The 72,089-nt window shown below is 38.9% G+C and overlaps 2 protein-coding genes and 1 long non-coding RNA gene across 3 annotated transcripts; 2 read left to right on the top strand and 1 right to left on the bottom strand.

The window, feature by feature from the left end:
* Window positions 1-31,024: 31,024 nt before the first annotated feature.
* On the top strand, window positions 31,025-34,211 carry LOC110775131 (FRIGIDA-like protein 4a). Its single transcript, XM_021979735.1, has 4 exons — window positions 31,025-31,246; window positions 33,126-33,519; window positions 33,621-33,793; window positions 33,882-34,211. Exons 1-4 carry the CDS (start codon window positions 31,025-31,027, stop codon window positions 34,209-34,211), a joined length of 1,119 nt encoding a protein of 372 aa, XP_021835427.1.
* A 4,805-nt stretch (window positions 34,212-39,016) lies between these two features.
* Window positions 39,017-42,706, bottom strand: LOC130459528 (uncharacterized). Its single transcript, XR_008918957.1, has 2 exons — window positions 42,475-42,706; window positions 39,017-39,413 (listed from the first exon to the last, which is right to left on the bottom strand). It is a non-coding gene; the product is annotated as an uncharacterized lncRNA (long non-coding RNA).
* A 19,370-nt stretch (window positions 42,707-62,076) lies between these two features.
* Window positions 62,077-68,375, top strand: LOC110775137 (uncharacterized). The gene is made up of 4 exons (XM_056843854.1): window positions 62,077-63,662; window positions 63,792-63,914; window positions 65,710-65,879; window positions 67,656-68,375. Exons 1-2 carry the CDS (start codon window positions 62,753-62,755, stop codon window positions 63,827-63,829), a joined length of 948 nt encoding a protein of 315 aa, XP_056699832.1. The 5' UTR covers window positions 62,077-62,752; the 3' UTR covers window positions 63,830-63,914; window positions 65,710-65,879; window positions 67,656-68,375.
* Window positions 68,376-72,089: the final 3,714 nt, after the last annotated feature.

The raw sequence follows: 72,089 nt of genomic DNA, 5'->3' as shown, positions 1-72,089 counted from the left end.
AAAATAAAACTTAGATTATAACAAGACTTTAAATAAGAATAATTTTTATACCTCAGCTTCTTCGGAGGTACGTATCTTCACAAATTCCTTCCATATATCCTTAGTTATATAACTATACAAATCATATGGCATCTTTTCATCTTTTGGCCTTTTTCTTGTACCCCGGATCCAACCAGTCGTCAATCTTGATTTGAATTCCCTCCAACGCTTATCACAACTCTTTAAGACAACTTCTTTCTTAGTTTCATCTGTGATATGAAATTCTCTCTAAATGAAAGAAAAAGAAAAGGAACAAGAAAGTCTTTTAGCACATGAAAAAGACACGTAGATATGTACAACTGAATTTCCAAAATAAAACCGGTTACCTTGACGTCTTCCCACAAAGTGTCTTTTATTCCTTGTGAAACATCTTCCCAGGTTCTGATCAATATTGAAACCTTTGCGCGACTTATCTCGCCAATGTGATTCTTGTAATCCGTTGCCCATTTCCCTGTGGGTCGGTCCAAGTGATCTCATTCAATTATTCTTGGAACCCCGGGCATGGATTTTATTCCTTTTGTAGGGCCTCTTGGCTTTTTTTTTTTTGCTTTTGGGGCACTTGATTTGGTGATTTGTTAGAAGGACCTGAATTTGCGTGTTGATCTTCATCCATGCCTGACGCTACTGCATTGGAAAATCATCAAAATTACATACCTTCAAAAGCAGGATTTTAAAATAAAAATAAAGAACTGACCAGTTCTGTGCACTTATCTGCACAGCTCAGATCAGAACTGTGCAGATCAGTGCACAGAACTGATCAGAACTGACCAGTTCTGTGCACTGATCTGCACAGCTCAGATCAGAACTGTGCAGATCAGTGCACAGAACTGATCAGAGCTGACCAATTCTGTGCACTGATCTGCACAGCCCAGATCAGAACTGTGCAGATCAGTGCACAGAACTGATCAGAGCTGACCAATTCTATGCACTGATCTGCACAGTTTCTGATCTGAACTGTGCAGATCAGTGCACAGAACTGGTCAATTCTGATCAGTTCTGTGCACTGATCTGCACAGTTCTGATTTGAGCTGTGCAGATCAGTGCATAGAACTGATCAGTTCTGACCAGTTCTGTACACTGATCTGCACAGTTCTGATCTGAGCTGTGCAGATCAGTGCATAGAACCGGTCAGTTCTGATCAGTTCTGTGCACTGATCAGCACAGTTCTATCTGAGCTTTGCAACATTTTGGAACAGATCGAAACCCATAAAAGACACCATCAATCATGCATGCTGTCATTATTTCGATTCTAACCCATAAAATGACGTTTTCCTAGGTCATTTTTAGGCAAAAATGACGTTTTCGAACCAAACTTTTAACCAAACAACCTAAGGAATGTTTTCAAACTTATTACATGTCTCATATGCATAGTTATAACTTTCTAAGCCTCGTACTAATCTATTATTCCACATTTAAGGTTAATTGGGTCGTTATAGTACATATTTAAGCAAAAATGACATTTTCGAACCCAACTTTTAACCAAACAACCTAAGGAATGTTTTCAAACTTATTACATGTCTCATATGCATAGTTATAACTTTCTAAGCCTCGTACTAATCTATTATTCCACATTTAAGGGTAATTGGGTCGTTATAGTACATATTTAGGCAAAAATGACATTTTCGAACCCAACTTTGAACCAAAGAACCTAAGGAATGTTTTCAAACTTATTACATGTCTCATATGCATAGTTATAACTTTCTAAGCCTCGTACTAATATATTATTCCACATTTAAGGTTAATTGGGTCGTTATAGTACATATTTAGGCAAAAATGACGTTTTCGAACCCAACTTTTAACCAAACAACCTAAGGAATGTTTTCAAACTTATTACATGTCTCATATGCATAGTTATAACTTTCTAAGCCTCGTACTAATCTATTATTCCACATTTAAGGGTAATTGGGTCGTTATAGTACATATTTAGGCAAAAATGACATTTTCGAACCCAACTTTGAACCAAAGAACCTAAGGAATGTTTTCAAACTTATTACATGTCTCATATGCATAGTTATAACTTTCTAAGCCTCGTACTAATCTATTATTCCACATTTAAGGTTAATTGGGTCGTTATAGTACATATTTAGGCAAAAATGACATTTTCGAACCCAACTTTTAACCAAACAACCTAAGGAATGTTTTCAAACTTATTACATGTCTCATATGCATAGTTATAACTTTCTAAGCCTCGTACTAATCTATTATTCCACATTTAAGGGTAATTGGGTCGTTATAGTACATATTTAAGCAAAAATGACATTTTCGAACCCAACTTTTAACCAAACAACCTAAGGAATGTTTTCAAACTTATTACATGTCTCATATGCATAGTTATAACTTTCTAAGCCTCGTACTAATCTATTATTCCACATTTAAGGGTAATTGGGTCGTTATAGTACATATTTAGGCAAAAATGACGTTTTCGAACCCAACTTTTAACTAATCTACAAATTAACTTGGTGAAAAAATAGTTGCCAAAATAGTACCTATCTCACTATTTCTCTTTTTCAACATAAAATCCTTCATCATGATCTCGGCTTGTATAACTCATGTCAACATCGTCAATCATTTGAGGGATATGCCAGGAGGAAGGTGGAATCTCATTAAACTGCTCATCATACTCTTCTTCATCATCTACATCCTCAACGCCAAGTATTCTTCTTTTGCCTTCCAGAACAACTGACCAACTACGATCGGCAGGGTCAACCATGTAAAAGATTTGTTTTGCCTCTGATGCTAATATGAAAGGATCTGCAAGATGCCCAACTCGACTAAAGTTTACAAGTGTCAGGTACCCATGTTCATCCTTTTTGACACCACGACTAATATCAACCCACTTGCACCGGAATAGAGGAATCTTAAAATACTTATATTCCAACTCTAATATTTATTCAATGACTCCATAGTAAGAGTTCGTCTTATCTACAAGTGTTCTATCTTTTACACTAGCATACTCTGAAGACAAACATATTGCCGTAACACCACTATTTTGCATCGTCGTTTTGTCATCTTGTCGCTTCGTGTAAAAAGAATAGCCATTGATGTCGTACCCCTCATAAGATATGACTTGACATTTAGGACCATATGCCAACCATCTCACCATGTCAGATACCTCATTAGGCGTGTCGGAAAATTGATCCATCACTCGACGCTTGAACCATGTGAGGAATGAACGATTATGCTCTTTTATCAGTTGGGGACCATTTTTTGAAGGATATTGCTCTCTAAGAAAGTTCATGTGCTCAACCACGTATGGATGGACTTCACTAAGACTTTGCACCACAAACAGCTCAACCTTACACATCATTTCAGAACTGATTGATATCCTTTTCTTGCCAATTGTACCTTGACCCCCAAGTCTCCCATCATGTCTAGACTTTGGTACTCCGACTTCTTTCAAACGTGCCATATATTGAGAAACCCATGCAGCAACTTCCTCCGCGATGGTTCGTTGGACAATACTAGCTTCAGGTTTGGCCGGATTCATCACTCTATCTTTCAAGGTACCCATTTCCCGTTCAAAGGGATACATGTACCTCATACAAACTGGCCCACAAAGCTTAATTTCACGAACAAGATGAATAATCAAATGAGGCATCATGTCAAAGAATGATGGCGGAAAATACTTTTCAAACCGACACATGGTCTCAAGTACATCAGCCTGCAAATCATCCAGTATTGTTGGATTGATCACCTTGCTACAAATTGTGTTGAAAAAGAAACACAATCTTGTAATGGTATACCTCACTTGTGGCGGCAATATCCCTCGAATTGCAACCGGCAGCAATTGTTGCATCAACACGTGACAATCATGAGATTTCATTCCAACTAATTTCAAGTCAGACATGGACACAAGTCTACGAAAATTTGAAGAGTAACCGGCAGGGACCTTTAAGCCATGCAAAGACTCACAAAAGCTAACTTTCTCCTTTTTAGACAAGGTGAAACAAGCTGGGGGAAGGTACCAGCGTTTTCCCCTTTCTTGAGGTGCCAACTCGGAGCGACCCATAGCAGCCATATCTTGTCTAACTTTAGGCCCATCCTTCGTTTTCCCTTGCATATTCAACAATGTCCCAACAATGGCATCACAAACATTTTTCTCAATATGCATTACATCCAAACAATGCCTAACTTCCAAATCTCTCCAATATGGGAGATCCCAAAAGATAGACCTCTTCTTGTAACCACCACTTGGCTGACCTTTATAAGGCTTACCAAACTCTGTCTCAATGTCTTTAACCCGTTCATAAACCTCACACGCACATAAGGGGGCAGGAGCTTCTCTCATCTCCAATTCTCCATTAAAAGCTTCCTTCTCTTTTCGAAATGGGTGATCTTCAGGAAGATACATCCGGTAATCCATGTACACATCTTTCCCACAAAATTTTAGGCGCCTCGAGACCAAATCATCATGACAAACTAGACATGCCTTCTTTCCCTTTACAGAATACCCTCACAAATTTCCATAAGCCGGGAAATCATTTATCGTACAAAAAATCATGGCACGTAAAGTGAAATTGGTTTTGGTGTATGCATCAAACATCAACACCCCTTCATCCCACAACAATTTCAAATCTTCAATGAGTGGCTCTAGATACACATCTATGTCATTTCCGGGTTGTTTAGGCCCAGAGATTAAGAGCGACAACATGATGTATCTACGCTTCATGCATAACCAAGGAGGCAAATTGTATATGGTGAGAAGAACCGGCCAAGTGCTATATTGGGTACTAAGTGTCCCAAATGGGTTCATTCCATCCGTGCAAAGACCAAGCCTGAGATTCCGAACTTCTTCCCTAAAGACCTTGTACTTTCGATCAATGTTCCTCCATTGTGGAGAATCAGCAGGATGCCTCATTAACCCATCTTTCTTCCTCCCTTCGGCATGCCACCTCAAGAGTTTTGCAGTTTTCTCTTCTGAGAAAAGGCGCTTAAATCTTGGTATAATTGGAAGATACCAAAGCACCTTAGCCGGAGAAGGTTTCTTCTTAGTTGATGTTGCATCATTCTCCACGATCTTGTAACGGGACAATCCGCATCTTGGACACTCATGCAGATTTGCATACTGCTTTCGATACAACACGCAATCATTTGGACACGCGTGTATCTTCTCATAATCCATACCCAAAGGACACATAAGCTTCTGGGCCTCATAGTTAGACCTTGGAAGTTTGTTTCCTTCAGGAAGATTACCAGACGTGGCCTCCAAAAACTGTGAAAAACTCTTGTTGGTCCAACCGTTTTCCACCTTTAAGTTGAAATATTCGATGACGGCACCAAGTACAGTTTGTGTAGAACCAGGATATAATGGTGTTGCGGAAGCTTTGATTATACTATCATACATATGGGGACGCTCAACGAAATGATGGTCTTCCACATCATGCATCATATCATCTATCCTATCTTTCTCCTCTTCTTCCTCACTTTCAACACCAATATCATCCTCAATTTCATTATCATCACCATTATCACAATGATTATGCTGACTCGAGCTCGGCATACTAGAACTTGCCCCATGATCTATGCTCTCACCATGCCATGTCCACGTCGTGTAGTTACCCTTAAAACCGCGACGAACTATGTGATCAACAATATCATCAATATCCCGATACCCCCTTGAATTATTGCAATCACAACAAGGACACAGAATTAAACTTGATTCATGTTCTGATTGATGTTTCAAGGCAACCTTAATGAACTCTTGAATCCCTTGTAAGAACCTTGTAGAAAATCGTTTACTACCATGCATCCAACTCCGATCCATTTTCAACCACTAAAGATAAAACAATATGACCAAATTTTGTCAAAGGTTAGAATATAAACTAGGCTATTCATATCATTATAAATCCATGGCTTCCAACAAAACCTACCATAACTACTAACAAGTTCCCATAGTACAATTCATTTCACATCACAAATTCACAAACCCGAATTTTGTAGCAAACCCAAAACATCATTTCATAACCTACACAAACCATCTCATAAACCTACACAAACCCAAAAATTCATTTCATAACCTTAATTCAACAAAACCTAATTGTAATAAACAAATCATTTCAACAAAACCAACTATTACAATTCATCAAAAACTACAATTAAAATTCAACAAAACCTAAATCTTAAATGTGCACAATTAAAATTCAATTAAATAATATCCACAATTAAAATTCAATCTTAAAATTCAACTAAAATGTACCATTAAAATTCAAACATAATATCCACAATTATAATTAAAATGCACAATTAAAATTCAATTAAATAATATCCACAAAATAAAATTTAAATGTACCGAATTAATCGATGGAGCAATTGAAGAGAGGAGGGCCAGCGGCGTGGCAGCCGACGGCGTTAGCAAGCAGCGGCGACAGTATAGGAGGAAGCGGCGACAGTGACCTGTGAAGAGGCCGGGGGTTGAACGACGATCAGGGGGCGGCGACGAGCAGGAAGTTGGAGGACAATGAGCTGTGCGAAGAGGAGGTTGACGCGGCAGGAGGACGAACAGCAGGTCGAGGAAGACGGAGGTTGACGGCGGAGGACGAGGTTGACGGCGGAGGACGAGGAAGGCCGAGGAAGTTGGAGGAAGGAATTGAAGCAGTGAAGGGGTGAAGCTTTTGCAATTGGGTTTCAATTTAGGTCGCTGTGGAATATCGCATTGGAGAGCTAGCGCCAACAAAATTAAATTTTAGAAAAATTCAAAACATCATTTGCGTCGCAGCTTTGTTAAACTGCGACGCAAATGACTCTAGGATGCCCCCCAGAGTCATTTGCGTCGCAGATTAGTAAATCTGCGACGCACTTGATTGAGTTAATTGCGTCGCAGTTTTACTAATCTGCGACGCAAATGACTCTGGGGGGCATCCTAGAGTCATTTGCGTCGCAGTTTAACAAAGCTGCGACGCAAATGACTAAATTTTATGCTAAAATTTGTCATTTGCGTCACATGTTCAGAATGGCGTGGCAAATGCGGGGATGCAAATAAGCCTTTTTCCACTAGTGGATGTAGAAAACATGACTATAATTCTGGGACGGAGGGAGTAGAAAGAAATGAGACGCAGAAAGCTTTAAAGGAAACCAGTTGAATTCGTAATGGTCATTGATGTGGGTAAAAATACCCAACCATCATGGCCCAACTACACTGTGCCACGTGGCACATCCCCGTAAGCAGAACGCCTACTTGGTAGCTATTATGTAGTGGGTAAATGATGATGTATGACTGAAACAAGAGAACATACACCTCTTTTAGGCTCGTGGCCCAATGCAGAGAATATTATGATTACGACACTTGTCATGTCATGGTGACCTAGCCAATCATGTGCTTCCTTCCTAGGGTTTCCCTCAAAAGGGAGAGACTATAAATACACTCAATTCCCAAGGAATTGACACAAGTTCCTAGAAAGAGAAATACCCCTCAATTTCAGATATTTAATGCTTTCTTTTTACTAAGCACTTCTTGCCTAAAAACCTTAATCTTACTTAAGCATCGGAGGGAATATTCCTACGGGAATATTCTTGTTTTGCAGGAAAGCCGCCCGACGTGGACTGGACTCGACTCTACGTGGAACCGGATACCTCCTCGTCATCAACCATTGGAAAAACTCCCACAATATTTGGCGCCGTCTGTGGGGAGGTAAGGTAACATGGTAGACGTCCAGCACTTTGGAGACGCGCCCATCAATCGAAACGAAATTCACGAAACCACAATGAATGGTGACCGTCCTCCTCGAGGGAGAGACGAGAGAAGAAACCATTCCGTGGGGCAGGACGGTCGTCCTGATCCCCCTCCTGAACCACAACCTGAGCAAGTCCAGGTCGAAGATGAGACGGGTCAACCTTCATTTCCTACATATATGAAATTAGAGGAATCACAACATTACGCAAAATTGTTAAATGAACTTACAATATTTTCTTTGACCTTTTGTGTGCCCTGATCCGGCAAGTAAGGATTTCCTTTCTCATCTGGTACCGATCTTGCAAGAAGCCATAAACATGTCCTACTCGGCAAACTTGAAGAAATTGTAGACGCAGAGGAACCTTCAGATGACGAAGAAACTGAGGGAATGTACCCTTTTCTCTGCCATTCACTTGTCATTTCAGCATATGATTTCTGTCCCATATGATGAGGATATATGTTGAAAGATTGACTTTGTCTTGCTTTCTCACTTATTTCCTAATTTTAGGGGGGTAAAAGAAATTATTACAACAAAATAAAACTTAGATTATAACAAGACTTTAAATAAGAATAATTTTTATACCTCAGCTTCTTCGGAGGTACGTATCTTCACAAATTCCTCCCATATATCCTTAGTTATATAACTATACAAATCATATGGCATCTTTTCATCTTTTGGCCTTTTTCTTGTACCCCGGATCCAACCAGTCGTCAATCTTGATTTGAATTCCCTCCAACGCTTATCACAACTCTTTAAGACAACTTCTTTCTTAGTTTCATCTGTGATATGAAATTCTCTCTAACTGAAAGAAAAAGAAAAGGAACAAGAAAGTCTTTTAGCACATGAAAAAGACACGTAGATATGTACAACTGAATTTCCAAAATAAAACCGGTTACCTTGACGTCTTCCCACAAAGTGTCTTTTATTCCTTGTGAAACATCTTCCCAGGTTCTGATCAATATTGAAACCTTTGCGCGACTTATCTCGCCAATGTGATTCTTGTAATCCGTTGCCCATTTCCCTGTGGGTCGGTCCAAGTGATCCCATTCAATTATTCTTGGAACCCCGGGCATGGATTTTATTCCTTTTGTAGGGCCTCTTGGCTTTTTTTTTTGCTTTTGGGGCACTTGATTTGGTGATTTGTTAGAAGGACCTGAATTTGCGTGTTGATCTTCATCCATGCCTGACGCTACTGCATTGGAAAATCATCAAAATTACATACCTTCAAAAGCAGGATTTTAAAATAAAAATAAAGAACTGACCAGTTCTGTGCACTGATCTGCACAGCTCAGATCAGAACTGTGCAGATCAGTGCACAGAACTGATCAGAGCTGACCAGTTCTGATCAGTTCTGTGCACTGATCTGCACAGTTCTGATCTGAGCTGTGCAGATCAGTGCATAGAACTGATCAGTTCTGACCAGTTCTGTACACTGATCTGCACAGTTTCTGATCTGAACTGTGCAGATCAGTGCACAGAACTGATCAGTTCTGATCAGTTCTGTGCACTGATCTGCACAGTTCTGATCTGAGCTGTGCAGATCAGTGCATAGAACCGGTCAGTTCTGATCAGTTCTGTGCACTGATCAGCACAGTTCTGATCTGAGCTTTGCAACATTTTGGAACAGATCGAAACCCATAAAAGACACCATCAATCATGCATGCTGTCATTATTTCGATTCTAACCCATAAAATGACGTTTTCCTAGGTCATTTTTAGGCAAAAATGACGTTTTCGAACCCAACTTTTAACCAAACAACCTAAGGAATGTTTTCAAACTTATTACATGTCTCATATGCATAGTTATAACTTTCTAAGCCTCGTACTAATCTATTATTCCACATTTAAGGTTAATTGGGTCGTTATAGTACATATTTAGGCAAAAATGACATTTTCGAACCCAACTTTTAACCAAACAACCTAAGGAATGTTTTCAAACTTATTACATGTCTCATATGCATAGTTATAACTTTCTAAGCCTCGTACTAATCTATTATTCCACATTTAAGGGTAATTGGGTCGTTATAGTACATATTTAGGCAAAAATGACATTTTCGAACCCAACTTTGAACCAAAGAACCTAAGGAATGTTTTCAAACTTATTACATGTCTCATATGCATAGTTATAACTTTCTAAGCCTCGTACTAATCTATTATTCCACATTTAAGGTTAATTGGGTCGTTATAGTACATATTTAGGCAAAAATGACGTTTTCGAACCCAACTTTTAACCAAACAACCTAAGGAATGTTTTCAAACTTATTACATGTCTCATATGCATAGTTATAACTTTCTAAGCCTCGTACTAATCTATTATTCCACATTTAAGGGTAATTGGGTCGTTATAGTACATATTTAGGCAAAAATGACGTTTTCGAACCCAACTTTTAACTAATCTACAAATTAACTTGGTGAAAAAATAGTTGCCAAAATAGTACCTATCTCACTATTTCTCTTTTTCAACATAAAATCCTTCATCATGATCTCGGCGTGTATAACTCATGTCAACATCGTCAATCATTTGAGGGATATGCCAGGAGGAAGGTGGAATCTCATTAAACTGCTCATCATACTCTTCTTCATCATCTACATCCTCAACGCCAAGTATTCTTCTTTTGCCTTCCAGAACAACTGACCAACTACGATCGGCAGGGTCAACCATGTAAAAGATTTGTTTTGCCTCTGATGCTAATATGAAAGGATCTGCAAGATGCCCAACTCGACTAAAGTTTACAAGTGTCAGGTACCCATGTTCATCCTTTTTGACACCGCGACTAATATCAACCCACTTGCACCGGAATAGAGGAATCTTAAAATACTTATATTCCAACTCTAATATTTCTTCAATGACTCCATAGTAAGAGTTCGTCTTATCTACAAGTGTTCTATCTTTTACACTAGCATACTCTGAAGACAAACATATTGCCGTAACACCACTATTTTGCATCGTCGTTTTGTCATCTTGTCGCTTCGTGTAAAAAGAATAGCCATTGATGTCGTACCCCTCATAAGATATGACTTGACATTTAGGACCATATGCCAACCATCTCACCATGTCAGATACCTCATTAGGCGTGTCGGAAAATTGATCCATCACTCGACGCTTGAACCATGTGAGGAATGAACGATTATGCTCTTTTATCAGTTGAGGACCATTTTTTGAAGGATATTGCTCTCTAAGAAAGTTCATGTGCTCAGCCACGTATGGATGGACTTCACTAAGACTTTGCACCACAAACAGCTCAACCTTACACATCATTTCAGAACTGATTGATATCCTTTTCTTGCCAATTGTACCTTGACCCCCAAGTCTCCCATCATGTCTAGACTTTGGTACTCCGACTTCTTTCAAACGTGCCATATATTGAGAAACCCATGCAGCAACTTCCTCCGCGACGGTTCGTTGGACAATACTAGCTTCAGGTTTGGCCGGATTCATCACTCTATCTTTCAAGGTACCCATTTCCCGTTCAAAGGGATACATGTACCTCATACAAACTGGCCCACGAAGCTTAATTTCACGAACAAGATGAATAATCAAATGAGGCATCATGTCAAAGAATGATGGCGGAAAATACTTTTCAAACCGACACATGGTCTCAAGTACATCAGCCTGCAAATCATCCAGTATTGTTGGATTGATCACCTTGCTACAAATTGTGTTGAAAAAGAAACACAATCTTGTAATGGTATACCTCACTTGTGGCGGCAATATCCCTCGAATTGCAACCGGCAGCAATTGTTGCATCAACACGTGACAATCATGAGATTTCATTCCAACTAATTTCAAGTCAGACATGGACACAAGTCTACGAAAATTTGAAGAGTAACCGGCAGGGACCTTTAAGCCATGCAAAGACTCACAAAAGCTAACTTTCTCCTTTTTAGACAAGGTGAAACAAGCTGGGGGAAGGTACCAGCGTTTTCCCCTTTCTTGAGGTGCCAACTCGGAGCGACCCATAGCAGCCATATCTTGTCTAACTTTAGGCCCATCCTTCGTTTTCCCTTGCATATTCAACAATGTCCCAACAATGGCATCACAAACATTTTTCTCAATATGCATTACATCCAAACAATGCCTAACTTCCAAATCTCTCCAATATGGGAGATCCCAAAAGATAGACCTCTTCTTGTAACCACCACTTGGCTAACCTTTATAAGGCTTACCAAACTCTGTCTCAATGTCTTTAACCCGTTCATAAACCTCACACGCACATAAGGGGGCAGGAGCTTCTCTCATCTCCAATTCTCCATTAAAAGCTTCATTCTCTTTTCGAAATGGGTGATCTTCAGGAAGATACATCCGGTAATCCATGTACACATCTTTCCCACAAAATTTTAGGCGCCTCGAGACCAAATCATCATGACAAACTGGACATGCCTTCTTTCCCTTTACAGAATACCCTGACAAATTTCCATAAGCCGGGAAATCATTTATCGTACAAAAAATCATGGCACGTAAAGTGAAATTGGTTTTGGTGTATGCATCAAACATCAACACCCCTTCATCCCACAACAATTTCAAATCTTCACTGAGTGGCTCTAGATACACATCTATGTCATTTCCGGGTTGTTTAGGCCCAGAGATTAAGAGCGACAACATGATGTATCTACGCTTCATGCATAACCAAGGAGGAAAATTGTATATGGTGAGAAGAACCGGCCAAGTGCTATATTGGGTACTAAGTGTCCCAAATGGGTTCATTCCATCCGTGCAAAGACCAAGCCTGAGATTCCGAACTTCTTCCCTAAAGACCTTGTACTTTCGATCAATGTTCCTCCATTGTGGAGAATCAGTAGGATGCCTCATTAACCCATCTTTCTTCCTCCCTTCGGCATGCCACCTCAAGAGTTTTGCAGTTTTCTCTTCTGAGAAAAGGCGCTTAAATCTTGGTATAATTGGAAGATACCAAAGCACCTTAGCCGGAGAAGGTTTCTTCTTAGTTGATGTTGCATCATTCTCCACGATCTTGTAACGGGACAATCCGCATCTTGGACACTCATGCAGATTTGCATACTGCTTTCGATACAACACGCAATCATTTGGACACGCGTGTATCTTCTCATAATCCATACCCAAAGGACACATAAGCTTCTGGGCCTCATAGTTAGACCTTGGAAGTTTGTTTCCTTCAGGAAGATTACCAGACGTGGCCTCCAAAAACTGTGAAAAACTCTTGTTGGTCCAACCGTTTTCCACCTTTAAGTTGAAATATTCGATGACGGCACCAAGTACAGTTTGTGTAGAACCAGGATATAATGGTGTTGCGGAAGCTTTGATTATACTATCATACATATGGGGACGCTCAACGAAATGATGGTCTTCCACATCATGCATCATATCATCTATCCTATCTTTCTCCTCTTCTTCCTCACTTTCAACACCAATATCATCCTCAATTTCATTATCATCACCATTATCACAATGATTATGCTGACTCGAGCTCGGCATACTAGAACTTGCCCCATGATCTATGCTCTCACCATGCCATGTCCACGTCGTGTAGTTACCCTTAAAACCGCGACGAACTATGTGATCAACAATATCATCAATATCCCGATACCCCCTTGAATTATTGCAATCACAACAAGGACACAGAATTAAACTTGATTCATGTTCTGATTGATGTTTCAAGGCAACCTTAATGAACTCTTGAATCCCTTGTAAGAACCTTGTAGAAAATCGTTTACTACCATACATCCAACTCCGATCCATTTTCAACCACTAAAGATAAAACAATATGACCAAATTTTGTCAAAGGTTAGAATATAAACTAGGCTATTCATATCATTATAAATCCATGGCTTCCAACAAAACCTACCATAACTAATAACAAGTTCCCATAGTACAATTCATTTCACATCACAAATTCACAAACCCGAATTTTGTAGCAAACCCAAAACATCATTTCATAACCTACACAAACCATCTCATAAACCTACACAAACCCAAAAATTCATTTCATAACCTTAATTCAACAAAACCTAATTGTAATAAACAAATAATTTCAACAAAACCAACTATTACAATTCATCAAAAACTACAATTAAAATTCAACAAAACCTAAATCTTAAATGTGCACAATTAAAATTCAATTAAATAATATCCACAATTAAAATTCAATCTTAAAATTCAACTAAAATGTACCATTAAAATTCAAACATAATATCCACAATTATAATTAAAATGCACAATTAAAATTCAATTAAATAATATCCACAAAATAAAATTTAAATGTACCGAATTAATCGATGGAGCAATTGAAGAGAGGAGGGCCAGCGGCGTGGCAACCGACGGCGTTAGCAAGCAGCGGCGACAGTATAGGAGGAAGCGGCGACAGTGACCTGTGAAGAGGCCGGGGGTTGAACGACGATCAGGGGGCGGCGACGAGCAGGAAGTTGGAGGACAATGAGCTGTGCGAAGAGGAGGTTGACGCGGCAGGAGGACGAACAGCAGGTCGAGGAAGACGGAGGTTGACGGCGGAGGACGAGGTTGACGGCGGAGGACGAGGAAGGCCGAGGAAGTTGGAGGAAGGAATTGAAGCAGTGAAGGGGTGAAGCTTTTGCAATTGGGTTTCAATTTAGGTCGCTGTGGAATATCGCATTGGAGAGCTAGCGCCAACAAAATTAAATTTTAGAAAAATTCAAAACATCATTTGCGTCGCAGCTTTGTTAAACTGCGACGCAAATGACTCTAGGATGCCCCCCAGAGTCATTTGCGTCGCAGATTAGTAAATCTGCGACGCACTTGATTGAGTTAATTGCGTCGCAGTTTTACTAATCTGCGACGCAAATGACTCTGGGGGGCATCCTAGAGTCATTTGCGTCGCAGTTTAACAAAGCTGCGACGCAAATGACTAAATTTTATGCTAAAATTTGTCATTTGCGTCACATGTTCAGAATGGTGTGGCAAATGCGGGGATGCAAATAAGCCTTTTTCCACTAGTGGATGTAGAAAACATGACTATAATTCTGGGACGGAGGGAGTAGAAAGAAATGAGACGCAGAAAGCTTTAAAGGAAACCAGTTGAATTCGTAATGGTCATTGATGTGGGTAAAAATACCCAACCATCATGGCCCAACTACACTGTGCCACGTGGCACATCCCCGTAAGCAGAACGCCTACTTGGAAGCTATTATGTAGTGGGTAAATGATGATGTATGACTGAAACAAGAGAACATACACCTCTTTTAGGCTCGTGGCCCAATGCAGAGAATATTATGATTACGACACTTGTCATGTCATGGTGACCTAGCCAATCATGTGCTTCCTTCCTAGGGTTTCCCTCAAAAGGGAGAGACTATAAATACACTCAATTCCCAAGGAATTGACACAAGTTCCTAGAAAGAGAAATACCCCTCAATTTCAGATATTTAATGCTTTCTTTTTACTAAGCACTTCTTGCCTAAAAACCTTAATCTTACTTAAGCATCGGAGGGAATATTCCTACGGGAATATTCTTGTTTTGCAGGAAAGCCGTCCGACGTGGACTGGACTCGACTCTACGTGGAACCGGATACCTCCTCGTCATCAACCATTGGAAAAACTCCCACAATATTTGGCGCCGTCTGTGGGGAGGTAAGGTAACATGGTAGACGTCCAGCACTTTGGAGACGCGCCCATCAATCGAAACGAAATTCACGAAACCACAATGAATGGTGACCGTCCTCCTCGAGGGAGAGACGAGAGAAGAAACCATTCCGTGGGGCAGGACGGTCGTCCTGATCCCCCTCCTGAACCACAACCTGAGCAAGTCCAGGTCGAAGATGAGACGGGTCAACCTTCATTTCATCCAGGTGGTCACTTGAGGGCCGATGCCGATACAGTCATGGAGGAGAACCCAGATCTGCCGGTGTCAGCTGGTCAACTCAAAGATATTCTGGCCGGATTTAAGGCGCAGATGGACACACTTCAAGATGAGATCAAGACCATCCGCTCTCAGTCTCATGGGACGGGGATGTCATTTTTTAATGGACTCACTCGGTCTAATGTCTGGCGGCAAGACCAAGCTCGAAATGACGAGCGTGACAGACGTTTCGACGGGACTAGGACTTCTTTCCAGCCAATGGCTCCGCGTCGTATTTTTACAACTGCTCGGCCTGAACCTGGACCGTCCAGAAGAGTACCAGTTATTCAGCTAGACAGGCCTCAAGAAACTGAGTTGTCAGACACAGGCTCCACCCCTATTATGGAAGATTCACCCCTTGCTGCTCCTTCGCGTCGTCTCACCAGAACCAATGTGAGTCGCGCAGAGAGCGAGCGGCGTAGAACCTCTCAAGGTAGGAGACAAGACCCAATATGTCACATTCAACAGGGAGTAGCCGGCCTCATCCTTGATTACACCACTCCATCCTGTGCTGATATTATGAACGCCTCCAAAGAGCCTAAGGTAAAGCCACCAGCTATTGATGCCTATGACGGCACCTCTGATCCTGATGTACACCTCTTGGCCTATCGTCACCACATGTATGTCCAAGGGACTACTGATGCAACTTGGTGCAAATACTTTCTGTCCACTCTGAAAGGTGTTGCCTCAAAATGGTTTGAGAAGTTGCCTGCTGGAACGATCAACACTTATGCAGAACTGGAAATTTTGTTTTCTGCAAGGTTCATGGCTTATAAGGAGGAAAACAAGACGAGCATGCACTTGGGCCGAATACAGCAAGGAAAAGACGAGTTCTTACGAAGCTATGTGCGAATTTTCAACTTGGAGTCAGAACAAATTCCGGATCTACCTGATGGGGTGGCCTTTGGCAACTTTTTTAGAGGATTTAAGAAGGGTTCCTTTAAGTTTGACTTGGTGAAGAAGAGTGTGAGAACTATGGAAGATGCCCTGGATGAGGCCGAATCCTTTATCCATGCCACATAAATTTGTTTCGTCCCAAAGGAATCTAAGGGAACTGAGACTGCAGACCACCATCAGCGCAAAGACAAGACAGATAAAAAGACCAACCGTCCGAATGGGACGTGGGCTATTGAAAAGAAGGGGTATCAGGCTAACACCTCCCAAGGGAAGAAGAGAGGACGACCCTACGATAAAGAGAAATTTGAATATAACACTGACTTGTATACGATACTGCTGGATGTCAGTGATAGATATGAGATTGATCGTCCGTTCCCTATGAAGTCGCCGGTGGAAACCTGGGACAGCTCCCTTTATTTTAAGTTCCATTGTGATGTAGGCTATGACACAAAAGATTGCAAGAGTCTGCGTAGAGCTCTTGATGGATTAGTCGCCAAAGGATTTCTGAAATCATATCTCAGCACGAGCACAGGGGGAAATGGTAAAAAGTTCTATAAGAAAAGTAAGTCACCATCGTATCGGCGTGATGACAATGACACTGATCCAGAATGTGTAGCCGTCATCTCAGGAGGCCTAGCCGCTGGGGGCGAGAGGGCAAAAGGATTATGCAAGCCGGTTGGGGCAGGTAATGTTGTCAGGAAAAGCTCCAATGGATCACTTCCCTAAAGTAGAGATTTGTGAAGCCGATAGAGGCAAGATAGCCACCCCTCATGACGATCCCTTGGTTATTGAGCTGAAAGTAGAAAGCCTCAAAGTAAGGCGTATCTTAGTAGATACGGGGAGTTTGTCAGATATTATCAGTACAGCTTGTCTGAATCGTCTTGAACACGACCCCAAGACGATTGAAAAGATTCATTAACCCTTCATTGGATTCGGAGGCGGCATAATCCATCCTCAAGGAATCATCACCCTACCTCTCCGAGTAGGAGGCCGACATCAAAGTAGGAACTTGAACGTCCGATTTCTGATTGTGAAAGACCTCACTGCTTACAATATCATCTTGGGCCGTCCCACTTTAAATCATACCAAAGCAGTGGTCGTCACTCATCTTATGCTTATGAAGTATGTTTGTGATAAAGGCCAGGTCGACACTATTCATGGTGACCAGCAGCTAGCAAGAGATTGTTATCTTACTACACTGAGTCCCGAGGCTTGGGGAGACCGCAAGGCTGATGAAGCCAAAGCAGGTTCAAAAAGAAAATTGGACGAGACAAAAGATAAAATCAAGAAAGAAACCTTACCATTGCCACGGCCCACATGGAGGCAAGACGGCCGGAGCCAGTTGGCGATCATTATGAAATCATCCTTGATGAAGCACGCCCGATAGGACGGTGCCAGTAGGGGTCTCTCCTGACGATCAGCTTGGGGCACATCTGGTCACCCTCTTGAGAGAGTTCCAGGACATCTTTGCTTTCGCTGTGGAGGAGATGCCGGGCATCGATCCAAGTGTAGCTGTCCACAAGCTCGATATAGATGAGTCCTTAAAACCTGTTCGCCAAAAGAAGAGAAATCATGGGGAAGCCAGAAACAAATCCGCAGCTGAGGAGGTTCAGAAGTTGTTAGATGCTGGGTTCATTCGACCAAGCCAATATCCAGATTGGGTAGCAAATGTAGTGTTGGTGCCGAAGCCCAATGGATCCTGAAGAATGTGTGTGGACTACACGGATCTAAACAAGGCCTGCCCAAAAGACAGCTTCCATCTGCCCAAGATAGACCGGTTGGTAGGCTCGACGGTCAGTCATGCCATGATGTCCTTCATGGACGCATATTCTGGCTTTCACCGAATTCCCTTATGGCCAGATGATCAGGAAAAAACGTCATTTGTTACTGAGCAAGGCTTGTACTGTTACGAAGTGATGCCGTTTGGCTTAAAGAATGCGCCGGCCACATTTCAGCGCCTGGTCAACATAGTCTTCTCTAATCAGTTAGGACGAAACATTGAGGCCTACATTGATGATATGATAGTAAAAAGCAAGCAACGTCAAAAACACCTGGCTGATCTAAGAGAAACTTTTGAGACGCTCCGAAAATATCAGATGAGGTTGAATCCGAAGAAATGTGTCTTTGGAGTGACGGCTGGGAAGTTCTTGGGATTCCTAATTGATGAAAGGGGAATTGAGGCCAATACTGACAAAGTACAAGCAGTGATAGATATGACGTCTCCGAAATCAGTAAAGGAAGTCCAGCGCCTGACTGGATGTCTAGCGGCCCTAGGACGGTTCTTATCAAGAGAAGGTGACAAGTGTCATTATTTCTTTGGCACAATCAAGAAAAAGAGAAAGTTTGAATGGACTGAACCGGCAGAAATTGCCTTCGTCCGATTAAAGGAATATCTCCACACCTTACCACGGCTTGTCAGTCCTCTCCAAGGAGAAACCTTGTATGTATATTTGGCCATCTCCGAGTGGTCCTTGAGTGCTGTGCTGTTGACAGAAAGAGAGGGAGTGCAACTCCCCGTCTATTTTGTGAGCCATGTCTTGCAGAATGCCGAGCTGAGATACCCTCCAATCGAGAAGTTTGCACTTGCACTTTTTATGGCATGTAAGAAGCTACGTCTTTACTTTCTGGCACACAAACTGGTGGTGTACACAGATCAACCCTTGAAACAGCCGCTCACTAAATTAGACGCTGCCGGGCGAATGCTCAAATGGGAAATTGAGTTGAATGAATTTGACATCTCATATGAACCTCGGAAGGCTATCAAGGGGCAAGCATTTGCCGATTTCATTGCAAAAATGACGAGGCCAACCTTTGAGAAGAATGTGGCGACCCGTTGGACGGTATATGTAGATGGATCGTCCACCCAGAACGGATGTGGAGCCGACATAATATGCCAATCTCCTAAAGGAGACAAGTACGAGTACGCCATGAGATTCAACTTCCAAACATCTAATAATGAGGCTGAATACGAAGCTTTGCTAGCCGGCATAAAAATGTGCAAAGCTGTCGGAGCTCAAGAAATACTTGCTTTTTTCTGACTCACAACTCATTGTAAGTCAAGTAAATGGAGACTATGAGGCAAGAGACCCCAACATGATCAAATACATGCAAGCTGTTCGTCAAGAAATAGAACATTTGAAGAGTTTTGAGGCTAAGCAGATTCCCAGAACAGAGAACAATCAGGCCGACGCCCTGTCTAAGCTAGCTAGATCAGCCTCTTGTGATACCCCACGTCATGTGTTTTGGGAAGTAAAAGAAAAACGAAGCAATGAACAAGAGTTATGTGCTCCTGCTGTGGCAACTCTCGACCGATCGCCGACTTGGATGGACCCTATCATTGCATATAAAGTAGACGGCTCACTTCCAGACGACTCAAGTCTAGCCGCCAAAATTCAGAAGAAAAGCTCTTGGTTTGAATGGTGGAATGGAGTTTTGTATAAGAAATCATTTTCCAGACCTCTTCTGCGATGTGTCACTCCTGAGAAAGGGAGGGAAATTCTGGACGACCTGCATCAGGGGTTAAGTAGCTCCCATATAGGAGGACGAGCTTTAGTTGAGAAAGCCCTCCGAACTGGTTATTACTGGCCCACTCTGAGAGAAGACGCCTTGTCCATGGTGCAGAACTGTGACAAGTGGCAATAATTTGCTCATCTCATCCACAGGCAAGCTCACCCCCTCACCCCTATTCTGATCCCCATTCCTTTGCTAAGTGGGGGATGGACCTGTTAGGACCATATACAGCAGCCCCTGGAGGCCAGCGCTACGTGATTGTAGCCGTCGACTACTTCACCAAGTGGGTAGAGGCAGAGGCACTTAAGAATATAAGAACTTGTGATGTTAGGGCATTTATTTGGAAAAATATTATGACTCGCTTCGGAATACCACAAGCTATCGTCTTTGATAATGGGCCTCAGTTTGAGACGCCTAAGCCGAAGGAATGGTTAGCCGACCACGGCATACACAGCTGCTTCGCTTCTGTAGGAAGACCCCAAGCCAATGGCCAGGACGAGGCATTCAATAAGATAATCTCTGAGGGGATTAAAAAGAAACTGGACGAAGTTAAGGGTCTTTGGGATGATGAGCTGCCAAATGTCTTATGGTCAATCCGCACCACGGCTAAGAACTCCACCGGCGAAACCCCATTCTTGCTAGCCTATGGTGTCGAGGCCGTACTTCCTATAGAAATGTGTGAACCTACACTGAGGGTCATGCTATATGACGAGAATGCCAATTGGGAAATGATGAAGCTGCCCTTGGACTTTTTGCCCGAAGTTAATGGAAATGCGGCTCTAAGGCAACAGTTGTACAAGATAAGGATGGCGAGGGAGTACAACAAGAAAGTCTCTAAAAGAGTGCTTAAGGTAGGAGATTTTGTTCTCTGAAAAATGGAGTCTGTGGGACGAGCCAATGAGCAGGGCAAGCTGACGCCCACCTAAGAAGGACCTTATGAGATCTATGATGAAGTCAGGGATAGAACATATCGCATTCAAGACATGCAAGGCCGACCTAATCTGCGCACCTGGAATGCAGACAACCTCAAGAAATATTTTTTCTAAGATGTATTCTGACTTCGTCTTTCATAGAAGGATCTGTTGCCTAGAAAACGACCTCTGACGGTCCTAATAGGGTAATAAACTCTCTTGTAACCGGCTAAATTTGCCTTACAAAGCTATAAATAATACTACTCTACTTGTTTCGTACTATTTATTACTCGCACGTCGAATACTAATTTATCTAACATATGCATGCAAAATGCCTAACCGAATAAGGGCCTTAGAAGTGGCCCAGATTAGCAACGTTTCCAAGCCTAATTGATTGAAGCCTAAGAAGTGGCCCAGATTAGCACAAGCATAGGCTGATCACCTATCAAATTTCTGGAAACCGTTCTCTTAAAACGAACGTTTATTTTTCCAAGGCAAATAGGATTACTCCTACATGCCGCGGCATAAAACATGCCGCTTCCATTTTAAGACGGGGGCAAATCCCCAAAACAATCAAAGTTTTCTTAAAACGAACGTTGATTTTTCCAAGGCAAACAGGATTACTCCTACATGCCACGGCATTAAACATGCCGCTTTCATTTTAAGACGGGGGCAAACCCCCAAAACAATCATCGTTTTCTTAAAACGAACGTTTATTTTTCCAAGGCAAATAGAATTACTCCTATATGCCGCGGCATAAAACATGCCGCTTCCATTTTAAGACGGGGGCAAATCCCCAAAACAATCAACGTTTTCTTAAAACGAACGTTTATTTTTCCAAGGCAAACAGGATTACTCCTACATGCCGCGGCATTAAACATGCCGCTTCCATTTTAAGACGGGGGCAAACCCCCAAAACAATCATCATTTTCTTAAAACGAACGTTTATTTTTCCAAGGCAAATAGGATTACTCCTATATGCCGCGGCATAAAACATGCCGCTTCCATTTTAAGACGGGGGCAAATCCCCAAAACAATCAACGTTTTCTTAAAACGAACGTTTATTTTTCCAAGGCAAACAAGATTTCTCCTACATGCCGCGGCATTAAACATGCCGCTTCCATTTTAAGACGCGGGAAAATCCCCAAAACAATCATTGTTTTCTTAAAACAAACGTTTATTTTTCAAAGGCAAATAGGATTACTCCTATATGCCGCTGCATAAAACATGCCGCTTCCATTTTAAGACGGGCGCAAATCCCCAAAACAATCAACGTTTTCTTAAAACGAACGTTTATTTTTCCAAGGCAAACAGGATTACTCCTACATGCCGCGGCATTAAACATGCCGCTTTCATTTTAAGACGGGGGCAAACCCCCAAAATAATCATTGTTTTTCTTAAAACGAACGTTTATTTTTCCAAGGCAAATAGGATTACTCCTATATGCCGCGGCATAAAACATGCCGCTTCCATTTTAAGATGGGGGCAAATCCCCAAAACAATCATCGTTTTCTTAAAACGAACGTTTATTTTTCCAAGGCAAATAGGATTACTCCTATATGCCGCGGCATAAAACATGCCGCTTCCATTTTAAGACGGGGGCAAATCCCCAAAAACAACCATCGTTTTCTTAAAACAAACGTTTATTTTTCCAAGGCAAACAGGATTACTCCTATATGCCGCGGCATTAAACATGCCGACTTGAAAAATAGCTCAACAATCCCCATACCCAAGTTCAGCGCCAATCATACTGATTGATTGACTTGCGTCAATCAATCAACTAAAATAAACTTGGGCATGGGAATCCTGCTCAGAGACTTACAAACGCCTGCTCTGGGGCACTAAGGTAGACGTCCAATAACACAAAACATACACAAATAACAGAGAAGGCATTTAAAAGTCTCAAAATAAAAACGTTAACATAAAAAGGTGACGAATCACCACTTGTTTGCGCACAAAATGGCGCCAAATCCAAACAAAAATTAAAAATTATTCAAACAAACGCCCTAGGCGTCAAACAGAAATAAAAATTATTCATTACAGACGCTCTCGGCGCCATAAAAACTTGTTTTGATTAGGAGAAGTGGAGTTAGGGTCTAGCAGGTTGAGAAGCGGTAGAGTTGGCAGAGGTCGACGAGTCCACACCATCTGGACCGTCGGCAGCAGGCTTTGGGGTTGGCTGAGCAGAAGTTACCTCCTCTTGGGCCGGTGAGTTCACCTCCTCACTTTCGGCGTCAGAATCCTCGAACACGGGAGGAGGAAGACCTTGTCGCTCGGCGGCAATGATTGCACCTTGCTTCTCAATCTGCCGTTCAAAGCAGGCGAAAGAGAAGTCCTCCATGCAGGCGTCCCAGGCTCGGCGAGTTCTCTGCCTCGTCTCTTCCGCAACCAGCTTAGCCTCAGCCCTGATATGAGAAATCTCAGCTTGAGAGGCCGAGACCATCTCCTCAAGGCTAGCCACTTGTTGCCGCAGGCCCACAGCTTCCTTCACCTTGGCTTCGGCTTCTTGGAGGAACGACTGGGCAGAAAGGGCTTCGGCATTGAGAGTTTCAATAGCAAGTACTTGTTCAATTATCTTGATCAAGCACTTCTTCTAGTCACTCCTTAGGACGGCCAGCTCTTTGCTCTAAGCCTCAATGGTCTCCTGCATTTCCAGCCGAACCTTCTCCACCGCCGCCATGGCATAGTCGTCGGCATTGGTGGCCCGATGAACCTGTCGCTGAAGCTGACTGGTGACGTCAGCTCGCCAGCGTTTGAACCCCTCGGCTTTAATGAGAAGCTACGAGAACAATATAAGTTAGAAAAAAATAATAATAATTACGAAGTACAAAAACAAAACGACAACAAAAGTTGGACACCTACATCCAAGAGAACCGCCTGCATGGCCCCAAACTGCGCATCTACCGCCGGAGGAAACTGCTCCACATACTCCTTCGGCACAGCCTTAATCACCGACGAGATAATCTTAGCCTTATCTCGGGAAGAGAAATGCCGTGACGGAGGAATGTTGCGAATTTCCTCGTCCAGTGTCGCTTGCCTGCCAGAAGCTGCACAAAAAGAGACGGGAGTTTACAATAGTACTTAATTAAGATACAACTAAACTCGAGAATCTAACACCTACCTGGGTCTTCGTTCACCCGGTGGCGAGGCGCCTCCGGAGTCTGGGCCGCCCCAGCTGTTGGTTGCTCGTCCTCACCATCGAGGATTTCAACCGGCGTCGGCGAAGGAGCCCTCTTGCTGGGCCCAGCTCCTCCCCTGGCGTCCCCCCTCTTAGCCGAACCCTCAAGAGGAGGATGTTGCCTTAGAGAAGTCACAGCCATAGGAACAACCTCGACAGGAGAATCAGTCGACCTCTCAGCTACGTCCTCCCTTTTAGGACGCCTGATTCCCGCCTTAACCTTGGGACGCTTCACTGCAGTAGAGGCGTCCTTGTCCTCGGCCTTGCGCTTGGGGCCGGCCTGACTCTTCTCGCCCTTCTGCAATAATAGAACGGGTAACATAAAGGAAAATGCCGAGCCATATACCAAAACTAAAATAAAAAGTAAACAACTTACTTTTGCCGGGGCGCCTCCAACAATCCCGTTCAGCTTCTGGTCGACCATTTGAGTTAACCTCTCCTTGGTGCTAATTCCTCCTTTTTCCTGGGCCGGGAGCTTAGACATAGCAACGGCTGCAAAAAAGATTCATACCTTTGTCAGTTAGTAAAAAATATCTAATCTAAATAAGCAGTAATGCCTCGATACCTTGGTCTAACCCATGATCTAGACCAGCCGCTGCCAGGAACACTGGATCTTTAAATTGAGAACATGACGGGAGCCAAGATTTAGGGATGTTCAAGTTCTTAGTCTGCACCGTCACAGACTCAGCTTGAAAATGGACGGCAATCTGATCCCACTCCTAGGCCGTCAAGGCCGACAACTCCTCATTTCCCCCAGCAAAGCGGGGCTCCAACTGCCAACGGCTAAACTTTAGTTCCGCCTCCTCGTCCACGGTCCACATCACCACCCATCTCATTCTCCAAAAATGATGCTTTGACGGCTTGTCAAAGGTAGTAGCATACTCACCTTTGTTAGCCAATTGGAATCAACCTTCGGCTCCCTTTACCTTCTGAAAACGCACCAACCTTAGAAAAGCATTAAAAGACGGCCTCAGGCCCAACAACTCACACTTAGCAACGTACCCTAGTACGTTCGTCCACGAATTGGGGGTTAGTTGGCAAAGACCAATGCCGAACCCATCCAGCACTTCCTCCATAAAAGGGTGGACTGGAAAGCGTAAACCACTCTTGAAAGCTCCACCATACACTGGAAATTCACCTGGGCCCACGTCAAAAATAGTGGACGCCTCGCTTTCAGGAAACCTCATCTCATAACCGGGGCCGGTATTCATGCCAACGGCATAATTCTCCCCATGTTTCTCCAACCATTTCAACCACTTCGGATCAGCCCCAATCTGATCCGCAGAAATTTGAGCATTCTCTCCCTGTATACCTCCAGCAACAACCTGAGGATCTCCAATTGCCTCCTCCTCGGCACCTTCACATACAACCTCGTCGTCACTCTCATCTTGCTCCGACTCCTCGAATGAGTCGGCGGGTTGTCTGAATGGACCAACATCTTCCATCTCCTCCATCCAAAACTCATCAAAGTATGTAACTCCTTGACGAGAGATTTTAGCTTCGCCTGGCGGAGTCCGACTTATTTCCCCCGCCGGCACTCTGATGGATCTCCCCCTTGAGAAAAAAGGGTCCATCTGCTGACCCCTTAGCCGCAAGTCAGCAATATTTGCCGTCTTTTTCGTCCTCACCATCGTGTCCTGCATAAGACGCAATGGGAGGCCGAACTTAATGACGGGCTTAAAAAATGGGGGATATTGGTGCGGCGCAGATCAGACCACCATATCCAGAAGTTCCAACCTTAACGGCTCAAGAACCTTTAAACACCCCCAAAATAACGGGCGGGCAAAAATTGACGAAAGACAAAAGTAACGCAAAAATAAACTAAGCGATGTAAATAAAATTAGAGACGAGATGGTTAGACAATTACCTTAAAAAAATGTCGGAGATAATGGCTTCAAGATCAGGCGGCATGAAAAAGGGACGGAGTGGTCGCACAATCCTTCCTCGTCCTAGAAATCGGCCGGGTCAAAGAATTCGTCAGAAATCTCTCTGTAAATTCTCTCTTCTAGAAAGCAAGGAGGACGATTTTCGAAAGTGAAAATCAAAAATTTTACCCCTCCTCCATATATATAGAGAGGATAGAATTGGAAGAGTCGCCACTTGGCGCTCTCTCTTCGGTTCACAGAATCTGATTAAGAAATCAACATTCAAGAAGGGGCACTACCAAAGCTGTTTTACTCTACTACCCTTCTTGAGGTGCAAATGATGTGGGTAAAAATACCCAGCCAGCATGGCCCAACTACACTGTGCCACGTGGCACATCCCCCGTAAGCAGAACGCCTACTTGGCAGCTATTATGTAGTGGGTAAATGATGATGTATGACTGAAACAAGAGAACATACACCTCTTTTAGGCCCATGACCCAATGCAGAGAATATTATGATTACGACACTTGTCATGTCATGGTGACCTAGCCAATAATGTGTTTCCTTCCTAGGGTTTCCCCAAAAGGGGGAGACTATAAATACACTAAATTCCCAAGGAATTGACACAAGTTCCTAGATAGAGAAACACCCCTAAATTTCAGATATTTAATGCTTTCTTTTTACTAAGGACTTCTTGCCTAAAAACCCTAATCTTACTTAAGCATCGGAGGGAATATTCCCACGGGAATATTCTTGTTTTGCAGGAAAGCCGCCCGACGTGGACTGGACTCGACTCTACGTGGAACCGGATACCTCTTCGTCATCAACCATTGGAAAAACTCCCACAACAGTCATTGCCACGTAGAACAAGTAACCTGCTTTTGCAGGTCGTAATTTAATGAGATATGTTTAAAGATAATAGGTGGTCAGAGGTTGGATTAGTGAGAGATATCGTATTAGTGGGACTGTATTTGTATTCGAGGCCGTATACTATTGCAAATAGACCTGTTGTTGTCAAAGCTTGGGAACCAGATTTTTGTTTTAAGGATGAGGTATTGAGAATTGTTCCTCTATGGGTGCAACTACCAAATTTACCTCTTAGTTGTTGGGGTATGAACTCTCTAAGTCGATTAGGTAGTACTTTAGGTACGCCCTTATTCACTGATGAATGTACTTCGACCCAAACTAGGATATCTTATGCAAGAATGCTTCTGGAAATTGATGTCACTTGTCCAATTCTCCATAATATTATTGTTGAGGCACCTAATGGTAGGAGTTTTGAGCAAAAAGTGGAGTATGATTGGATTCCGAGTTATTGCCAGAAGTGCCAACAGGTGGGTCATGACTGTGGCAAGACCAAGATTGGCGAGAAGAGAACTTTTACAAAGAAACAATGGGTACCTAAAGTATCAGTTCAAAAGCTTCCTCTTGTTCCTACCTAGGCTGCCACTATAGTTCCTGAGCCTATGACTCTTGCAACTGATTGGTATGTTCCTCGAAGGTCTGTTCCTAGACTTGCTCGTATGACTAATAGGTCTACACCTCTACAAATTGGTAACATGTATGGGTTTTTACCTGTGGATGAACTTATTCCAGAGGAGACTCACCAACCTACAAACGAGTTGATTCCTTCTGATAGGGGCGGGGGCCCTCCCCCTTTGGTTTCATCATGAGATTTATCTCCTGGAATGTGCGGGCTGTAACAAGCCCTTCAAGCAAAAGGAGATTAAATCCTTTTTTGCTAAGTAGGAAGGTTAATATGTGTGCCTTATTAGAAACTAGAGTCAAGGAACGTAATGCTGAAAAAAAATTCACAAAATTTTCAGAAATTGGGAGTTTTGTTGTAATTACCCTTATGCTGTTAATGGGAGGATTTGGATTTGGTTTCTCTGGTTGTTTGGCGCTCACCGAAACAGTTCTCGCTCAAGATGTACTTTGGGCGCAATTTGTTGAAAATTTTTAGCGCCTAAAATATCATTTTCATATTTGTTTTCCCCTTCTTTTTTAGTGGGATTTATGAGGTGGCATTGTTTAATTGGTGGTGTGCAAGATACTTTTACACACCATGTGTACTCCTAGCCTTTTCCATAGATAAACCTATCCAAAGGTTTATACTCCGTATGTAGGACCCGAAATCATTCTATCTCACTTAAAAACCAAAAAAATTAAATTCAAATATTTTGCATATAAGGCTAAGATAAACCACTTATTTTTAGTAACCTTTGAGTTTGTACATTTTCCAACAATAGTGAGGTTTATCTACATATCTTTATAATTTAACACAAATCACTTATTGATATTGCCCTTAGTTTTGTTTTGGAGACTCCAGGGGTAAAAGGTCTTTGGTGCCTAGGCCCATGATAAAGGTGTGTTATGACTTACTCCATCTTTCCCTTTCTTGTTTGCTCCATTTGTCGTTTTAGGACGTCTCTAAAAGATTGTCTCATTACCGTAAAAGTTCATGAGACAACAACTTCATTCTCACATAAAATACATGTAATCCACCACTTTTGTCTATTCTCAAATCTACACAACCAAATCTTAATAAAAACACTATTCTTTTATGGAGCAAACAATTAGGGACATAGGGAGTATAACTCTTGCAAGGCACCCCCTTATTGTATTTTTTTTGTGGTAATATATGACTTCCTCTGACCCTAAAAGAGATTGTCTCATTTGACTTCTCACGATCTCTAATGTACGACTTAAAAGATAAATATCTCTAATTCTATATTATAATATAAAATTATAAAAAGTTGATATTTCAAAAATATAAATTGAAACGAATCTAATAAGATCTCCCATGACTATATTTTTTTATATAGGACATAGAAGGTGAAGTACATATAAGGTGCACCCAGTTGCTCTGTGCACCCTCTCACATTTTCCCCTTACATTTGAGGAGAAAATTGGGAGGGGGGGAGGATAGACCACAAATAGGCATAAAAATACTCTTGGGTGTACTTAGTGATTTTCCTTTTTTAAAGCTATCTTTTAAGGACGAGGGAATAAAGTTTGGCCCCATAAAATGAAGTGCGGCAAACATTAAAAGACGAAGGGATACATTCATAATTACATGAAAAACTAAAAGGTAATCCGTACATTTTGTCTATCCGTAGTTACTTACTCAGTTCTCTTTTGATTGCAACGTTTTAATTTTCACGTTTGTTAACGCACATCTTTCACCATAGTATGTAAGTAAAAATTATAAAAAATTGATTTTTAAAAGTATAAATCGAAATGAATCTAGCAAGTTCCCTCGTTTAGTTTATGTATAATTAATCAAATTAAGCCGATCAAATGAGAATGATACAAAAGTCAAACGATGCCAACTATGAATTACTCCCCCCGTCTCATAATATAGTGTATGTTTGGCATTTATCATGGGAATTAAGTAATCTGGAAAATGACATGATTAACAATTAATGTTAATGTACTTTGCTAACAAATACGCAATTTAATTTATTTCTTTAAACAACAAAAGAACAATAAAGGTATGGAGGACAGAAAGAGGAATTTTGAATTTAAAAAAACTATAAATTAAATGTTTTTTTTATATGGGATAAACCTTATTTATGAACACATGTTTTAAAGGTAAAACAAAAAGTAATTAAATTATTTGATAAGGATTTGTTACACAAAAATTAATTGATTAAATAGGAAATTGCCAACTAGACTCAATATCTCGGGCTAGCGGGCTTTCGAACCAATTTCGAGCCTGATCAAATTTATAACTAAAATTGTTGTTTTGCGTTGTCGAAAGTCCGTAATTTTTTTAAAAAAATTGGGTCGGGCCTTCTGCCCAAAGATCGGTAATTTTCGGACCGGGTCAGGCCGGGCCAGCGCGCCGAGCCCATGTTGATCAGCTCTAAAACAAAGTAATTTATAATTCGAGGAAAAAAAAATAAAAAAAAATAAAATGTTAATTTCGAAATTGACATACATTTCGTACAAATTTAGAAACAATAATATAACATATTAAATTCAAGATATCTAGAACATAAATTTAAAGGCAAATGAAACAAAATACTTCGTAATACATAAACCATTAATAATTTAGTTGGGTGAAATAAGATAAATTAAGTTTGATGATGTGGCATTATTTGATTAGAGGAATAAAAAGGTGGAGTCTTAAGTGAGTCTTGAGTGAGTCTCGGATTTTCAAACTCATTTCAAGACTTGGTATAGTCTTTTATCATATTATCCCAAAATTTAGGCTTGAGACTCACCTCGAAACTCCCTTCAAAACTAGGGATAAACTCTCCCTGAGAGAGTGTAACAAGAGACTGAATATTCTCAAATCTCAAACCATGTGTAAAAAAATGTGCTAGATTATTACTCCCTCCGTCCCTTAATACTCGCACCGGTTTGACCGGTACGGAATTTAACACACTTGAATTGACTTATTAAATTAACGGGTGTTAGTTGATAGTGAGATATTTTTTTAATATAGTTAGTGGGAAATGGGTAAGGGGTGGGGGTGGGGAGTGATGAGTGAGGGGTTTGAATTTTTAAATGATTTTTTGTAGCGAGTAGGGGTGTAGGTGGGTTAGTAGATAAGTGTGAGAAATAATATTATATTGGTAAACATTTCCATTTGTAGAAGCGATGCAAATATTAAGGAATGCCCCGAAAGAAAAGCGGTGCGAGTATTAAGGAACGGAGGGAATACTCCGTAGAAAAAACAGATAAAGTATATTAATGTCGTATACTTGGTCGTGTGCGGTAGTTTGGATTATCAAAGTACATTTACTTTTATACATTGAGATTCTAAACAATTTACTGGGCATCGCCGCATCCACAGTCCATACTGGCAACTTGGACTACAACAACGTTACCGTTTGCCTCAGCTGTCAAATTAAACCCTTTCACTTCCTTTTCTCTCTTTCTTTTCCTCTACTGCAAAGTTGCAAAGTACTCATTATTTTTTCCTCTTGCTGCAAAAATAAACAGGCAGTCCAAGTAATAAAATTTCTATTAGATCTTCCCCAGATAGCATAATTGTCCATTTAGTTTATTTACCCACTTAAATCAACAGCTTAATTGTCCATTTAGTATAATTGATAAATATAGCTGAAAGTGGGGAGTAGTCTAAATTTTGGTGGATTATGTCGAAGGAGCTATGGAGTTGGAGGTATCTTTCTAAGAATAATGTGAAGGGCGGTGGAGGAGAGGAAGTGAGGGTTGAGGAGAGAGAATTAGAAGTGGAGAACAGAGAGAAGGAGGTTGAGGATCGGCAGCTGACGGTGGATAAAAGGAAACTAAAAGTGGAGGAGAGGGAAATAGGGGTGGAGATGAGAGAAAAAGAGGTTGAGGACCGGCAGCTGGCGGTAGATGAGCGGGAGTTAAAAATGAAGGAGAGAGAAATGGGGATGGGGATGGAGAAGAGAGAGAAGGAGATGCAGGAGAGTAAAATAAAAGTGGAGAAGAGGGAGAAGGAAATGAATGTAAAATTAGAAGAGGGGAATAAAATGTTGAAATTGAAAGAGAAGCAACTAGATGAGCTATATAATGGAGGAATGCTACATCGCTGGTGGACAGCGACAAAAAGCGTCCATACCCCGGGCAAAATGGTATTTTCGCTACATGAGTTGAAAAGTCAAACAAATTACTAAATATCGTTAATATGACAGTAATTGATACAACAATGACAGTATTTTAATACCACAATAATAGTATTTATGTAAATGATGATAATACTTATATAACACTTGTATACATATTTTTATTTATTCATTTAATATGCAACACTTTTATCCGTTCATTTAAGTGATCCCTTTACTTTTTCTATTTCATTACACTTGTATACATAATTTCCTTTTTTTTGGTTGATTGTGACAGTATTTTAATAAAACAATGACAGGATATATATAACAATGACAATACTTATATTACCGATGACAGTATATAAGAAGTTAGCAACACTTGTACACATTTATTTAAGTGTGGGCCATCTTTCCATTTTTTTTTTTTTTTTAGAGTGGGTATGGGTCTTTTTTGTCGCTGGTGGACAGCGATGTAGCATGCCTCCTATATAATGCGATTGATATGAAGGGGAAGGAAACTAATGTGAGAAGTGAAATGTTGGTGACAAAAGAAAAGATTTTAAGGGACAGAGGGAGTAGCATTTTGTTGCTTTGAATTCATATATTTTCCTGCAGTTTTTGTAAAAAAATAAAGGTTATTTGATGGTTGCAAATTGCAATAATATGATTTATATAGGCGATTTGGATCTCTTGGAAACCTCTTTACCTGATATTCATTATTCGATAGGTTGGTTGTTTTATTGGAAAAACCAGTTCCATGTTTACATTTTTTTAGAGCTCCATCTCGGTCAACTTCCTTGTTTGATATACTAATTCAACAATTACAACGGTGTGTACAACTTTTGATTGTATAAAATGCCACTTGATCGACCAACTTTGGCAATCAACAGGCAATTTGTCCATTATTCAACCTCATGATTGTGGTGTTCAATCATAGCTTGCAATGGCTAAAATATAATGGTGTACTTCTAATGCTACTATTATATCATGACTTGCTTAGAAGCTCCCCCTTGCGAACAAACCAAAACCAGAGAACCTCAACTATAGATGTGTGCAGTGAGATTCAACAACAATCTTTTTATATAATATCTAAGAATTGTGAAGAGAAACTCCTCCAGTTCAAAACCAAGCTAAGAAAAGGTGTTGGTTAGTGTTCTTTGTTTCATTGTCAAATATCTTTTTGAAAACTTGTACCTTTTCAAAACTGTCTTTTGTTATTGATGCAATTTTTTCAAAACAGTCTTTCTAATAATCTTTTACTAGTTCGGTACTTCGTTTTAATTTAGAATTTATGATGCTATCAAAGATATGTTTTTTAAGTTTTGCATTATTTTTAGATTTAGCTTCTTAGCTGGTGTTTGATTGACATTCTTATACATGAAAAGTCCAATTTTAGTTTGGTTGTTTTCATGGTCTCTGACGTACTCTCTATATCTCTCTTCCTCGACTTTCTAAATGGTACTTCTAATCGCTCTGTTATATCATTATTTGCTTAGATATTCCTAGTTATGAACAAGTGAAAACCAGAGAACCTCAGCCAAAGTCGTGCCACAGGGTCCAATTGTTGTGCCAAAATATGGACACAAAAGGCACAAGATCATACCTAATTAAGCACAACAAGGACATGCGTATGATGCTTACAAAGTTTATTGATTCTCTTCAGTTAGCACCAGATCCAGCAAAGTTTGCTCTTGATGTGATTCAAAGTTTCTATGAGCTGCTTGAGTCAGAAAGTGTGTCAAGACAAACTTATTCACGTAGTTGCATAGTTCTGTCAGTAGCATTGCTGGAAAATGCTACTGTCACACAACGTTTAAAAGATGACGCGATGAAGTTCAGTATCACGTGGAGAGGTCTTTCGGCTAAGAGGGGTTATACTCATTTTATGGAGATCTATTCTTTCTTGCTCTTCTTAGCCTCATATAAGTTAGGAGAGTTATATGATAAAGATCAACTACTTTCACTCTTGGGGACCCTTTATATTGAAACCGAGGTTCGTCTTCCTGGACAAGACTACCTTTGGTGCCAGATGTTGGGATCGAGAAAGGAAATTCCAGGTATGTTTTACTCCTTACAGATCCCGTCAATTGAAAAAATTGTAACAAACACTACAATAGTAGTGTGGACCTCTTAAATGTCTTTTACTTCAGGAAATAAGGTCATATTCAATCTCTTATTAAGAGGGAGGAGCATATTACAGCAGTTGCCTTTATTTGTATATTTAGGATGGAGGATACTTTTCCACCAGTTCCTCTACTGAAAGCCTGTTTGGAGGGAATTCAGAAGAGAGCGTGTGAAATGGTCAAGCAAGGCAGTGATGCAACAGCTCAGGTTCATTTCCCATATCTTATGATCTGATCGAGTAGCCATTTTCAAGTTCTCTTAATTTGATTGATCTAGTAAACTAAACTTGTTGCAGAATGATGCTGTCAACATGGAACTGTCTTCTCTCAAAGGTGTACTTAAATGCATTTCCAAGTTCAAGCTTGAATCCAGCCTTTCACCCACTCCTCTGGAGTTGCGCGTAAAGCAGTTAGAGAAGGAGAAGGAAAGAAACACTGATGCTGAAAGCACATTGTCGACTGCAGAAGATAATCTTTCAAACTCGGAAAAGAAGGGAGTTTCTCTTCCTGGCATTGATCACTCACATTTGGTGATTCGGAACAAACATGCTTTGAACTCCATGGAGTCCAAAAACAAAGGAAAGCGTCTTAAGGTCGATGCTAATTGTGGAGAATCCTACAAGTGATTACACATTTTATTAGTTCTGGGATAAAATGTGTAATCACTTGTAGGATTCTCCACAAATTGGTCCACATTATACATAGAAACTATAAATTGGTCATATTCCTCCAACTTTTTTAGTATGCTATTTTGTGTCATAGTACATCGTTAACTAGGGGTATACATTATCTATCCCAAACACCAACATTTGAATTCGTATATACATAAACTTGTGTGTCCCTACATTATTAGAAAGTAATATAGAAGGTTCCTAAATACTTATAAACTTTGTACAAGATAAAAAAGATTATTGTTTACACACAAATTATTATACCCCCGTATACGACGATGAACAATAATATACGGTTAAGATTTTTACCCTATAAAAAGAGATTTTCCTTATCCAATCCACCATTCACCACTTATCTCTTATATTCTCTTATTCTTAATCTTACCCAAAATTCACTCCTTTCTCCATTTCCACGGCCACCATGGTTCCAAACAACCAAGAAGATCATTCCTCCTCGGTACAGGAGGATTTACGAATGTTAAAATTATACGTGGTCTATATTGTGGTGTTAATAGCCCTGTTAATGGTCATAGTGGTTTCCATTATTGTAAATAAATGAAATCAAGGATTTTTAGGCGAGACAAGGCCAAACAAAAATACACATTTTACCATTGTACTTTTTTGTACAAATTTTAAGGTATAAGTACATTTTGTAAGGATTATGTGTATTTTCGGAAAATATTAATGAAATCATTTATTTTTATTATTATTATTCGCGTAATTTATTTTGGTTGTTCTTTTAACATTGTTATTTATTGTAATTATTTTCATAACCAAGTTTATTTTAATTATAATAACGAAATTGTACAACAAGAAAAAGAAAATTAAAATTAAAATTAAAATGGGGATCAAAATTTAGTGTCTACAAAGATGTGCTAGCTGAGTTCTATGAATAAGGTTGTAATTGTTTTATTTGTGAATAATCTTAAGTTAATTGTCGACGAGATTAGTTTAATTCGTTGCGGATTAAGAGTTATGTTGTGGTTAATGTTTAATAATTCTAAATAGCAGCTCAAAAGAGTGGGTTGTTACAATGACTCCCGTATCTTAGTTGATACTATTGGCAACCCAAGTCTTAACTTTCCCAAACATCCTCCTGGTAATTTGCATCTTTCATTTCACTTACTTAGTTACTTGCTTTGATATTTCTATTAATGCAATTTGATTATATACGGGTCTTTTCATGATAGAAAAACATTACTTGGTAGATAAAGGGTATCCGGAAAGAGAAGGATATTTGACTACCTACCACAAGATAAGGTATCATCAATCCGAATTTCGCGGGGCAATTCCAAGAGGGCCTCAAGATATTTTCAATCGTGTCCATTCTTCCTTAAGGAGTTGCATTGAGAGGTCATTTGTACTTTTGAAAGCACGGTGGAAAATATCAAGAACTGTGCCAAAATATTCATTACAAGATCAAATTAAATAAAAAAGTTTGGTTTGTTTTGCATTGCACAACTACATAAGATTAAGCAAAATTCATAACCCAAAATTCAAGATCGTAGATGAAGACCCCACTTTTAATCCTCCTAATTAAAGTATCTATGGATGCCGAGTGTGGTTCTACACAAAAATTTCAACGTGTGAGTGCTAATGAAATTTCGTGAGAAGATACTACTAGTTGATGAGAAGTAGACAACGACAATGCTCTTCTTAAACATGTGTTTCTTTTTCGAATAAAAGTTTACTAGTATATATATATATATATTATTTTCGTAATTTTAGCTACTGAATGACCTTTCAACTTCCTGAGATTTTCCCTCTCCTCCCGTAATTTTTTTTTTCTGGACTTTCTCTCTCCTCTTTTCTCATCTCTACGCTGCCCTTCCTGAAGTTCATCTGCTTTTGCTCGTTGATCTTCGGTTCTCGTTGTCGCAAAATTTGTTCATGTAAGTGAATTTGATTCTAATTTCTTGTCATTTTCTTTAATTAGGTTTTAAATTGAACTTTTTTCCATTTTATTTTTCGTTCTGATTTACTAGAATTAGGGATTTGCTTTTGATTTCCTTGATTTGCAATTTTGGAGATTTAATCTTCGTGGTTCTTGCAATTGCGTTCTCGTAGGTGATTCGATTCTAATGCTAATTGTTGATTTAATTTAATTAGGGTTTATGTGCGTTTTACTTGATTTTCATTCTTATTTGCTTGAATGAGGGTTTTGCAATAGATTTCCTCGAATTGGAAAAATTTATTCGAGCTGAGTTGATTTCATTGAATCAGGTGTTGAGGTTGGTTACAATGGTGAATCTTGCTATTTCTAGATTTAAAAATCCTCGAAATAATATAAACTCCAGTAGTTTTTCTTCTGGTTCTTTATGTTCCTGGTTTGATGCTATGCTGATTGTATTTTGAGTACTAACAATGTCTGTTTGAAATTTGGGATCAAGAGGCTTGGCTATTTTAGTATTAACAATGTCGTTTTTAGAGGAAAGGATATTGTGAATGGAGATGAAAGCCTGCCTTATATGCCCCTAGATGACTACAATGATCCATATTGTCGACACTCGTACAATATCCGAGCTTGTAGAATAACCACCATCTGATGTCTCTACTGTAAAATATCCATCGCCCTTTCAGTTTATCACAGGAGAGCGTGGCAGATTGGCAGCCACGATGTAGATAGAGAGAGGAGAAATCTAGATCAATAAATTTATGATATGGCAAGAGTTGACTTGCGTTGACTTTATTAAACTAGGTGTTTTTTGTTCCTGTTAGGCTTGCAGTTTATTTCTAGTGTGATGCTGTTACTTTTGCTTGACTTCTCAATTATATGGTCTGATTTGCTTATGTTTGGTGCTACTGGCCTGCTTCGTTATATTGGGGATTACAGTATTGTTCAGATTCTCATCTGCAGCTGTTGTTAAAGGTTTGATAGGCTTCAGGGTTATTGTTTAGTATATCAGTCTAATAAGGTAAGTCTGCAACCCGTTTGCTACTGTTATTTATTCTATTGTTGCGTTATGTTGTTGCGTTGTTAGTCCTGCAATTCTGCTGGGCATTTCAAGCAGGATATTGCTGATCAACACCCTAATGCTCAGGAGTAACACGACCATAAGTACATGTAACATTATTGATTATATCCAGAAAATGTCATGTGATGCACCTATATCGATCTTGTTACTAATTTTAAGCTGAAACACAGTTGCGGATATCATAATTCGCAAGCCAGAGTGTTTTGCATTGATATAAGCCTGAATTCCATCGGTGGTTTGATAATTTGTTATTTATGGGAATATGATCGATCTGTTGATGAATTCATAGGGAAACATAAGTAGTTTTGACAGGGTGGTGTCCGGAGTTGGGGAAGGAGGAACTCGGTCATAACATTAGCATAGATGGGAAGTTAGCGTTTGCTTGTCTGTTCTCAAAAGCCAACGCACCTTAAAGAATAATGTTGTGTCGCAGGTCTCAGAAGGTGAAAGGTGTTGGTCTTTTATCTGTAAATACACACCAGTTGTTCTGTTTAATTTGGTTGCTGCTTTATATTCTGCAGTTAGTTGTTCTGGTTCCTTCAGTCCTCTACTCGATGATTACTTACTTTCGAATTAATTCTGTTTACTTAAACAAGTTATATATTTACATTTTAAATTTAACAAAATGCAAAGTGTATGATAGTGTTCTAACTATTCCTATTGTATGGTAAGATACCAAGATACCACTAGCCTACTAGCTCAATTGGTAGAGCATTGTGCAAATGCACAAAAGATGTGGGTTTGAATCCCACGTAGGTTCATCTTTACTTTTTGTATTGTTTTATTTACTTTTAATGTGAAAACCTTTACTATGAATTATTTCGATTTACTTTTTTTGGTTTTTACTTTACTTTATTCAACTAGCCTACTAGCTCAATTGGTAGAGCATCAAAAGATGTGAGTTTGAATCCCACGTAGTTTCGTGTTTACTTTTTGTATTATTTTATTTACTTTTAATTGAAAAACCTCAACTTTAACCTATATACTCCAATAACCGGTGTTTTCTAGTTTTTTATTTATATTTACTTTTTGTATTGTTTTATTTACTTTTAAGTTGAAAACCTTTATTTTGACATCCGACTATATATTTCTTTCTAATAGTTTGTTTCATATTGTAGAGAGATGGAAGTCAATGACTCTTTGCTCGATCCTTTGCCACTTTGAACTATTTGATTGTAATAAGTTTTTGAGATTTTCTGATTTACTTCAAAGATTTTTAGTTTACTTTTGGGTTTAAATTATTTACTTTTGAATTTTTTTGTTTACTTTTTAGTACTTCTTATTAATAATGCAACGAAAATCACATATGTTCGTAAAGGTCTGATGTTTAATAGATCAGGGTAGTAATAAGGGCAATCAACTTTGAACAGTTTGCATCAAGCCTTCAGTGAAATATTTTGATTTACTTTTGAATTTTTATGAGATACTTTTGAGTTATTATGATTTACTTTTGAAATACTTTGATTTACTTTTGCGTTTCTTTTATTTACTTTTGAGTTTTTTTAATGTACTTTTAGAGAAAACCCATGTAGGAATCGAACCTACATCCCCTATGCATTTGCATAGTGCTCTACCATTTGAGCTAATAGGTTTAAGAAAATCAATCAAATTTCAATCATGGCAAGAAGAGAAGAAAGGGAAATGAGAGTTGAACAAATACTACTAATAATAACTTACAGAGTTACGGTTCAGTGGCAAATACTACTAATAATAATCTGAAGATAAAGGGTAATGGTATTAGAGTTCTTCCCATGAGGAGAGCTCCAGCTCGGATGAAAGAAGAAGGAAAAAAAAAATCGCTTTCAGCAATCAATTCAAAATAAATTAAATAAAGAGAACAAATTGAGACCTTTAACAAGTAAAGGCCACACAAAGCTTACATCACTGAAACTATACACTATCTTACACAACAGAAGCAGCTGTAATCTGTGAGGAACTGCTTCTTCTTCCTCAAATCCTAAAACCCAACCCTCCCCACCTATTTGTTGTCTCTTTCTTTGTTCTCTTAGAATTTGGATCAATGAGATTCTCGAGGGATTTTTTTTCTATTTCTGCTCTTACCGGCTCTTTCAATAGCTCGGCAAGCCTGCTCTTTTCATCATCAAATTCAGCATTTTCTGTACCTAGTTTCTCTTCCCTCAACTTGACAACATACTCCAAGATCTCAATAGAATCTTCTACTCTGTAAGAAGAAGAATATGGCCAATAATACATCATTATCTATCCTCTTTTGACAGTTGACAATATCATAGAAGATAATTAGCAAACAGGCTAGCATTTACTTTGTCTCTATAAACATCAATCTCCCCAAAGTCCCACCCCATTTAAAAATGGATGTATAAATTATTATACAGAATTGCAGTGAAAGAAGCACAAACAAAGCTCTCAGAAGAATTTTTGTTTTTGTTGAACTGTAAAAGAACTGAGGATCAGACACACTATCAACCCTGTTGATCAGGTGTCCATATGTTTCAGAGAAACGCATATGATTTTCCTTTGTTGCTGCATTTATTTGCACAATGTGTTAGTTGGTATGTCAACCAAGTGATGGAGATCGATCAAAGGACCAATGTCTGCACAAAATGCTCAATATTTGTTGGCAGAACGTTGGCCTGTGTTTTAAATTTATAAATGGGGCAACCTCAACTGCATTTGAACTGAAATTTACTAGTTAGTCTGGGAGCTTCGGACTCTAAAATTTATGCAAGCAGACCAAATCAAAGCAATTGAGACCGTCTTTCATGGTATTGTACTGTCTTTGATGCAAATCGTACATCCAGCACTGGTTAGTACTAGACTAGGCAAAACTACACCGAATCCCTGGTATCAAGACTAGATTTTGGACTGAAATAACCACCCGAAACTGAACCCAAATCTGAAATAAACTAACCATTCTGAGCCAAATTGAAGTTAGGGAACCTTGATAATGACCATTGAGAACTCCTACATGAACCGATTTTAACCCGAATTTCATATATCTTAGCCAAAACCAAATCAAATGCAACCTGGAAATCTAACCTAACAAAGCACCTAAAACGGATGCAGAAGAACTCCAGTCAAACGAAATTAGGCCCACCACAAGAACAGATCAACTATCCACCAAAAAACACAAGGCAACACTGGCAGTAGTTTGTTATTGTTTTACTTTTAGAGAGATTTTGTTTACTTCATAAAGATTTTGTTTACTTTCATAGAGATTTCGTTTACTTCATAAAGCTTGATCACACCTAACATATCAATATCAATGTTAGGAGTCTAATTGATTTACTTCTACTAGATTTCTATCCAATTTTAAACAATGATAGAACTGCAGAAACAATTGTTGTTCAACTTCAGCAAAATTTATAAGCAACAATTTTGGATGATTTAAAGATGAACAAAATTATCTAAAACTCGATGAAGCATAAAACACATAAAACTCGACCAAATACCTAGAAATTGAGTTCGATCGAATTTGCTCCTTAATTCAATAAAACCAAGCTAAAATCAAGCATAAAAAATCTCAAATGACTCAAAAATCGTTCAGCATCATCTCTCAATATTAGCACAAAATCGAGCTCCAAAATTACCACAAAATCGTGCTATAAAATTTACGGTTTTTTCATGAAATACCCTCGAGGTTTCATATAATGCACCAAATACACCTGCGTGTTTTAAAATACATAATATACCCCTATTTAAACTTATTTGCACCAAATGCCCCTGAACTTAACGGAAGTCTAACGCCGTTAGTAATTAACCTCTAATTAATCTAATTAACCCCTTAATTAACCTAATTAAACCTAATTAACTCTAAACTATCCTAAACTAATCCTAATAACTACCTAACTACAACAAACACCAATCCACCATTGTCGTCCTAATACCATAACCACCGTACCTGCAAACACCTTCGCTGGCCCTTGCGTCACGTCGGCATACTCCGGCTCCCTCGCTTGACATGTCAGAGCCGCCGACGCACCTCACCGTCCCCTATTCTTGCTCCCTATTCATGAACCCATGCCTCCACAACCCAACCCAATTCTGTTAACTCTCCACGAAGTATCTCATTTTTCATCTCTCCACCTTTACCCCATCACCATTAACACTAAATTACGTGTGGGCTTCGTCGAAGTCGAACGCAGTTGCTGCTAGTAGTGGAGGGAGTTGTGAGCTTTACTACGACAATGGTGGAGGATCTGGGCTTCGATTAAAGGACATCCATGGTTAACTACCATGGAATTGGCTTGAACGAATGAGAGGGGAAGGGATACATTACAAGAAATCAGATAACAAATCAAACCCAATTCTAATATGAAACCACACAACACCAATTTACAAGAACAAACCAAAATAAAATTAGAACATCCCAAATTCAACCGCCTTCAAAGTACCGCCGGGAACACAAATTTTATTTTTCCATAATCCCATTATTTGTGCTTAATCATCGCAAATCATCACAAATCATCCCAAACACCAATTTTGTTTTTCCATAATCCCATTAATAGTATGGGGAAAGAGAAGAGAAGATGAAGGTTAGGGTTTGATCAATTAGGGGTTAGGGTTTCTGGGTCTTCAGATTGGGCGTTGAGGGTAGAAATGAGCGAGCCGATCCACCATGCTTGGGCCCACATGAAGTAGCGTAGGTTGGTTTGCCGGCGGGGTTTACGGGGGACTTTTGATTAAGGGTGGTGGCGGTTGTGGGTAGAAATGAGCGAGTCGAACCACCACCGTCGCTGCCTCTGCTGCGGTTCCCCAGGTAGGTGGAGATGGGCGTGGAAGTTCGGTAGTGGTGGTGGTGGGAGGTCGGTAGTGGTGCCGCCGGTTGGGGTAGTGGTGTCGGGTTGGGATGCTGGAGAATGGTGGTGTTGAATTGAGTGATGGTGGGAAGGAGGAGGAAGAGAAGCAAGGAGATGAAGTTAATTAGTTAATTGGGGGCTAATTAGTTAATTAGGAGTTAATTTTTTAATTAATTAGGTTTAATTAACAGATTTGGGGTTAATCACTAACGGCGTTAGACTTCCGTTAAGTTCAGGGATATTTAGTGCAAATAAGTTTAAATAGGGGTATATTATGTATTTTGAAACACGCGGGTGTATTTGGTGCATTACGCGAAACCTCGAGGGTATTTCATGAAAAAACCGTAAAATTTACTAAAATATCAGCTAAATAACTCAACAAATCAGACGAAAATATACTTCGCAACTAATTGTTGAATAATATTAAATGATTTAGCTAAAAACTAAAGAAATTGCAAGTAATACCTGAGTTCGAGATAAATTATGCAGATCCAAGGGAAAATTTTAGCGTCGCCGAATTAGATTTTGAGCAAAATCGAGTGAAATTTAATCGAGTAATACCTGAGTTCAAAATCGAAGCAATTTTCTGGAATTTGATGAAGAAAGGCTTTCGAAGAGCCAGAAATCGCACGTCAAAAATAGAGAAACTCTGAGATATTTTGGGAAGTAGAGACTAGAGAGAGAAAGACGTGTTTGGGCGAAAATTAGATTTTATATATATATATATATATATATATATATATAGGGTGCCCCTCCAATGAGAAGATCCTTATAAGGGGAAGAATAGGAAGAAATCTGGACCTTATAATTAAATCGATCCAACGACCCTCGACTCGCGCGTGCTACATCAACCAAATATTAACAGATTTAAGAAAAACAATAACGTTACTTTGAAAAGTCAAAACAATGAAACCCCCCTTTCCTCTTTCTCTCTCCTCCATAACCTTATCTAATTCCTTCTTCCATGGCAGATCAAAAGCAAATAATTAGGCGATTATGGAAGCAAATTATAAGTTGCTGTAATTAATTTTAGGGATGAAGATTATCCAATTTGGCAATCAGACTAGAAATTTCTTCAAGTTCTTTATCCCATACGCTCGAGAATTGCACAAATCCACCAATGGAGGTACTAGGAGGAGAAATGGGTCAAGTAATTTGTGTATGCCTGGGTCATCAGACCCGTCATTCGTGAAAGGGAAAGTGGTGTTGTGTGATCGTGGGGTGAATGCTAGGGTGGTGAAAGGGGAGGTTGTTAAAGAGGCAGGCGGGGTTGGGATGATACTGGCAAACACTGCCGCGAGCGGGGAGGAATTGGTGACGCATAGTCATTTGATTCCGACAGTGGCGGTTGGGATGAAGGTTGGTGATGTGATCAGGGTGTACGTGTGGAGTTCCGATAAGAAAGCCACCACCGTGTTGAGTTTCGGTGGGACTGTATTGAATGTGTGGTCGACTGGTCGTCGCCGTTGGTGGCGGCGTTTAGCTCTCGTGGTCGGATATGGTAACGCCGCAAATCATGAAGCCTGATGTGATTGGGCCTGGGGTTAACATCTTGGCTGCTATGTGTGAGATTGCTGGACCGCATCATAAACAAAACAATATTATTATTTTAAGTAATAATTTAATATACTACTACCTCCGTTCCTAAAAGTTCTTTACGCTTTCCGTTTTAGTCCGTTCCTGAAAGTTCTTTACACTCCTACTTTATTCCATTTTTACTCTTATTTGGCCCACCATAATTTACCCACTCACAATACTTTAATATTAGTTTCCACCCACTCACATTGTTGGACAATTTATAGCCACTCATTTTTCATTTGTTACCCCACCATCACATGTTCACCAAAATTCCTTAATTACCGTGCAAATAGTAACCGTAAAGATCATTTAGGAACGGAGGTAGTATATAATGATGTATTATTATTTTAGGAAATTGTAATAATATTTGGTAGTTCCTCCAAGATGCAGGAAGGGTAAACTAGGAAAACTTGCCCATTTTGTGTAAATATGCAAAACAATATTTGCTCATTTTGTTTAAATGAGCAAAAAAATAAATTAAATGAGCAAAAGAAAAATTAAATGAGCAAAAGAAAATTATTAAACGAGCAAAAAATAATTAAATGAGCAAATCTGATATTGACCGTACACGTGGATGCTCCTTATTCCTCCTCAATTCTCATTCTTCTCATTATAGGGATCTTTTCATTCTTCTCATGATAATCGATAAGGTATCTTAAAAGTTTTGAATATTAACAAATTTTAATGAATATTAACAAACCCGAACATTAGATTCAAGCAAGCAAAACCAGTAGATTATTATTGTTGTCTTTGTAATCAATTAGTTATTTAGTTAGCAAGTGCATATAAAGGGAGTATAAGACAAACTAGCTTTGAAGGTTTAAGGTTAATCAAATATTCATGACCATGGCTTTAGAACTACACTCAAAATAAAATTAATTTTGTCATATTTAAATGAGCAAAAACGTTTAATGGGTAAAATAAGTTTTAATGAGCAAAAATATTTAAATGAGCAAAAAAATTATAATATTTGAGGTTGGAAAATTTTGCTCATTTTGCACAAATGAGGAAAAAAAAAAGTACAAAAAACTTAAATGAGCAAAAAAATAATTAAAAACGTATTTGCTCATTTGTGTAAACTATAAAAAATGAGCAAATTTTTAATATTTGCTCATTTAAACACAATGAGCAAAAGTTTTCAATATTAAAAAACCCGAACTTTAAAATTTTAAAATGAGTAAAAATAATATTCGCTTATTTGTGTAAACTATAAGAAATGAGCAAAAATATTTGCTCATTTGTGTAAACTAAAAAATGAGCAAATTTTTTGAATATTAAGTAATCCGAGATTTTAAAATATTTGCTCATTTAGACACAATGAGCAAAAGTTTTGAATATTAACAAATTCGAACTTTAAATTTTAAAAGATGAGCAAAAATAATTGCTCATTTGTATAAACTATAAAAAATGAGCAAATTTATTTGCTCATTATAAACAATGAGCAAAAGTTTTCAATATTAACAAATTCGAACATTAAAATTTTAAAAATGAGCAAAAGTATTTGCTCATTTGGGTAAACTATAAAAAATGAGCAAATTTATTTGCTCATTTAGACACGATGAGCAAAAAAATTCAATATTAACAAATCCGAACTTTAAAATTTTAAAAATGAGCAAAAATATTTGCTCATTAGTGTAAACTATGAGAACTGAGCAAATTTATTTGCTCATTTAGACACGATGAGCAAAAGTTTTCAATATTAACAAATCCGAACTTTAAAATTTTAAAATGAGCAAAAATATTTGCTCATTTGTGTAGACTATAAAAAATGAGCAAATTTATTTGCTCATTTAGACACGATGAGCAAAAGTTTTCAATATTAACAAATCCGAACTTTAAAATCTAAAAATGAGCAAATATATTTGCTCATTTGTGTAAACTATGAGAAATGAGCAAATTTATTTGCTCATTTAGACACGATGAGCAAAAGTTTTCAATATTAACAAATCCGATCTTTAAAACTTTAAAAATGAGCAAAAATATTTGCTCATTTGTGTAAACTATACAAAATGAGCAAAAAGTGAAGATTAACCTACGTGGGATTCGAACCCACATCTTTTGTGCATTTGCACAATGCCCTATCTATTGAGCTAGTAGGCTAGTGTTTTTAAATAAAATCAACAAAAGTAAAGCAAAAACCAAAAAAAATCAACTAGCTTTAGAAGAGCCTAAAATAGAGGCATCTACCAAACTTGTAGCCCAAAACAAGAGCCCGAACCACAAACAGTAAAAGAAATGTATACATCCTACAACGAGCCAAAATAGATACTTAAGTGTAATCATGACGACACCAAGAATGAAGCAGTTATTGACAGAGAAGTTATAGGCTCAAAAGGACAAACTAAAGCAAGAGATCTTTCATAGAGAAGGAACAACTGCTGTCCAAACTCCTCAGCCAGGTTATAGAGCCCTAATGGTACGACCCAAACTCAACCCGGATCTGCATATTCAACGAGCTACAGTCAGCCACCAGCTGCTCCTGTGAATGGTTATAATGCATATTCGAGTTATTCTAGTTCAGCAGCACCTGTTCAGCCAGCTTATAATCAAACAGGTTATTCACAAACAGGTTATGGACAACATCAGCTGCCTCTCAACAGAACAGGAGGAGTTTGGACAACCCCAATGGTTTTAACTAGGGACTTGTTTGCAATTTATAAAAGTCTCAAGCTAATAGCTAGACCATTGGGGTGAAAATGATAAGAAGTATATTAATTTGGCCAAGCAAATTAGCTTCTCCAGCAAATAGTCACCAACATTGACAAATAGTTACCAATTTTAAATAGCAAGCTAGTCACAAGCCATTGGAATACAAATAAGGTAGAAAATGAAATAACTTAAAATCTTACATGACATGACAAGCTAATTGTCAATTTAACTTGCCACGTCATTTTAATGTTCATATAGGTCTTCACCTCTTCTTCTTTTTTGGTGTATTATAAATTTGCCGGATACACCACTACTAGTCTCATTAAATGCATTTTTTTTGTTAACAAGTTAACAGTTAAGATTATTTTTGTTCGACCACCAGTAGCTGCGCTTATCTACGTTTAAAGTTTAAACTTCCTACATAAAATATTCAACTTAAAAGATCAGAAAATTAATCTATCCATATTAATATTATGAGCATACCTTCCTCAAGCCAAGAATCACTATGCTTTCTTGTTCGTTAAAATCTGGAATATCCGTAGACCCCTACTGAAGGCTTCGTTAAATAAGATTCTTGTCTGCATTGACTGGAAACCAGGCATCCAAGAGAGAAATGCAAGAGGAGTCATAACAATATCACCAAACATGATGTCATACAGGCGAGCCATGGCCATAACAACCTTCCAAAGAACAGTTTTGTGTATAAATCCTCGAAGCACGAGAGCAATAGAAATAATTCCCCAGCCAGTAGGAATAAATGCCAAGAAACTTGTAAACAAGTCAACAATTTCCAGATTAGTGAACTTCAGCAACACCACTATCACGAGAACTATCAAGACAATAACCAGGAACTGGATGAGACGGTAGTAGATATGATCTTTTGCAGAATATTTGTTTCGGGCATATGTAGTGACAACAAATATCGTAATAGCAGCAAAAACGTAGATCCATGACAACAAATAAACAAGAATACTCCTACTTCCAGCAGCAATACACTAGATCCAAGATAGTAAACTGAGGCTGGCTTAATTAAGTGGTTGTCAGTCAGGGACTTGTGATCTCAATATGCACTACCTAAACTAACTGTGGCTAAACCGGTCATCAAGCCAGCGAAATGCATATGAATACTCTTACATGTGGATGTTTGCAAGGCCAGAACCATCATATCCACACCAACAGACAGGACATCTAGCAGCTCTAGCAATCCTAAGACTCTCTCCTACACATAGAGTTGGATATCTTGACTGACTACACGCCCCAAACTAAGTCCTGCTATTCTTTCTACACTTGGTGACATTAATGGCTAAACAACATTGTAATTATCAACACAAATCAAAGGAAAGAACTATCAACAACCTACTCAATTGCAGCAAAATTTGACAGGAACTACAAATATTGAAGCACAAAATACTTTTAAGATAATCAGCCAATCATAGTAGTTGATTGAGAAATGAGCAAAATTCAATCGAAATAATAAACACTTAAATTTGCTCATTTGCACAAAACAAAAATCAATTCGACCAAAATCAATCACAAAACCTACTCAATTGCACCAAAATTCGACGGAAAATTCATTATAATTCGACCTAAGTTCACTCAATCATAAAACCTATTTAAGTGCACCAAAATTCGACAGAAAAATCAATACAATTCGACCTAAGTTAACTTATTATCTACAATTTGAAGAAACAATTAGAGATAGAAAGAACAACTAAACGAATAACAATAAATCATGAAATGAACATTAAATTGTTAGGTTATGATACATATGACAATTCATAAATCATGCGGAAAAACCATAAACCCAGGAAAACATATTATTTAACATAATCATTTAGCATAGAATAGATGCATACTCTTTGTTGCGTGCCTTCCCTAGCTGCGCCCGAACCGAACAAGAACAAGTCTTTAGGACTCCAAGTGTCGTCCCTCCGTAGATAGTCCACAGCACGTCCGGATCCGCCTTAAGATTGACCAACTAGAATCGCCCTTAAGGTACTATTATTTTCGGCACTTTATAGGCAAATGTGTGACTGAATTTTTCTCTCAAAAACTCACTTTGAATACTTTTAAACTTGTGTTATAAATTGTGAGCCCTAGCCTCATATTTATAGCGGTATGGAAAGGGAATCGAAATCCTATTCAGATACAAATTAATCAAACCTAGAATCCTACAAGAACTCTAATTTTAATTAATTTATCAAATAGAATTAGGAATTTAATCATTAACCGAACTCTGCATGTTTTAGGAAACGTGCACGAACACAAACACTTGCACACACACGCACGACAGCCACGATGGGCCTCATGCGTGCGCGCGAGCAGCAGCCCACTTAGCGCCCGCGCGCGCTGCGCGCTGCGTGCGCTGTGCGCTGCGCGTGCTGTGCGCGCTGTGCGCGCTGCGCGCTGCGCGCAGCCTGCTGGGCCTGGCCTTGCTGTTTGTGCGGCGCGCTTGGCTTGCTGGGCGATGGCCTGGCTTCGTGCTGGGCCTCGTCCGGCAGGCCTCGTCCGATGCTTATTCGTACGATGCGCTTCCGATTAAATTTTCCGATTCCGGAATTCATTTCCGATACGAACAATATTTAATATTTCCGATTCCGGAATTAATTTCCGTTTCGAACAAATATTTAATATTTCCGTTTCCGGAATTATTTTCCGATTCCGGTAATATTTCCGATTCTGACAATATTTCCGTTTCCGGCAATATTTCCGATTCTGGCAATATTTCCATTTCCGATAATATTTTCCGATACGTACCATGTTTCCGTTTCCGGCAACATCTACGACTTGGATAATATTTATATTTCCGATACGATCCATATTTCCGTTTCCGGCAATATCATCGTTTCCGGAGTATTCATTTCTTGCCTGTGACGATCTTAGCTCCCACTGAAACCAAGATCCGTCGGTTCCGAATATTCATAGATAGAGTATCTAATGCCATTAGATACTTGATCCGTTTACGTACTATTTGTGTGACCCTACGGGTTCAGTCAAGAGTAAGCTGTGGATTAATATCATTAATTCCACTTGAACTGAAGCGGCCTCTAGCTAGGCATTCAGCTCACTTGATCTCACTGAATTATTAACTTGTCAATTAATACTGAACCGCATTTATTAGACTTAACATAGAATGCATACTTGGACCAAGGGCATTATTTCCTTCAGTCTCCCACTTGTCCTTAGGGACAAGTGTGCATTTCCTAATTCCTTTGTCGCTCGATGCTTGCTCTTGAACATAAGGTAAGAGTTGTCATCCTTATTACGTCCAGAGGTGTTCCTCGGTTTCAGAGTTCAACTGATCAAATAAACAGATAATCATAGCCTATGATTCATCCGAGCACGGCCATGCATTTCACAGTTTCTAGCTCTCCGAGTGGCCTTGTACAACTTTTAAGCATCTCATCCCGATTTATGGGAGGACAATCCCAATCTTGCGATCTTGAGATTAGACTTCGTTTGATAGGTGATTACCTGAGCGTTGCCTTTATAGCCTCCTTTTACGGTGCGACGGTTGGTCAACGTCAAAGCAACCAGTTCTCAAACAAGTAATCTCAAATCACTCAGGTATTGAGGATCTAGTGTCTAATAATTTAATGAAATTTACTTATGACAGACTTTCATCTCTTACAGTAAAGTTTCATAGGTCTTGTCCGATACTAGTCTTCCCAAAGTAAGTATCTATGCAAATGATTATGACATTGCCATGTCCACATAGTTCAAGAAACAGAACTACTAGTCATCTTGCATTCTAATCGTCTAACATTTTCTATGCGTCCAATTTTACAGAAAACTCCGATTAGGGACCATTTTCAACCTTTGACATTCAAGTTCACTTGATAGACATTTCTTAGTCACAGGACTGGTCCTGACAGTCTATCTTGAATATATCGTCAAATTGAAGGGACTCATCATTTAATAAACCACAAATTAAATGGAAAAATGAATTCCTTTCATTTATTGTGAATGATTAACCAATAATGTTTTACAAAGATTTAAACTCTAAAACTTTAAAACATTAAACAGAGACATCAAAGCCATTCTCCAATATGCTTGATTCCCATAGCTGCAGTGTGCGAGTTGTGCTTCGCTTGCGGCAGAGGTTTAGTTAATGGATCTGATATGTTGTCATCAGTTCCAATTTTGCTTATCTCGACTTCTTTTCTTTCAACGAACTCTCGTAGAAGGTGAAATCTACGAAGTACATGCTTGACTCTCTGGTGGTGTCTAGGCTCTTTTGCCTGTGCAATAGCTCCGTTATTATCACAATACAGGGCTATTGGTCCTTTAATGGAGGGGACTACACCAAGTTCTCCTATGAACTTCCTTAGCCATATAGCTTCCTTTGCTGCTTCATGTGCAGCAATGTACTCCGCTTCAGTTGTAGAATCCGCAATGGTGCTTTGCTTAGCACTTTTCCAGCTTACTGCTCCTCCGTTGAGGCAGAAGACAAACCCAGACTGTGATCTGAAATCATCTTTGTCGGTTTGGAAACTTGCGTCCGTATAGCCTTTAACAATTAATTCATTATCTCCACCATAGACCAGGAAGTCATCTTTGTGCCTTTTCAGGTACTTCAGAATATTCTTGGCAGCAGTCCAATGCGCCTCTCCTGGGTCTGACTGGTATCTGCTCGTAGCACTGAGTGCGTACGCAACATCCGGGCGTGTACATATCATAGCATACATTATTGAACCAATCAATGATGCATATGGAATCCCATTCATTCGTCTACGCTCATCAAGTGTTTTTGGGCACTGAGTCTTGCTTAGAGTCATTCCATGAGACATGGGTAGGTAGCCTCGCTTGGAGTCCGCCATCTTGAACCTATCAAGCACCTTATTGATATAAGTGCTTTGACTAAGTCCAATCATCTTTTTAGATCTATCTCTGTAAATCTTGATGCCCAATATGTACTGTGCTTCTCCTAGATCCTTCATCGAAAAACATTTCCCAAGCCAAATCTTGACAGAGTTCAACATAGGAATGTCATTTCCGATAAGCAATATGTCGTCGACATATAATACTAGGAAAGCAATTTTGCTCCCACTGACCTTCTTGTATACACAAGATTCGTCCGCGTTCTTGATGAAACCAAAGTCACTGACTGCTTCATCAAAACGTATATTCCAGCTCCTGGATGCCTGCTTCAATCCGTAGATTGATTTCTTTAGCTTGCATACCTTTTTAGCATTCTTTGGATCCTCAAAACCTTCAGGTTGTGTCATAAACACAGTTTCTGTTAAAACGCCGTTTAAGAAAGCAGTTTTGACATCCATCTGCCATATTTCGTAATCGTAATATGCAGCGATTGCTAACATTATTCGAATAGACTTTAGCATTGCAACTGGTGAAAAGGTTTCATCGTAATCCACACCGTGGACTTGCCTGTAACCTTTTGCAACCAATCTAGCTTTGAAAACTTCAAGTTTCCCATCCTTGTCCTTTTTCAGTTTGAAAACCCATTTGCTTCCAATGGCTTGGTAGCCATCTGGCAAATCGACCAAATCCCATACTTGGTTTTCAGACATGGAGTCTAATTCAGATTGCATGGCTTCTTGCCATTGCTTGGAGCTAGGGCTCGTCATAGCTTGCTTGTAAGTCGCAGGTTCATCACTTTCAAGTAATAGAACGTCATAGCTCTCGTTCGTCAAAATACCCAAGTACCTTTCCGGTTGAGATCTATATCTTTGCGATCTACGCGGGGTAACATTTCTAGATTGACCATGATTCTCACCAGATTCTTCTAAAGATCTCTGAGTTTCATCTTGAATGTCATCTTGAGCATTCTCTAGAGTTTGTTGTTCGACTCGAATTTCTTCGAGGTCTACTTTTCTCCCACTTGTCATTTTGGAAATGTGATCCTTCTCCAAAAAGACACCATCTCGAGCAACAAACACTTTGTTCTCAGATGTATTGTAGAAGTAATACCCCTTTGTTTCCTTTGGATAGCCCACAAGGATACATTTGTCAGATTTTGGATGAAGTTTGTCTGAAATTAATCGTTTGACGTATACTTCACATCCCCAAATCTTAAGAAAAGACACATTTGGAGGCTTTCCAAACCATAATTCGTATGGAGTCTTTTCGACAGCTTTAGACGGAGCTCTATTTATAGTGAGTGCAGCTGTATTTAGTGCATGTCCCCAAAATTCTAATGGAAGTTCGGCCTGACCCATCATTGACCTGACCATGTCTAGCAAGGTTCTGTTCCTCCGTTCCGACACACCGTTCCATTGTGGTGTTCCAGGAGGAGTCAATTCTGATAGAATTCCACATTCTTTCAGATGGTCATCAAATTCATAGCTCAGATATTCACCGCCTCTATCAGACCGCAGTGCCTTAATCTTCTTGCCTAATTGATTCTCTACTTCACTCTGAAATTCCTTGAATTTGTCAAAGGATTCAGACTTATGCTTCATTAGGTAGACATAACCATACCTACTGAAGTCATCAGTGAAAGTGATAAAGTAGCTGAAACCACCTCTAGCATTTGTACTCATTGGTCCACATACATCTGTATGGATTAAACCCAATAGTTCATTTGCTCTTTCTCCAACTTTAGAGAAAGGTTGCTTTGTCATTTTGCCAAGTAAACATGATTCGCATTTACCATAATCCTCTAAGTTAAATGGTTCTAGAATTCCTTCCCTTTGAAGTCTTTCTAAGCGTTTCAAGTTTATATGGCCTAATCGACAATGCCACAGATAGGTGAGATCTGAATCATCCTTTTTGGCCTTTTTGGTATTTATGTTATATACTTGTTTGTCGTGATCTAATAAATAAAGTCCATTGACTAATCTAGCAGATCCATAAAACATCTCTTTAAAATAAAACGAACAACTATTGTCTTTTATTATAAAGGAAAATCCCTTAGCATCTAAGCAAGAAACTGAAATGATGTTTTTAGTAAGACTTGGAACATGGAAACATTCTTCCAGTTCCAAAACTAGCCCGGAGGGCAACGACAAATAGTAAGTTCCTACAGCTAATGCAGCAATCCGTGCTCCATTTCCCACTCGTAGGTCGACTTCACCCTTGCTTAACTTTCTACTTCTTCTTAGTCCCTGTGGATTGGAACATAAGTGTGAGCCACAACCTGTATCTAATACCCAAGAAGTTGAATTAGCAAGTATACAGTCTATAACGAAAATACCTGAAGATGGAACGACTGTTCCGTTCTTCTGATCTTCCTTTAGCTTTGGACATTCTCTTTTGTAATGGCCTATTCCATCACAATAAAGACAGCTTGATGTGGACTTGTCCTGCTTTGATTTAGCATTGCCCTTGGACTTTCCACCTTTCTTGAATGGTCTCTTTCTAGCCTTGAGTAAATCTTTGGCTTCACAGTCCAGTACTATTTCAGCCTTTCTGACAAGGTGAATAAATTCTGCAACTGTTTCTTCTCTTGGTTCACTTAGGTATAGTTGCTTGAAGCGACCAAACCCACTGTGTAGTGAATTGAGCAAGACAGAGACTGCCATCCTTTCGCTTATTGGTGTTCCTAGTAGACTTAGGCGATCAAAATATGAACACATAAGATCCACATGGAACCTCAGTGGGACGCCTACCCTTTGTTTAGTGCGAAGGAGCTGAACATGTGTTTCTTGGACCTCCATCCTATAACACCTGTTGGGAGAACTAACCTTTAGACCAGACATTGATTCAATCAACTCATGGACGTTCAGGTCCCTGTCCTCCGTACTTCCACGACAGATATCCCTCAGATTTTTGATGAGCGTAAAAGGTTCATAGGCTACAAACCTTCTAGCCCAATCATCAGGAATATTGTTCAGCATGAGACTCATAACCTTTTTGAGATCCGCATCCCAGGCGTAAAATCTCTCAGGGGTCATGTCTCTGGCATAGTAGCTTGGCATGGGATGTGACAGTACATACTCAAGCCCATTGAGTTTGACTATTTCAACTAGCTTAGCTTCCCATTCAAGAAAATTTGTCAGGTTCAGCTTGACCATAAGCTCAGAACCCATGATGATGTTTTGATTGTTGTTTGCCATATTAAAACTACAATTGAAAAGAATAAACAAATAAATAACCATTCACAGTTTCTCTTAATAAACTTAAATTCTAGCATACATGCATAATTCAATGTTTATTAAGCATTTTATTCAAATTATGTGTTCCGGCAGGTGTGAATAAAATGATTCCAAGATCCTAAAATCATTGAAGAACTAAGCACAGTTTGTCGACTTAATCCTAGAACATCTTAGGTAAGCAAAAGCCTTTTGCTAATAGTCTAGAAACTATTCTTGGTTGATAGGTACGTCTAAGAACTTATTAGGTAAACCTATCGAATTTGCCACGACATAAAAGGACTCCTTACTTATATCGTTGAGTTTCACCAAAACTAACATGTACTCACAATTATTTGTGTACCTTGCCCCTTTAGGACCAATAAGTAACACCTCGCTGAGCGAAAACTATTACTAGATTGATGTAAAGGATATCCAAGCAAGTGTATATTTTGGCATGGCACCTTTTAACTCAATTTTTAAGTTTGGAACTTAAGGCTCTTACTATGTTGGTTAGATTTTAAGTGAACTAAAATCCTTAATCATGCAACATAATCAAGCTTTTGATCTCATGCATTTTAAGACATATTTAAAAACAATAAATAACTTAAAACATGCATAAGATATTTGTGATCTAGTATGGCCCGACTTCATCTTGAAGCTTTGACTTCAAAGTCCGTCTTGAAAATCTCCGTGGGAGGCACCATTTTCTTCAAATAGGATAAGCTATAACTAATTACAACTATTTGATGGTTCGCAGACCATATTTGAATTGAAAAATAACTTTGGTACTTTAGACCAATTACATTCAAATTAATGGTACGCAGACCATATTTTCTATCCTATTTGGGCCATACTAGTCACTTCATAACCTGCAAAACAGTACATATACAATATATACCATTCACCCATTCATTATCATGAATGGCCCACATAGCTGGTTAGTAAAACACATTATGCATCACGTAAACATTTGCAGCAATTAATCAAGGGCACCAATAATCTACCAATTATTCAGTCCTTATTAATTCTAATCAAGTTGTTTTAACCTTAAGGATTTGTAGACTTAATCAAGAGTTTATGACTAAAAAGCGCTCCCACTTAAACCAATAAATTCATATGCTTTACCAATTTTAAACATAAAAATGTATTTCTAGTCCAACCGGAAACATACAAATTTAATTAAAATTTAAAGCTCATATCAATTTATAATTGAATCCAAAAATTTAATTTAATTTCAGTCGTATTTAAATTAATTCATGATTTTAATTTTAGTAAAATAATTAGAATAAATAACATTTATTATAATTATAATATTCAAAATTAAAATCCAAGAAAATAATTCAAATTATTAATTTTAAAATTAATTAAAATTACGTGAACTAAAATTTTCAAATTAAACATTCAAATCGATCTAATCGTAACGCAAACACCCTACGCGTTGCACGCCCATGGGCCGTACGCACACAGCCATTGCTGGCCATGTGCGCGCAGCCCATGCGCTCGTCGCATAGCTGCTGCTTCCCTATCGCAAGCCTCCGCACGCATTGGTGCTCGCTGCGCGCGCCAGCGCTCATCGCACGCGAGCTATCGCTCGCAGTGCGCGCGCGCGACATCGCTCGCTGGGCGCGCGACATCGCTCGCTGGGCGCGCGAGCCATCGCTCGCTGGGCGCGCGACATCGCTCGCTGGGCGCGCGACATCGCTCGCTGTGCGTGCGAGCCATCGCTCGCTGGGGCGCGACATCGCTCGCTGGGCGGGCGACATCGCTCGCTGTGCGCGCGAGTAATGCTGGGCGCAGCGCTCGTGGCACGCGAGCTTGCGCTCGCTGCGCGCGAGGCTGCGCGCTCTTGTGCGAGGCAGCGCGCGTTGTGGCGCAGCTCGCTTGCTGCCCACACGCGACTGCCTTGGCTCGCTCTTCGCCCATGCCCATTCGTTCATTGCTCGTGGCACACGACACAAGGCAGGGCTGCTGCCTTGTGCTCGTGCACTACGCCCTTGCTCATTGCATTCGTGCCGCACGGGCGACGAGCTCCCTTGCTCGTCGTCGCATGCCCGCATTATACAACACCCCTTAAGGGTAACACGAAGCGTCCATTGCTTCGTGCGTGCAAGTTTTATGAACGAATCGCATAAAATTTAAAATTTATATTTAAAATTAATGACAAATTAATAAATAATATTAATTTCATAATTTTAGGGCGAAAAATCGAAAATTTATTATCCAATTGATTTCCGATTGATATGGATTCAAGTCTAGGTCATAAAAATTTAAAATTTATCGTAAATTTACAATTTTTATGGTGGTTTTTAATCATAGGTTTCTAATTAAATTACAATTAATTATGAAAATCAAATTAATTCTAAATTATTCTAATTTTCAACAAATTAATCATAATTAATAATTAGATTGCATAATTAACAAGACTAGGCATTCAAACTTGTTAAACATATGCAGTAGGTCAATCAAAAATTCAAGATTTATCAACAAGAATCGCAAATATTTAATTTAACATCTTAAATTTACGAAATTTTGCATTCGAAAAACTAAAACCTTCGAAAAGTCATAGTTAGGCTTCGAATTTGAGAATTCTGGGTTCGGCAGAAAAAAACTATTTTTGTCAAAATTTTAGAATGCCTTTTACATGCGGAATTGACACAAAAATCACTCAATTCGGATGAGTAACGAAGAAACTGCCGAAAAACTGCGTACGTATAATTAAATAAACGCAATTTGCAATTAATTAACAATTACGAAAATTAATCACCCCTTTTAATTCTTGCAAATTTGTAATGTTTAACCATGTTCATGCAATTTAGATTATGAAAATAATAAGGGGCTCGTGATACCACTGTTAGGTTATGATACATATGACAATTCATAAATCATGCGGAAAAACCATAAACCCAGGAAAACATATTATTTAACATAATCATTTAGCATAGAATAGATGCATACTCTTTGTTGCGTGCCTTCCCTAGCTGCGCCCGAACCGAACAAGAACAAGTCTTTAGGACTCCAAGTGTCGTCCCTCCGTAGATAGTCCACAGCACGTCCGGATCCGCCTTAAGATTGACCAACTAGAATCGCCCTTAAGGTACTATTATTTTCGGCACTTTATAGGCAAATGTGTGACTGAATTTTTCTCTCAAAAACTCACTTTGAATACTTTTAAACTTGTGTTATAAATTGTGAGCCCTAGCCTCATATTTATAGCGGTATGGAAAGGGAATCGAAATCCTATTCAGATACAAATTAATCAAACCTAGAATCCTACAAGAACTCTAATTTTAATTAATTTATCAAATAGAATTAGGAATTTAATCATTAACCGAACTCTGCATGTTTTAGGAAACGTGCACGAACACAAACACTTGCACACACACGCACGACAGCCACGATGGGCCTCATGCGTGCGCGCGAGCAGCAGCCCACTCAGCGCCCGCGCGCGCTGCGCGCTGCGCGCGCTGCGCGTGCTGTGCGCTGCGCGCAGCCTGCTGGGCCTGGCCTTGCTGTTTGTGCGGCGCGCTTGGCTTGCTGGGCGATGGCCTGGCTTCGTGCTGGGCCTCGTCCGGCAGGCCTCGTCCGATGCTTATTCGTACGATGCGCTTCCGATTAAATTTTCCGATTCCGGAATTCATTTCCGATACGAACAATATTTAATATTTCCGATTCCGGAATTAATTTCCGTTTCGAACAAATATTTAATATTTCCGTTTCCGGAATTATTTTCCGATTCCGGTAATATTTCCGATTCTGACAATATTTCCGTTTCCGGCAATATTTCCGATTCTGGCAATATTTCCATTTCCGATAATATTTTCCGATACGTACCATGTTTCCGTTTCCGGCAACATCTACGACTTGGATAATATTTATATTTCCGATACGATCCATATTTCCGTTTCCGGCAATATCATCGTTTCCGGAGTATTCATTTCTTGCCTGTGACGATCTTAGCTCCCACTGAAACCAAGATCCGTCGGTTCCGAATATTCATAGATAGAGTATCTAATGCCATTAGATACTTGATCCGTTTACGTACTATTTGTGTGACCCTACGGGTTCAGTCAAGAGTAAGCTGTGGATTAATATCATTAATTCCACTTGAACTGAAGCGGCCTCTAGCTAGGCATTCAGCTCACTTGATCTCACTGAATTATTAACTTGTCAATTAATACTGAACCGCATTTATTAGACTTAACATAGAATGCATACTTGGACCAAGGGCATTATTTCCTTCATAAATCTCAACAAAATTGCAATAAAACTGAAAATATAACCCTACAATTTACATAAATCAACAAAGAATTACTCACCAATTACAACAGAGGAGACAACGCATGGATGATGGTATCGTAGAGAAGATGAAAACGCGGTGGTTGCATCAGGTGAGAACATGGTGGCGGTGAGGAGAGAAATCGCGAAGGAGAGCGACAATGGAGGAGAGAGAACACGGAGTTCTTGCCGCTGAGACTCTGAGAGGGAAGCATTAGGAGAGAGAAAATGGAGCAGTATAATAGAAATATTTTCTTTTTATTTTTTCGATATTTACGGGTTTGCCATTACTATAATGCGGAAGGTAGAGCCTTAGAGCTGTTAGATCTGATCTCAACGAACGCCCGAGATCGCTTCTCATTCTTCTCATTTTAAGCTCTCTTCTCATTTGAGTGTAATTATATATATATATATATATATATATATAGATATATATATATATACCAATGATGTCTTGGCCTAGTGGTTAAGACTGAGGGCCTGTGCACGATAGGTCTCAGGTTCGAATCCCCCCGCCCCATTTGTAATTTATATTGCCCTTGTGGCTCATTCACACCAATATATATATATATATATATATATATATATATATATATATATATATATTCTACGTTGTTGTAATAGGATTTTATATGGACTACTTTTCATTGTTATGCACTGATTAAAATATTTAATTTTTCACGATGTCATATATGTTGCTACTAATTGTATGAGTTGTCATGTTTACTTGTAGTTATATTCATAAAGATAAATTAGGAAAAGAAAGATAAACTATTACTACGTAGTACGTTACTACTTCCAATTCTTTCAATATTTTGTTAAACAAATAAGTGTTTAGAGCATAATAAATATTCATAAACATAAAATATTTATCCTTACAAAATTATATTTGGAATTAGCAACTCATCATTATAACTCAATGATTGATAAATAAAATAAATGACACAAAAGATCAATGTCCATAAATGTCATTTTACACAACCACTTACCTAACAATTTTTAGCAATCAACTAAGTGTTACCAAACACATTCGTACAAACAGTTAGTCAAATCAGCAGTCAAATTTGCTAAACAAAAAGTTAATCAGCTAACTTCTAATGCAAACAGTTTATCCCTCAGGCTCACCCCCAATCTCCAGACTCTGTCACATCAGCTTTCCACTAACTTTTTCATTATTCAAACACAAACAAGACTCTCCCTATTTTTACACATTTACCCATACTCGCCTCATACTCAACTAAACTACTTAAAAAAGATAATTAAATAGGAAAAGTATGATGATATGGTACAACTTGATTTGGTTGGAGAAAAATTGGAGTCTTAAGTGAGTCTTGAGTAAGTCTTGGATTTTCAAACTCAGTTCAAGACTTGCTGTAGTCTTTTACCACATTATCCCAAGACTTAACATGAGACTCACCTTAAGACTTGGATAAATTCACGCTTATAAGATCTTGTTTGATTCGTCACGATATATACTTTCGGAAGATTGATTGTTCAGAATTGTTACTAATATAAAATTATTTCAAACATTTATTTTGGCAATGTAAAAAGATAAAGTACAACTATTAAGAATTAAGGGAGTAAATATAAACGTGTTGGAATGAAGGTTTTTGCTTCTTATGATTGTCCAGTGGACCAATTTGGGTAAAATGTGGACAACGGTTATGGATATTTTAAAGCAATCCGGACTAGGGGTAAGTACAATAGGGTACCCTGTCAAAATTTCAGGAACCAGAATCTGTTGCACAGGTTTCTGAAAATGAGAGCCGGAACATATTTCAACAGGTTCCTGGAAAATGAGAACCGGAACATGTTTCAACAGGTGCCTGAAAATGAGAATCGGAACATTTAGCCACAGGTTCCTGAAAATGAGCACCGAAATCGGAACCTGTTGGTTAAGGGTACCCTGTCATTTTAAAATTTTAAATAAATTGTTTCTAATTTATTGAAAAAGCTCTTTTATGGTTTGGGTTTGATTGTTTTATAGTTTGGACTTAAATTGCAATTCTATATTCCCTCAAAAAAAAATATTGCAATTCTATATTTATATGTTCTAAATTTTGCAGTTCTTCCATACCAACTTAGCTGCCCGGCGCTGCACCCCTTCTCCCGAATTTACGGGGCTATTTTGCCGTTTCTCTACTGAAATCCCTGAGTCAGGTTGTGCCTTTGTATGCGCCAACACCTAACTCCAAAAGTTTTTTTCCAGATGCGTTGACATTCCCCTTTTTTTCGTTAGGTGAGAACCTTCTTTTGGTTGCGCCCTTTAAGTGTTGGGATTTTAGGAATGAGAATTACCAATGCACAATTTACCTGTTTTGGCTCTTTCTTTGAAAGGTAAATGAATGCTTATCCTAGTTTTGATTGTTTAATATTTTAAGGATATTAGACATTTTTATATGGTCTGGTCCTTATTTTCGGTATTTCATATTAGAACTAGTTTTTGGGCCTGGGCTATGTCTCGGTTTACTAGATTAATAACATTCAAATTTAATTTTTTTTTTCTGGCAATGATAACATGAAACATGTAATAGCTCATTGGCAAAGAATTCAAACCTTATGCAAACCATACTTGACATATTTTTTTATTGTATTTGAAGATTACACAGAGCGAACGACCTATAAGCAGAGCGACACGTGTCACATATAACTTTTAACTAGTTGTTGAGCCCGTTCAAAGAACGGGTTATTACATAATGTTTGTTTAGCCGTCTTCTAAAGTGTTTATTTATTGATGGCTTGTGATTTTATTAAAATATATGATATGACTTAAATAGAGGTAAAATTTGATCTGAAGGTTGCAACAATATATAAATTAGATATTGAATTTATATTGGATGTTAAAATATGAGATGAACTGGAAGAGGTATATGAATTAAATGGTGAATTGATGTTGCATGAGGAAGATGAAATGGAAGAGTTGTTGGAACCTTAAAATACTTCATATAACAAAAAGAACAAAAGGAGACATTGAAAAGGGGAAAAAACAAATGTATAGTTGAAAGACGGGATGACATGTGTCATACAATCATGTATGGTCTTCTTTTTTATATACTAGGTATAGATATATAGTATAGATTGATGTGTACGTGGAACCTAATATTGTACCCGTTTAGAAAATTGAGAACCGAAACTTATTACAAAAGGTTTCCAATTTATTATCTGGAACCAAAATCTGCACAACAGATTCCGGTTCTGATTCAGAGTACCATAACTTTTTGCTCAACTCTTATGTGGACTATGAAAGTGTGAAGACATGCCAAATTGGAGATTTATCTTAGTCAATTTTTTCAAATATTTTTCCAATCAACCATTTTCCATGAAACAAATGTTTTTTAAATCATCTCCACTTCATCAATTGTAGATTAATGGTGAAAGTTGTCATCAACAAAGGTTGAAATTCATTCGTCGCATTTAAGGAGTACCGCTCCACGGAGAAAATGAAAAGAACCTATTACCTATAAGTCTATAACCTTTTAGGATTCTCCCTCCGACACGGCCCTAGGACTCTAAGAGACTAGGAGGAAGTTGGACAGTGTTATACCGGGACACTTTAACTATTCACCTCCTAAACTACCAATAGGATTGGTAAGCTTCTCCTTCACGCTTAACTGTTCTCCCATTCCAATTCCTAAAACCTGTTGTTCCCTTTCTTCATTACTTCTCTCTCCTCCATTTTCGCATATTTTAGGCATAACGCAGAACCCATATACACTGTGAATACTCCCTCCGTCCCGGAATACTTGACCTGTTTTCCTTATCAGGCCGTCCCTTAATACTTGACCTGTTTCTAAAAATGGAAATATTCTAACAATATTATATTATTTCTCACTCCACCCCTATTAACCCACCTACCCCTACTCCATACAAAAAATAATTAAAAATTCAACCCCTACTCTCCCCCAACCCCACCTCTTAACCCACCTCCCACTAACTACATTAAAATAATACCCCACTATCAACTACTACCTATTAAATTAAATAAGTCAATTCAAGTTACTTAAACTCTGTGCCGGTCAAATCGGGTCGAGTTCGGGACGGAGGGAGTAGCTCGCAATAGTAACTACGGCCACGGTCGGAAACAACTTACATACACGAATTCATCAAAATTTCAAACAATCTGTCCTCTATTTCCCCCCTGTTTTCCTTTGAAACAAGTTTTTAGGGTTCATTTTGAGTAACTTTGTCAAAAACTTTGTTGAATTATGTCATCTTCGAAGGAGCTTTGGAGCTGGAGGTGCCTTTCGGCTTCGGGGAATCATCTGAAGGGCGAGGGAGGAGAAAAAGAGAGGGTTGAGGAGAGAGAAAAGATGGCAGAGGAGCGTGGGCAGGCGGTGGAGAAGAGAGAGAAAGAGGTGGAGGAGAGAATATTGGCGGTGGAGGAGCGGTCGAGGGCGGTGGTGGACAGAGAATTGGGAGTGGAGAAGAAAGAGAAGGAGGTGGAGGGTAGGTCGAGGGCGGTGGTGGACAGAGAATTGGGAGTGGAGAAAAGAGAGAAAGAGGTTGAGGAGTGGCGGAGGGCGGTGGTGGAGAGAGAAATGGGAGTAGAGAAGAGAGAGAAGGAGGTGGTGGAGAGGGAGAACGAGGTGGAGGAGAGAAACTTGTGGGTGGAGAAGAGAGAGATGGAGGTGGAGGAAAGGGAAGTGAAAGTGGAGGACAGGGAGAAGGAATTGATGGAGGCTAATGTGAGAAGGGAATTGACGAAAGCGAAGATTTTAGGATTGAGGGAGGCGGAAATTAAGGAGGAATGGAATAGGCTGGAGCTGAAGGAGAAAGAGTTTGATGAGCGTTGTCAAGTGTTAGAAGCGAAAAAGAGTCAAATTGTAAAGCGTGAAGGAGATATTGAGTTGGAAAGGAGGGAGATTGATGAGCGTTGTCGATGGTTAGAGGCGAAAGAGAAGCGAATTCTTGAGCGTGAAGATGATATCTATTCAAAAAAGAAGAATGTGAAGTCTCAAATGAGGCAGTTTAAGAAATTTCGAGTGAAAGAGAAGCATAGAACCATTGAACCTCCTGTCTTGCATTGGCCAAGTGCACATTTTAGGCTCCCTGAACAGTTTAGACCTCCTACTGCTGGAATCGGCCCTAGTTGTACTTATGCACCTGGATATTTTGGTATAACACTATGACCTTGATCTTTTACGCCAATATCTTAATTTTCAGTTCATAGACTTCAACAAGTTTCTCGGATTCATTTGTTATTACATTGCTTGACATTTTATTGTTGTTATTGTTGTTGTTTAGTTGGGGATCAGGTGCCATACAGACCGCGACAAACATAAGATTATTTCTGGTTGATTGCTCTGACCCACCAGAGGATTTATGACAGGAAAGAACATTGATGACAATTGGTTCTGATTCGTGTAGGTGAGGTGTTTTGTCTTGTTCTTTCAATTGTGTAGCCTAGTCCTCCACAATTATGTAGGTAGTAAACCCTTGAGGTTAGATGCTCAAACGTGGGAAGTATTCCCAGTGCTAATGTGTAAATTGCTAAAACTGTTTAAGTTAATGATTAATATAATTGTATGGCTGAGTTCATTTTGCGAAGTAGAAACTGAGAAAGTAGTTTTATTTCTTGCATCATTGCCATTCGATAGCTTTTTGTGTTTATGAAATATGATGTGGTTTTGCACCTGAAATGCAAAAGTATTAGCATAATGAACCAAAATTGATACTTGGAAAGTTCCTAGGTTTATCTAAGTTTAAATAGCCGACACAGGTAGTTGGATTGCCAGTGCTTCAAATAGAACTTTGTTGGGTGGATTCTTGTAGAGATGAGGTTCTAAGCGAATATGAAAGTCATGGACTTGTTGCTGGGTTGAGAGAAACAAGCATGAATCATGAGATGGCAAATTGGTAATGTTATGATATAAAACTAGGAACAAAAAGTCTATGAAGTGAAAGTTCACTCAGTTAACAAGGCAATGAGATTGAGAAAGTCATGCAGAACAGTAAGCATTTTACTTGTGCACTGCTGGTGAATAAAATGCACGGCTCATTGTAGTTGATGTTGAGTAAAATGTGGGATGCATGAATAATAGTCGCTCCACATTAGCATGAAATAAAAGTCCTCTAACATGATGGCACCATCTGCTGTCCTAATTCTCTTCCTAATTTGAGAGGCGAAGTGGCAGTCTGATCTAGTATGTAGTGGAATTGGTATATACTATTAGATAGGCAAGTCTCTCTAGTGGCAATTATGCTATTCCTCATGAGTCATATCTAGCTTTGATAGAGAATGCTGTTTTCTGATCCGTGGTTGATGCTGTTTGTAGCTTGTATAAGTGTTTCAGGGTTAATCCCACCCGAAGTACTATATCTTTACTTGCAAGAATATTAAAATGCTTACAAATTCCTTTGTTTCTCTCATCCTCCATTTTCGTGTACTCATTGTTGGAGTACAATACTAAGATGGCTACTTCACTCGTAGAAGATAACATACCTATTATTTGCTAGAGTTGGCATAAAAGAAGCTTCATCCAATCATCTTCGGTACTTTGATGTAGTTCAAACTTCAAAGAGAAATTGTCACTAGCCTTGCAATTTGTTTTTCTCTCCAAACTATACAACCAATTTTCCAAAAGGCATCGGGTGTAAATGAAGATGTTCACAGCTTCATGTTTAACTATACCAATAAGTTACGTCATTGACGAATTCTAAGCCATCTTTCTTCAATTGTGTGGAATAAGCAGGTTTATGTTACTTGTCTGTCCTGCTATAAACGGATACTTCCTCTGTTTTTGAAATGCTAGTAATGTTAGCAAAAAAAAATTCCTTCAAAATATAACTTTTTCTTTTTAAATGTTAATGCATAACCCCTAGAAATTTTAAACCAAATTAGTATTATGTAACGACTTAAATACCTTGTATTTCGAAGTAAAAGGATTATATCAGTGCACATCCAATAAACACAAATATCTGACTTCCGCAAGTGAACATATAATGGTGCTAAATTATTCCTGGATATTCAAATATTGAGTCTGTTCTATCCCACCCCCAAAGTGAGTTTTAGTCTGTATGGTTTACCATTTATATATTTCGTGAATTTCTCTAGTATCTCTCCTTAACTCGTCTTCTATAGTTCTGGTTATTGATAATAACTTATAGTATTTTTAATTAGTACGAACTACGAATTATTTACTTGTCTTTTTTCTTTGAACAGGTCATATCCAATCTCTTATTAGGAAGGATGAACAACTTCTAGCAGTTGCGTTTATATGTGAATATAAAATGCAGGATTATTTTCCACCAGTTCCTCTACTGAAAGCCTATTTGGAGGGCATCCGGAAAAGAGTGTGTGAAATGGTCGAGAAAGGCAGCGATACAGCTCAGGTATTGTTTTTTAATCATTCATTTCCCATATTTTTGGCTCCTTGATTGCCTTTTTTTTTCTTTTCTGGTAAGTAAGATTTTAAAAACCTAAGCTCCTGGAAAGGGCTTACCTCTTTTAGGAAGGGCCTCCCTTTACCAAAGAACTTACAACCAAACTATAAAACTGAATAAATCAGACAACAAAATCAAACTACTATTTTACAAATTTTCGAACCATTACATCTCTCAACTTGATATTTTCTTAAGCGGCATCTGTCTTACACGAAGAGTCGCCTGATTCTTGATCTGATCAACTAACTTGGTAGGATGAAGGATTTTCTCTTCCTTTACAGCTTTGTTTTTCTGCATTCAGAATTCAAGATGTTGTGAATGGTTGCTCCTAGCGACCAATAAACCCCTTTCCCTTTAAAATAACCCTGTACAATCTTCATCAGCCAAGCACTGCATCTAGTCAACCCATCCTGAGAGCAACTAACATTCATCCTGGATTTGATAACAGATCATTGACAACGATAGAAAATGTGGTCAGTGCCTCAGTGGTCTCGGATCAATACCACATAATGCGCATCTCTTCTCATCATTGATCCCCATCTTACCAACCTTGAACGCTTTTCAGCCTGCCAACCAACTTGTTAAACAATATTTTGGAACATTAAGACGATTCCAAACCCACCTGTCCCAAGTTACGTCAGGAGTGGACGGAACCAACCACTTATACCCATTATCAATTGTAGCCTTTACTAGGATTAACTGCCTACCCAGACAATACCTGTGTAGCCCCCTTTAACAGCAACTTTAGCTAAACAGAATTGTTTCCGGTACCAATTGGAACTTTTAGGTGGGACATAATCCCACCAGTTCTCATCTCTAATGCATACATGGGCTACCCATCTAAGCCAGAGACTATCCTCTTTACTTGCGACGTTCCACGTATACTTGTCCAAGGCAGCTTAATTGCAAGTATGACAATCCTTAAAACCAAGGCCTATCATCCAAGTCCCAGGCAACAGGAGGCTTATAGCTTATAGCCTCCCATCTCACAGGGGCAAATAGTGTCATGGATTTTAATACACTTGTAAGAATTACAAACATCCTAGCCCAATAAGTGTGAAGGGACATAATAACAGATTGGACTAACTGAGATCTTCCATTATACAAAAGGGTCCTAGTCATAGATAAAAAATGCGGTATCGGTCACGGGCGCGGGATCGGTCGCGGAGTCTCGGTAACGGAAATGATGCGTTAGTCGCTGATTGTGTCGCGGTTGTCGCGTAGGAATTTGAAAAAGAAGTCTCATGTCAACCCCAGTCACTACCTACCCTAGTCTCCCTCCCCTAAACCGTACAAGTGATATAATTAAATAAATTCCTTTGTCTATTTCAACGGAGTTCTCTATTCTATTTCAATGGAGTTTCTCCATTTCTTTCCTTTTTCCCTTTCTTTTTGTCGAAAACATGGAGAATTCGGCTGAAAACCGAATAGATGTGAGGCTAATAACGTTTAATGCGGACAAAATTTGTTCTGATCGGTTGAACCGGCCGAGATCTCTCCCTTTTTAAAAACACCTTTACAACTCGGGATATTTTGTATTGCTAGCCAAGCATCTTAGAAATGTATTTGTAGATCCTTGATTGTTCTTTGTATAGTAAAAATTAGATTTCTTTCATTACAAACTGGAAGTTGCAAGGTCTCTCAGTTCAATTGCAACTTCCTTATGCTTTTGAGTAGCCATATTTCATGTCTCTTTGGTTAATCTTGTAATTAAACTTGTTGCAGAATGATGCTATCAACATGGAATTGTCTTCCCTCAAAGCCGTACTTAAATACATTTCCATGTTCAAGCTTGAGTCCAGTTTTTCACCTGCTCCTCTGGAATTGCGCATAAAGCAGTTAGAGAAGGAGATGGAAGCTCATTGACCGTAAAAGAGAATCTTTCAAACTCGGCAAAGAAGGGAGTTGTTCTTCCTGGCATTTGGTAATAGGAGAGAAACGTACTCGTTTTATGGTAGATGTTCGTCAAAGGTCAATCTTAGAGAATCCTACAATTTAGCCTGCTACTAATTAGCCTTGTATTAGTTTTGTGCCATGTAATATTGTGCTCCTTAAGCTTATTGGGTCTTCATGGGAAAGTGTGGGTGTTCCATTTATCACAGTAAGGCCACCTCTTTTGCACAACAATCATTTTGACACTAATGAAAATGTTCGCATTATAATACTGATTAGGAAAGCTACCTCTTATTTTTGGACGAGCTGTTCAACTAATATTCGGGGCCTGTGTTTTGGGATGAAGGTAGTAGGCGCCGCTTATGCTTGTAAAATATTGTTGGTGTATCCGGGTCCAAGAAGCGGCATAGAGAAATGATTTGATGATTGTGAAATAGAGCCATAGTTCTCGTGTTGTACTGTATGTAATTATCTTTAACAAAAGTATTGATAATTTTTGGTTATTGGAAGTGTTCCAGAGTGTTACTGATGTCTAAGGTGATCAAATGTTTTAGCGAGTAATTTGCAATTTTGCACCAGTCTTCATTTTAGTGAGAAGAATCTCGATGTTAGTATTGCGTAGAGCTGTCAAAACGGTTACTCGAGTCGGGTCCGAGTTTGTTCGTCTCGGGTCATGATCTGGTCGAGTCGTGTCGGGTCATTTTATCACCGGGTGCATGTTGGGTTCGGGTCGGGTTCGGTTATGTTGAAAATTTGTCGGGTCATGTCGGGTAGACCTGTCAAAAATCGACCCGAACCCGACCCGAAAATACTGAATCCTGAACAAGATTTTATGACTCGTAATCCGATTTTATCCGAACCCGAGCAACCCGAAAAATAATGGTTAAAATTCGACCGAACCCGCTTTGGACCCGACCGATTGAAAATCATTATATTTATAGTAATAAATGAGATTATGAGAAAATTTAAGCATAATAAACACGTTGTTTTTATTATTGTTGTGTGTAATATGATTTTAATTTGAATTATACGTCATTTAATGGTTGAACTTTACTAAATATAAACTTGTGTAGGAAAATTTGTTAATGTGTGCCCATATTTTGTATATTTATCACCTAAATAAATGAAAATATAATGCGCGTTTTAAAATCTCTCAACCCGTTGGGTCAACCCGAACCCGAAAGTTCTGGGTCTTGAATAAGCATTTGTAAACCCGAACCCAAAAGTGACCGACCCGATTAAACCCGAACCCGGAAATAATTTTTACAACCCGACCCGACCGACCCTTTTGACAGGTCTAATTGTCGGGTTATTTTTCTGTATCCGTATAGGTTGGGTTCGGTTCGGGTTCGGGTCGGGTCTTTTTCTAGTCATGTACAATTACGGGTTCAGGTCTTAACAAGTCGGGTCAAGTTCGGATCGGATAATTATCGGGTAGGTTAAAAATCAGGTCCGGTTCACTATCGGACACGGGTTAAGATCGGGTACGATAGCTATCAGGTCTAGGCAAGTTTTAACCTTATAATTAACTTTTATAAATTTGGTTTAACGCTTTTCACTTGTTCTAGATTAGGTAATTATAAAAAATAATGTTAACTTGATTTAAGTTATTATTTAGTTAGGTCAATCACAAATCGATTTGTCAACAAGTCGCGTAAATTCAGGTAACGGGTTGTTACGAATTGAGTCAATAACAGGTTTCATCGGGTTATAATCGGTTTCGGGTTGACATCGGGTCGGGTGTTGAATCGTGTTCGGGTCGTTATACGCTCGGGTAAGCTGACTAAGTTTTGTTCTCTATTATATTTCGGTCGGGTGTTAGGTCTGACCGTCTGGGTCATGTATTAACGGGTCAAAATCGGTTGTCGGTTTTAACGGGTTGGATTCGATCGGATTACGGGTTTCTTATTTTAACAAAATTTCGGATCCCGGATCGGATCCAGATCCTTAAAAATACAGGTCGATTTTTCGGGTTGGATCAATTTTCGACAGCTCTAATAGTGCGGAACATTTCAAAGACACCAGCTTATATCTACTCAAACTTTATGGTTATCTCTTATTTTAAAACTAACTATAAAACCACTATAGAAATAACAAATACTAGGAATTAAGTCTTATGTTTTGGGACGAAAACTTGTCAAGTGAACAAATTTGGGTAGATGCTGTCAAAATTTCACCCGATCCGAGACATCCGAACCGAATATATACGAGAAGTTGAGGCTCTTGAAACCGAACCGAACCGATCCGATCCGATATTGATCCAAAATCCGATTTGACCCGTAAGGCCCTGTTTAGTTCACCTTATTTCTCCTGATCTGATTTGATCTGATCTGGTCTGATCTGATCTGAACTTATTTTTTCTGATCTAATCTGATCTGAACTTATTTTTTCTGATCTGATCTGATCTGGTCTGGTCTGATCTGATCTGATCTGGTATGGTCTGGTCTGGTCTGATCTGATCTGATCTAATTCTTCAGAATTAAGTTTAAACAAAAATCTACATTTATTAATATTAAACGACTTACGTGTAAAATAAATGTTACACAAATTTATAATATTGTTATTATTTATTTGGCTTTGCTCATGATTTAACTATTCCTTATATTAGATAGACCTATACATGATCTAGATAGATCGGTTATGATCTAGACATATAAGTTCTGATCTGGGTATGATATGTACAGATCGGTTCTAATCTAGACATGATTTGTATAGAACAGTTATGATCTGGACATAATCGGTTTTAATCTAGACATGATCTGTGCAAATTAGGTATGATATAGACATGATATGTACAGTTCAGTTATGATCTAGACATGATCTGGACATGATCTGTACAAATCAGTTTTGATCTGGACATGATATGTACAGTTCAGTTCTGATCTAGATATGATCTAAACATGATCTGTACAGATCGGTTCTGATCTGGACATGATCTGTACAGATCATGTCAAGATCAGTTCTGATTTGGACATGATATGTAAAGTTCATTTCTGATCTAGACATGATCTGTATAGATCAGTTCTGATTTGGACATGATCTGTAGAGATCAATTCTGATCTGGTCATGATCTGTACAGACCAATTCTGATCTGGACATGATCTGTACAGATCAGTTCTAATCTGGTCATGATCTGTGCAGACCAGTTCTGATCTGGACATGATCTTTGCAAATCAATTCGGATCTGAACATAATCTGTACAGAGTCGATATCTAGACCAGTTATAATTTGGGCATATCTATTTTGATATGTACATGATCTGTACAAATCGGTTTTGATCTAAACATATTGGTTCTGTAAGGATCGGTTCTGATGTAGACAAGATCTTTGCAGATTTGAACATGATCTGGACATGATCTGTACAGATCAGTTATGATCTGGATATTATCTGATCCTATCAGTTCTAGTCTGGATATATAATGGTTCTGATCTATAAAAATCAGTTCTGATATGGACATGACCTGATCATATCGTTTCTGATATGGACTTAATGGTTTTAATTTGGACATGATCAATTTGAATGTTTTGTTAATATTTTTTTATGCCTTAAATAATAGATTTTAATTGCACCGATATCAACATCATTTTTTATTAAAGCAATAATAGTAATAAAATATTAAATATATATAATAACAATGATATAAACATATAATAATAATAATAATAATAATAATAATAATATAATAATAATAATAATAATAATAATAATAATAATAATAATAATAATAATCTGGCCTGATCTGATCTGGTTTGATCTGGTCTGATCTGGTCTGGTTTGATCTAATATGAACTTATTTTTTCTGATCTGATCTGATTTGAACTTATTTTTTCTGATTTGATCTGATCTGATCTGGTCTGGTCTGATCTGATCTGATTAGATCTGAAATAAGTAATAAGGTCCTGAAATAAGGTGAACTAAACAGGGCCTAAATCAAAGATCTGAACCCGATCCGCTAACAACCCGAGGAGACCCGTGACCCGATTAGTATCCGACTGGTTTTAACCGAACCGAACCGAACCCACATCCGATCCGATAGCAATCCGAAATCCGATTTTACCCGATAACTACTATAATCGACCCGACCCGATAAAGCCCGATATCCGATTTAACCTGCATTGGTGTTGACCGGTCCGAATGAACCCGTAAGCGACTTTTAACCGAAGTTTGGACCGAGGGAGTAGAATTCTAAAAAATTAGTATTTGTCATCTAATATTAGAATTATAAAGTGATCTGGATTTGATAGTGAACTCGAGAGCTACTCGAT

The sequence above is a fragment of the Spinacia oleracea genome, chromosome 4, assembly GCF_020520425.1.
Source record: "Spinacia oleracea cultivar Varoflay chromosome 4, BTI_SOV_V1, whole genome shotgun sequence".
Classification (NCBI taxonomy): Eukaryota; Viridiplantae; Streptophyta; class Magnoliopsida; order Caryophyllales; family Amaranthaceae; genus Spinacia; species Spinacia oleracea.
This window is presented reverse-complemented; position numbering and strand designations above follow the sequence as displayed.

Excerpts from the sequence above, each read along its gene's own strand:
- LOC110775137 (XM_056843854.1), top strand. The coding sequence starts at position 62,753 with ATGTCATCTTCGAAGGAGCTTTGGAGCTGGAGGTGCCTTTCGGCTTCG. Across the intron at positions 63,663-63,791 it reads TTATGCACCTGGATATTTTG|TTGGGGATCAGGTGCCATAC; the intron begins GTATAACACTAT and ends GTTGTTGTTTAG.
- LOC110775131 (XM_021979735.1), top strand. The coding sequence starts at position 31,025 with ATGTCGAAGGAGCTATGGAGTTGGAGGTATCTTTCTAAGAATAATGTG. Across the intron at positions 33,520-33,620 it reads ATCGAGAAAGGAAATTCCAG|GTCATATTCAATCTCTTATT; the intron begins GTATGTTTTACT and ends TCAGGAAATAAG. Across the intron at positions 33,794-33,881 it reads GCAGTGATGCAACAGCTCAG|AATGATGCTGTCAACATGGA; the intron begins GTTCATTTCCCA and ends AACTTGTTGCAG.